Consider the following 72,089-nt stretch of genomic DNA (forward strand, 5'->3'; position numbering starts at 1 on the left):
GCGGACACAACATGAAAGCAAACGGTGGTAGTTGTGCTTCAGCAAGGCAGAGGTGCCTGCCTGCTGGACGAACAACTTGTGCTGAAGCTCAAAAGCATAATTAAGACAATAAACAAGACGTCCAATTCAGTTGGACTGCAACAATAAATGAAAATGCAGCCACGGAGTTGGATTAGCCAGCTTGGCTTCTTTTTTTTTTTTTGATACAAACGAACGATCATATCAGTCTGATGCGATAACAGTTCAGAAGGTCAAGATACACAAAGTTCCACAAAATCAATAAATAATCCTCATCTTGTCTTCAAATCCAATCACCGAAATGCTCCACAACATATGCCGCCACCCAATCTGCTGTAGTATTTTCCTCCCGATAAATATGCCGAACCCTAACCGCATTAGCTTGGTAGAGAAAAACATACCAAATAAACGAATGAACTTTAAGATGTCTTGTACCTTCTTGGATCCAAGCAATGAAAGTAGCAGAGTCACTCTCAAGATAGATCATCTCCACGTGAAGCTGCTACCTAATAAAGATACACCTGTCCAGGCAACATGAAACTCTGTACTCAGGACAGAAGGATCTTAGAGGTGAAAACCACAAACCGCCAAGAGTCTGACATCAATACCATGAATAATAAAATCCACACTGTCTTTTTTATCTCTGACACTACCATCAAAATTCATCTTGATAAACTTCAAAAATAAAGACTCCCAAGAGATAGAATCCTACAAATCACCGTAGGGGCAATCAAAAAGTTCCAAAAAATGAGGTTACCGAGGGACAGAATGATAGTATCAAATTTTTGAAAGTTCCGAGCCAACAGCAAGAAGAAAGTTCCACAGTTCTGAGCCAACAAGACAGCTAACTTAAACCCTCATGGCCAGAGGAAAGCCACCCCAATGGTTTAAATTTTTGAAAGCTCGCTTGTTACTTCTCTATATCTGTAAGGGGAAATTTCCATGGCAACCACTTATTGAAATGAATTTATCAAGAATTATATGAATAGAAAAAATATAAAGAAAAATCACTCACAACCAATGGCAATCACGAAGATCTGCTTGACTGTACAACAGCGAGAACTGGACAATGCCTAAAAGCTACCAGAAATCAAAAGATCAATGATGCCTACTTGCAAAGCTATGTGCCAAGTACGGGTGAAAAAGGAGAGGAGCCAAGCTAAGTATCAGAGTGCCCAGGCTTGGCTTTGTACTTTGAAGGACTGCTCATGCTCGGATCATATAAGCTCACCAATCCGAGCACTCCCTTATTTTTCAACCAGACCATATTCAGACTTGGCTTGTTTATAAGCCAAGATTTAAAAACCTGTCTTCCTTTTTTGTAATACAAGATTAGAAACTGTTTGACCTCAGCCTGTTTCCTAGCCGAGCCAAGCTCAAACGAGCTTTTAACAAGCCGAGCCCAAGCTACTCATGAGCAGCTTGCATCCTTTGCAGCCCTCCTGCAACGCAACCGCTGCCGTAGAATACCATAAATGGTTCTTCAAATAAAATAAACCAAAACAACATTGATTCATGTGATCAAGGAAAGAATACCACTAATAAAGACAGCATAGCTGAGCTAAGCCATGCAGCTGGGCGCTCCCTAGTTGCATTTTTTGACAGTTTATTTAAACAAGCAGAGCATCAAAATTCCCTTTAAAACTGCATACTAAATCATAAGAACAGGGCCTGCTTCACAGGCATCATTAGCTAACAACCAGAATTTCTGTTAGGTGATTTCTGCATGCAGCATAGTTGAACACAGGTGGGTTGGCTACATTCTGTTTTTCAACATGAGGGTGATATTACTGCCCAAATCTAACAGAAAAATGAAACTAGAAAAAAAAAAAAACCTTAACTAAGAAGATAAGCCCCAAATTTACACAATGGACGTTAGGAAATAGAGCACCACTTTGATACAAAAGGAACAAGATAAATAGCTTGAGTAAAAGCAAGGGCTCAGCTCTTCACATATTTTTCTACATATGCCTGCAGGGAACATAAATACAAGGTAAGTAATCACCAAGAATAACAACGAACATCACCAAAAATATAAACAAAAAGGATAAGCTTAAGTCACCTGTACAAGTCTGTTGAGTTTTGTTTTAGAATGCAACAGATAAAGGTCGATTTTCTCCTGTGTTTGAGGGATATTGGGGCCCTGCATTGCACCAGTAACTTTATCAACTACTTTCTTCACAATGGTCTTGTGAGCTTCTTTGCTCAAATGACCTTCCTTCCAAGTCGGCTTTAATATATCCTTAACATACTCCACAAGTGAACATTTGAACAACCGAATGCCCTTTATCTCCTTGCTTCTCTTGCTCTCCCCATCAGTACGCATATCAGCATCCAAATCTTCCAAATGAGCAGCTTGTTCTTTCTTAATTTGACCAGTTTCTATTTCATTTACTTTCTTGGATGCAGTATCCACACTCAGCTCGACCTGCATAGGATTATGATTTCCATGCTGTTGTTTTTCCTTCAAATTAACACCCTTACTGGGATTACCATCAGTGCCATCGGTAACAGATACTGGAATCATACTCTCCAAATGTGTTTGTGTCTCCACCATTTTAGGATCCTTTTGCTCTGTAGAATTTGATGAGAATCCAGATGGAAGATTGCCGGTCTCGGACTTAATAGGTTGCATGATATCAGATGTAGGAACATGGGACTGTGTCCAAGACCCTTCACTAGGCTGAAGAAATGGTGCCGCAGGATTTGCAGGAGGCCTCACAGAACTGGGGGGAAACAGTTGCGATGGTGGCAGTCCGGAATTATGGAAGAACTGTGCTAAAGATGCTGAAAGGTCTGTTATTCGAGCAGCTTGCTCACTGGTTACTACTTTGTGAGCGACAGGAGTATCAGAACATAGTGGCAACGATTTTTTCTCTGACTCATCAGTATTTTGATTAATTCCCTCCCTGCCTGTATTCTCAGAGCTTGTTTGAAGACTCTTCTCTTCCGAGTTAAAGCTCAGAGCATTTGCAGGTTGAGGTGTTGCATATTGACTTTGCCCATCTGGAGCCAGTAGATGGACATTCTGGTTACTCGGTCCATTTTGAGGTGGAGGTAGACTCTGGTGATTCTGCCCATTCAAACTATTGTTCTGTTGGTTCTGCCCACTAAAAGGAGGAACAGTGTATTGAATCTGCCCACTGAGATTGAAGTTCTGTTGGCTCGGTCCGCTCTGAGGTGGAGGAAGGCTCTGTAGAACTTGAAAGTTCTGTTGGCTCTGTCCGGTTTGAGGTGGAGGAAGATTCAGATTCTGCTGAGTCTGCCCTCCAGGATTGTAGTTTTGTTTGTTTTGTCCAAGATGAACTGGCTGGTTGTGCATGCTGAGATTAAAATTCTGAGTATTTAACAGTGCTGAATGAACTCTAAACTGACTCTGCCCATTCGAAGTCATTGGATAAAGTTGCTGCAATTGCCCACTGAAAGGCAGTGGGGGGACAATTTGCTGAAACTGGGCATTTGGAGTGAAACTTTGTGCATGAAAAGGCTGTGGACCCATATACTGGCTCTGCCCGTCCTGGCTGAAGCTCTGTCCAGCAATAGAAACCACAGTGGATAGATTGCTAGCTGAGTTCATCTCAGCTTGGGGCCTAGCATTGCTAGCAACCGTAGTCCCATTTTTTTCACAGGAGAACATCTCATCCTTGATGCTATAAGCTCTATCAGCGGTCTGTTGTGCAGAAACTGTTGGAATTTGATGCTGCCCAGAATTTTCTTCAGTAATTTTCTCTTCCTGGGAGGTGGAAGCCTTTTGGGAAGCTTCCTGTGCTACTATTTGGCAGTTGCCGCCTTCAGGATTTTGGGATTGTGAATATTGAGGCTTCTGTCCAGAATCTACTCTATCGACAGACTGAGGAACAGCAATTCCTGCACCATCATTAGAGATCCACTGTGACGAATTTGTTACATTAATTGCAGTGGTTTGGTCACTCCAATTTGAGCTAATCCTTGATGAACCATCACCAATTCCCAGATTATAAATCATGCTATTATCACCTGGCCTGCCTTCCAAATGTTCATGGGGCACATCTTGATGCGAGAACTTGCAATCTTCACCACGACGGCAACGGCCTTCAGCAAAATACTTGCAGGGAGTGTCACTTACCCTGCGAGACTCAATCCTCCCCCAAGAGATGCATTCAAATCCCTTCTATCATAAGTCTTTTCTCTGGCTTCATCTCTCGTACTCCATCCACCATGAGAGGAAACTTCATGATGGACATATCTACATGATGAACCCCTGTGGCATCTCCCCTTTGTAAAGTCATAACACCGCTCAGTGGACTTGTTACTTTTATGTAGTTCAAGTTTCACACAGTCACCTTCATCATACTGACTTCCATGCCTCGGGGATAGCTTATTCCGAGCGTAATCACTTTGCTCCCAAGAATCAGCATAGTTCTCCTTGTCCTGTCCTGAGTATCTTTGCTTTTCATATCTATTTTCCCTCAAATCTGTTTCATAGTTCCTACCAGAATGCCTCCGACCACCATCCTCATGAAGGAACTTGCACTGGCTGCCTCTTCTACACCGCCCTGCTGCAAAATCTCTGCAGGGTGGAGCCAATTTTCCTGCTCCAATTCTACCTCTATCTGCCCATCTCTCAGGTCCACGGTTCAAACCATAAGGACTCCTGCTCCTGCTCCTGCTTCTACTTCTGCTCCTGCATAATTCGCTACATCTGAGCACCAATCATACAAATCAACGATAAAACTGGGAACTGTTTGTGGGTCATGCAAAAAGGGCAGCTGACAGTGCACAAGGATGGATAGGATCAACTATAAAAGAAGTCAAACATTGAGGAAATTTAACAGCAGATGAGGTGTTTACTGCATACCTGCGGGACCTCCACCAACCAGCTCTTGGAGAGCCACTGCAACTACGCTGCCTCCATGAATCAAGACCAGGGGACATGCTTGAACTGTAACCATGATCTTGAGTCAGATCCCATCCATCTGTCTCCTTATTCATATTAGCAACTTTTACTGTAGTTTGGTTTTCATGCTGTGGTTCCCAGTGTGACTTGCTTGAGCCGTCTTTATGGTGAAGTTCCAGGTCATACTGCTTTGGGAACGGGGGCCTTTCAGAAAAATCTTCAGATAGTTTAGTCTTGTCATTTGCTTGTTCAGACCATCTTGTGAATTTTTTTTCTGCTTCGGAATTATCTTTATGCACGAAATCTTCAGCTTTTGTTTCGGCCAACCTAGAAAATTGTTCACCATCAACATTTGAAGAATTCCAATCTGACCGTGCTTTTTCCTTGCGAGGATCATCTGCTATTAAAGGTAGCGAACTGTCTTGTCTACTTATGAATGGTGCATGTGGTTCAGGCACTACATCCCATTTAGATATCCGTTTCCTGACATTCTCGGCCATTTTTATTCTCCTTATAAGCAGTGTTTGCAACCACGTACTTTTTCTTAGGGAACCTACTAAGATGGAAGCCTTTGTTTCCTCAAAAATTTATCAGATCTTTGGAGATACATCTGCAGAAAACACAGCACATCATAAGAACACCTACATTATATGTTAAGAGATTTTTTATTTTTTGAGAAAAAGCAAAAGCCAAATATTAAAACAAAAACAACTGAAACAGTTTTGTAAGTTGAAGGCTTTTCACACAAAATATCCAAGCAAAATATGATGAATGTACAAATTGACATAACATTTCAATGCTTTTTATGTCATTAAACCAAATTACTGACAATACATAAATTAATATAAATATTCCACATGTGAATATGTAATATCAAAGTCACCATACATATTGACAGTTAAATACTCTGCATATAGTAGCAGCGACGGAGACAGGATATTGCAGAAGCAACTTAAGTCTATAAGCCGATTTAATATATCATAGATTTAATGAACTGGAAAAAACACTTTTATTATATGTTATTCAAATATATAGAAGTAATAGAAACTTTTAAATAATTTATCATATTTATTTTTTATGAATTTCAGATATATTCCAGCCCATCTAATTCTATAGGCATTAGCTTGGCTCCAAGCTCTTGCAGATGACTACAAAATATGAGGTACGTTTACACCTCCACATCCCCACCCCTCCCCCTCTCCTCTATTCCTTTTTATTATTTTCTTCTTTTCTTCCCTAATTGTTTCTACTTCACCTCTCTCCTCCTGTTAAGTCAACACTCTAATGAAAGAACTATGGCACACCTTGCACAAGTAGATCTCCTTTCCTTTCAGATTGGAAAATTTCAATGTTCTTGATTTATTTGACATGATAGGAAATATTTCATAGAAAAAGAAATTCTTTGTACACCGCCCATGGTGTAGAAAATCCGATGTGGAGCGCACCGCTTCGTCCTATTGGGCTACGTAGCCACCACTTTCCAACACGCATTTAATGCCCGCAATTCTACCTTTTCGTTTGAAATTTTGAATGACAAAAATGCCCCTTCCCTTCCAAAAAAATTATAACATCCTGTACCGATATTATGGCATCCTGCATTAAAATTATGACTTTATACATAGGATATCATAATTTTTTCACAAGATGTCATAAAGAGAAAAAGACATTTTGCAATAACAAAAATGCCCTTTCCTTTTTATGACATCCTGTGCAGAAAGTTATAATTTCAATGCAGGATGCCATAATATCGACGCAGGATATCATAATTTTTTCGGAAGGAAAGAAGCATTTTCATCATTCAAAATTTCAAACGAAAAAATAGAACTGTGGGAATTAAATGGACATTAAATATGCATTGAAAAGTGGTGGCTATGTGATCCAATCGGATGAGGCAGTACGCTCCACGTCGGATTTTGTACACCGCAAGTGGTATACAAAGAATTTCTCTTCGTAGAAAATGGGGAAAAATCAAAATTATCTATGGAGACTTCGAGTTCGAGGAACATCAGAATGGAGGTTTTGTGGGGTGCCATTGCATGAACTGGGTTTTGGAATCTTGGCATGTGGGCACCCTTTAGCTTCTCTTGATTGGATGGCTTAGAGGGCCCCACTGAGGAATAGAACATTATAAGGATGACATTCAAGAGAAATAATCCTACTACTAATAGAATATCTGAAAGATCTAAGAGGCTTACTCCCCCACCCCCACCAGTGTTAACCACTAGAAAATACAGAGCATGCATTAACCATGCATACCAGGAAACACACATTCAGTTTCCCAAATTGATAAAATAACCAAGTGCTGAGTATTAACATGTTTCATTTATATCAGCATATTATGGATGTCAAACAATACAAAATCGCATAGAAAGGAAACCAACCTATTGCTTGATTTTATGTCTGAACTATACCCAATGATCTTTAAGAAAGTTACGTTTTAGCTGACCCCAAATAGTTGGGACAAGGCTTAATGGTTGTGATTATGGATTGCTTCAGGATGGCCTTTCAATTCATCTCTTTGCTCATTTTTGTCGCCCAACAATGTAGTAATTCACTCATATCAAATCCATCTTCTACCTAATTCTTTTAAACTTGTTTATTCCTGACTCATTGATATCTTGGAGGATTAGACCTTGATAAGATAAATTTCTATGACTGACCTGGCAGGCTTTCAAGTTCCCAAAAGCTTAGTCTGCAATGTGGCCCTCAATCACAGTATTTATATCACCTTTTAGATGGTCATGAGATGATATCAAAACATAGTGGACCATGCTTATGATTTTCACAATGGCAACTGTCAGGAAAGCTTGGAGGTTATGGCAATAATCCACTATTGGGCATCTTCTTTTTCTGCACTGCTTTTTCTCTGCTTTTCCATAATGGGACTAAATATTTTGTAAAGAGCACGGAGAATGACACTATTTTGGTGCCACAAAACAAAATCTAGATAATATGACCAAAATATAAAATATGGATCCCCTCAGATGCAAATTTATTAATGCACATTAGCTTGTGTGCTAGGTTATTTCCAGTGCCACAACGAATCCAGATTTAGCTGAAAAGAGGCTCTAACCCTCACTTTATCAGTAATTGCAACAGGACAACAAAAAGTCTGATTTGTTATTTGCTTTCACAAAGCCAATCAATTACAATATAGAAGCTTGGAATTAACTGACGGTGGTGCCCAGCTCCCTTACCAGATCTCTCTCTCTCTATCTCTACATACACATATCCATATATATACATAAATACATATATACACACACACACACACACACACACACACATACATACATACATACATACATACATATACAAACATACATACATACATACTTATATATAATATAATTATTGTATGTATGTATGAATGTATGTATGTATGTAATGTAATGTATGTATGTATGTATGTATGTATCTCTCTCTCTCTCTCTCTCTCTCTCTCTGTGTGTGTCTGCACATACACATTACATCATTAATCAACTTTTTAATCATTTCAGACTGATAAAAATAGTAACTTGACCATCACCTTTTGATGAGATGAGCATCTACACAAACAAAATGGCATATTTGATTACACAATGACCACCTAACGGTAGTTTATGAACAACTACAACTTCATAATTCATAGTATGACAAGAAATATTTGGGAATTTTATTTTTGGAATTGTCTGTCTCTGAAGACGGCGCAATTCCAATAGCTTGACATTTAAGAGTAGTTGGCGTATCACATATGTGCAGTCGACACAAGGATATGGAAGAGATTGAGAGGGAGGGTTAGCATGGCCTAAGCATCCTATCATTAACCTCATACAGTAAAGCTTCACAACATGTCTATCTTGCTTCAGCCCAACATCCCGGACTGTGCAATGGCACTGATGTGTATATTCCACTTTTTACTGTCAAAAACGCATTTTACATTAATTTTGAAGTTTCTGTACTTAAATGATGACCTATCTATTACATCTGTATTTATTTTTTCATAATTTTTTTTTGTGCAATAGAGTTGTAAATATTTGTACCGTAGAATTTTTAACAGTGCAATGCCATATGTTGGTCATGCTATATCAGCAATAGCATGCATATTCAAAGATATTTTTAGTGCAAACTGCATTCATAAGAGATAAATTGGCTATGCTATATCAGCACCAGCATGCATATTCAAAAGATATTTTTAGTGCAAAATGCATTCATACAAGGTGAACAAGTAGAGGGCAATAAGATATGCATGAAATCACAAATATAATCTAGTGAAAAGAAGTTGAGGCTTCCTTATCACATATGCAGGTTACCTACCAAAATTCTAGCACTTGACATGGCACTGAGAAGCATATATTTGCCTCAGATAAACTAGAACGATATGTGATAACAAAGGGAAGGTGTATGGCCATCTTAGTTATCTAGCGTCCACAGTGCCATAGGAACACATCGTACTCCAGTTGAACATGCACAAATGTACTTAAAATGGAAAAAAGATAGAAAACCTGTTTTTTACTTCATGATCGAAGTCCCAAAGATTGAAAATCTGGCATAGAACAAATGTTTGGTTCATGTTCAATGACAATTTCTTCTGTCTTTCAAGCAAGCAGAAGCCAGAATTGTTTTGAGGCAAGCAATGACAAAAGACAACTAGTTTTAATTTACAATCAAAGTCCCACTAATGAAAACCTGGCAAGGAAGAAATGCTTGGTTAATGTACAATAACAGTTTTCTTCTACCTTTTAAAAAAGCAGAAGTCAGAACTGTCTGAGGCAAGCATTCACAAAAGACACCTAAAAAGCCAAAATAGAGAAAGAATTCTGACTTCTGAGCTTCATCACTTGGGCCACAGCTCATTAGTTCAAGGAACTCGAATTAGCAGCTGGCCTGCACCTGATTTCCTCCTTCAAAAATATTTGCAACAATTCCAGCATGTTTTGCAATGTCTATCATTTCTTTGAACTAAAGATAACAGAATCACAGAACCTTGAGCAGGAGAATTGCATTGATATTATCCAAAGCCAATTCATTCTACAGGAGAAGACTAGTCAACTTTATTACAATCCTGATTACAGCAACCCCATAGGATCCCACAGCCACAATAGTCCAGCTTCTTGAAAATCAACATGAAATTCATTTCAAATTAAGTTTAACACATCGAGGCCATTTTATCAAGAGTAGCCTTCTCTTGGGGACCACTGGGTTAATTTGTACACGTACTGGTTTCCCTTCGGTGCTCCCTTTCCAGAGTTCTGCAGTAATTTGCTTGCAGACATATACAGTTCGGGTGTTTCTTTAGATCAATGCTAGCTAGAAAAACTTCCTTCCTTAAAAAAACGCAACGATCTCTGCATTTCTGGCACCCTATCAAATCCACCCAATCCTGCATTTAAGAAATATAGCTCCATCAGCTCCTGGAAAATCCCAGAGAAGATCAAATAATCCTATGGTTCCTTCATTGCACGATTATGATCCTTCTAGATTTCCTAAAGAAGAGTACTCCAGACATCAGCTAGAGGCTAATAAGACTTTGATAGACTTTTCACTATCGTGCCCGTAATGTGGCAACTAGGAGCTAAGAAGTTCGTTTTGGGAGTTTTATGCTCCAAATTTTCTAATTCCTAATTCAATCAGGATTCCTAGTTTTTCACTTTTGAATATTCTTTAATTATATTATCAAAATTATAAGCATGCCTTAGAAGGCGATGCATTTCAGCATACAGAGCAAAGTCTTAGCAATAAAATAATGGTGCATTTCATTAATTTTTATGAACCATGTAACAAATTAATATCATATAGTACACAGCATCTAAGTGATACATCTCTCCTCTCATGTAATAGATACTACAATGCATGCTTCAAACATTTACTAGATAAAGACAACGGTGCAACAAATAAAAAGAAAAAAGACATAATTTAGTAATCATGACCCAATTAAATAAGGAGAAACACAGGAATGATATGTTTGACAGAACAAGAAGATCAAATATGAACAAAAGACAATTTTATGAGTAGAAGCACAAACATTTTGGCATGTGTAATCTAGTGCCTAGAAAACTTGCATAAAGGAAGACCATGATATAAAGTCAGTAGACATGGTGATCTAGAGCTAGAACATTTGGTCCTGACAACAAGCAAGGATATGAATATATGGCTATCTGCTTGCAAGAGATGAGATTTTTGTGTTGATTGTGAGAGTACATTATTTGAGTCCTTATGGTAGATCATATTTTATTTGTGTTATTAATATATTGCTTGTATTATTGCTAATTTGTAATATATGTATCTGTCATTTGAAAAATTTATTTAGGTGGTAGAAGTGATCTTTCCCCTTGCTTTGAGTATCCAAACCTTCAAAGGCCAATGTCAAAAGGAACCAGGGTTGAAAATATTGTTCAAAGCCATGCACAAAAGACAACAATCTTTAATGCAATTATTGTGGGCACATTTCAAATGGCAGCACATTTAGATTCAAAACGATATAGCATTTTGAAAGAAGGCACCAGATGAGGTTCAACAGGAGATATAAGAACATATGAATCAAAACAGGAAAGAAAAAAAAGGATTGACAAAGGCGAAGGAGAAAGAGTCGATGAAGTCCCTTGAAAAATCTAAAAGGAGGGAAGATGATGTCTATGATGACGTGGATGCCAATGAAGAGAATATGGATGTAACTCCAATCCTTGGGCTTTCTTCGAAGGCCAAGAGGCCATGCACTTTTGGTCCACTTGATAAGTGTATGACTCTGGACCCTGAAAAAATAGTGAAAGAAAAGAATGAGGCAAACAACAATGGGTAAGGTCAAGAATAATAGAGGGATAAGGTATGTTAGTGCATTGCCCGGCATATTTACCAAGAAGGTATATCATTGAGTACAGTCAACTCTAAGGGGTTGTTCGGTTGGAGGGAGTTGGGGTCTAAAATCGAAATAGAAATAGATGACTCCCATTCTAACCATTTGGTTGGGAGAAGTCTCATTCCGATTCCAATTCCGGAATGGTAAGGGAGTGGCCCAATCTAACCTATAACTCAATCCCTACTCTCCCCTAAAGATTCAAATTTTCATTCAATTCCGATTCCGATTCCGATCACGAATCAAATACTTCAGAGGATTTGGCCATTTCGATTTCGATCCCATTCTGATTTCCATTCTGACTCCGATTTCGGTTGTGAACCAAATACCCCCTAAGTGTTTTCCTTAGATGCTTGAAGCAATAGGACAATTTGGACCGGGACTCCAAGGCCCTTGTATGAGATGTGTGTGAAGTTGAAAAGAGATGGATTGCAAAACCATAGAAATGTATGGGAGCAATATGAGTGCATGGTCATGACCGATGGTTGGATAGATAGGAAAGGGTGAAGCATAATGAATCTTTTTGCCAATTGTCATTTGAGCATTACATTCTTGAAGTCCATTAATGCTTCAAATGTAGACATTGAAGAGTACATATTCAAGTTGATCAAAATTGTACTGAAGTGGGACTAAAGAATGTGGTGAAATTTGTCATAGACAATGCATCTTCTAATATTGTGGCTTCCCAATTGATAAAGGAGTGGTGGCCTAAGATCTTTTGGATTCCTTGTCTGCTAATAACCTCAATCTCATGCTGGAGGCCACTAGAAAATTGTATAGGATACATAGTTTGGTTTGATTTCTAAGGCAAAGGTTATCATAGTATTCATCTATAGTCATCATATCAGAAGATTATCATCATTTATCTATAGTCATCGTATCCAAAGGTTATCACAGGATTCATCTATGATCTATAGTCATCATATCATCTAAGCATGATGAGGTGTTGCACCAGGAAGGACTTGGTGAGGCTAGGTGTTACTTTACAATGGCATTTCTAAGATTACAAGGTTTCTTAAGAGCAAAATGAAAAGCTTAGGTTCATGCTAACATTGGATGAATTCAGATGAATAGCTGACTACAAATAGGCCAACTATGATAAGGGGAAAAAGACATCCGGTATTGTATTGAACACTAATTTTTCAAATGGGGTATTCACCACATTAAAGGTATTTAAGCCATTTATTCAAAATCTTCGCCTAGTGGATGGGGATAAGAAATTGGCTGTGGGATAAATGCACACCACAATTGAAGATACAAGAGAAGAAATAATCAAGAACCATGATGATGATGAGAGCAAATATAAACCCATAAGACATTATTGATGGGAAATGTGAGACAAAGCTCCACAGTCCCTTGCATGGGGTTAGTGACCATTACAATCCACATAATAGCTTTTATGCGAACAAGGGCATACAAAGCAACAAACTTGTTATTGATGAGTTGTTGAATGCATTGGACAGTGAGCCTGGGCACAATGGTAAAGTTGCTCCATTGTGACCTAGGTGTCATGGGTCCAAAACATGAAAACAGCCTCTCTAACATGTGGGAGTAGGTCCGCACCTTTCCGAACTCCATAGTGGTGAGAGGCTCATGTACTGGGCTGCCTTTTTTTTGGTAGAGTACTTTGAAAACTTTTAGGAAGGTGATGAAGATGCACAAGATAAGCAATGAAGAGTTTGATGCTTGCAAAAATTTCAGAACTTTTGGCAAGAAGACAGCTTAGAGGCAAAGGTTTAGCCCAAGTTTAATCCAGGTATAGTTTTCATTTTTGCATTTTTTTTCTTTTAGCTGAGACATGTTTTACATTTCTCTTATTAACATTATAAAATGAAACAATTAAATGGTGGTCGTTGTATGGAGAATGCCCTATACTTACAAGCCATGGCCATTAGGATTTTGAGCTTGATATGTAGATCCTCCGATGTGAATGTAATTGGAGTACTTTTGAGATGGTAAGTGTATGTAAGCATGTTATGTTATATTTTAGCAAAATAGTAAATTTTAGTTTGAAGGATAATATTGAAGGAGACAATGATACACTTTATTGTTTTCATATAGATTCATACCAAGAGGAGGGATAGATGAGCAAAAGAAGCCCAAATTATCTAGCATATGTCCAGTTTAATGCCAAAGCACAACAACACAAGGAGGATACAGAAAACAGACCCCATAGCACCAAAGTACATGGAAAATATGGTTGCTTGGATGTCCAATTTGAATAGTTACGAGGAAGAGGTTTTTGTTGGATTGGTGTTGACTTGGAAGTTAGTCAAAAGGAGGCTTCGGGTGCAAATGAAGTTTTGAAGTGTCTAAAAGAAGTATTTGAAATGGGAAGTCCAAGACCACATCTTCCAACACTTCAAGCTCCCAAAGGATAGATGATGTGAGGAAGAATCTTTGGGGTCAGAGGAGGACCCTGAAGAAGAGGTGGAAGAGAATGTGGAGTTGCATGGTAATTAGATGATGAATTTCATTTCAAAGTAAAGCTTCTAATCTTAAAGAAAGTTAGAGTTTTATTAGCCTGCAATTAGCCTTGTGATAGGCTTGATAGCATTCTACTTTTGGACATGCTTCATAGTTTTGTGGATATTTGTTCTGAGTATCTTATTTTGGATTTTGCTTCATCTTGAAGAAAGCAGAGCATTAATAGCCCAGTACAAGCGCTGTTATAGGCTTGTTGACATTTTGTTTTGGACATGGTTATTGACTTTATAGACAGTTTCTCATATATATCGCTGACATGTAATGATGGTGACAATTTATTGGTGGGAAGTCAAATCTAAAAGTATTTTCAAGTTTGTTGTTGACATGGATTATCTTTTATTCTTCATTTTTGTTGTTTAACCATTTATTATTCATTTGCCTAGTTTACTTCATGTTTAATTGTACAATTATACATATGGTTTATTATTAAATTGCTTATTGCTTATTTTGAAATTTTATTTAAGGTGCATTGTCATAATTTTATTGTCCTTCCATATGATGAATTATAATTATTTTAATTAATTGCTTATCATATATTTATCTTGTTTACTCAGATGCTTTTTGGCATCACTTTCATTTTTCTTATTTTAAGAAATAGAAAATAGAAATTCCGCTTCTATTTTATTTCTAAATTTTTAAAAGTATATGTATGGTATAGTCAATCATTTTTATAAACATAAAAATGATGATGGTGGCTAAAGTGGTGATAGTGGTGGAGACAATGGAGGCCATGATGGTGGTGGCTACAGACACGAAGGGGGGGTGCAAGGGGTGGGGTGCTAGCATCGACAATGTGGTAGCCACAGTGATAATCATGTGGAGGCAATGGTGGCATTAGCAGCGGCAGCAATGATAGTGGTGGAGAGAAGGGTGAAATAGTAGCATTAGTGCTAGAATGGCGGTGCTAATGGTGGCAGCAATAGTGGTAGTGGAGATAATGGCAGCAGCAACATGGGTCGAGATGGCGATGGTAGAGATGGCAGTGGTGGTGGTAGTAAAAAAATTAATTTCTCATTTATGAAAATAGCAAAAGTAAGAATTTCTCACCTTCACTATAAAAATAATGAAACTGATTTTTGTAAAATGAAAAAAAAAGAATAGTACCAAACATGTTCTTACCTAGGTTTTTGTAATTTTATTTTAAAAAATAGGAATAAGAAATAAAAGCAATGCCAAATAGGTCCCTATCTTTAGTTTTATTAATTATATAGTTAATGTTCAATATGTACCAATAAAATACCCATTTGATCGAGTAATAAAATTAGAAACTAAACTCCATGATGAGAAAGAATAGCATCTTTAAATTCTCCATCATAAAACTGTTAGCAATACCATTTACAAATGCCAAAAGAATAGAAACTGATAGGTGCTAGATGGAAAGAGATTAATAGCATCACCAAAAATGAAGAGAGACAAACAAGAAGAATTGACCCTCAATAGGCTTCAAAGCATTCTCTAGCTTAGCAACCGTAGCCATAATTACCAAAAAAAAAATAATGCTTGCTTCCAAAAACCAAGCGCCAACAGGACCTGCATCACAAGATACAATACCACGTTAATACTTGCAAACATAACAATAAAACGTCAACCATTGGATGCATTAGAGAACACCCAAGGTTTTAAGAAAATCATCTTGATACCAAAAAATGCAAATTTAAAGAAAATCCCATGTTTACAGGTACACATCCTAAATGCCATTAATCTTCCATGCAAAGCAACAAAAAGCACTAGTTACATACGGGAGACTAGTAACAAAATATGCATCTTGGAAAAGGAAAATATCACTTTTAGCTCCAAGAATTCACTATAAATAACTCACACAAATGTAAACTTCCCCAAAAAAAAAATGCAATACATAATTGATGTCTTCTGAATTATTACATTCTATTAAATCATCAATGTTCAAGGTAAAATAAATAAATATATATATATATACATCTAGTTTAATGAAAAAACCTCGACAGGATATAATCTAAGCAGAAGGCTAAAGATGTCAAGCTGAATGCATCAAATAGCTGCACAATCTACCCCCATTAGCAAAAAGACCGGTCTAGATCCAAATTTTGACTTAAAATGCTTTTGGAACAGGCTATGGACCCAGCAAGCATCACCTCATTTCGTATTCAGTCCAATTTAGCTATTGTCAGATCCATACTTGATAACCAACTAGTTTACTCAACAGTAGTCAGCATACATAAGTTGCATAATTCAAACAAGCATACATGAGATGCGATGTAATAGCATGCATGCATGAAAAGCATACTCCATTTTTAGTTTTATATCTAATGAGTGTCATTTGGATTACTCATAATCCATTAAATGGTCCATTTTGTCATAGGAACATCCAAATTTTGCATCATAACCCTATGATAAAGTGGATGGAATGTCTCCACAAAATTCCCAAGGGAAATTTCCACTTCATAGTGTGTAACAAGGCAATAGCTAGCCAACTTGCAAAAGCATTTTATGCCACATATGTTCATTTAACTCTACCACGATGATTCTCACCTAGAAAACAAACATATCCTCAATGAGAATCTCCCCTATTTAGTATCAAAGTAGTTGATTGAAGCTTGATACCACTGCCCAACCCTCTAGAATTACTCAAGCAGCTCAAAGCCCATTCTCTATGCGCATATAACACTTCCTTCAAAAGATATCACAAGGTCTGCAATATAAGTTTCAAAATCCATACCAATACCATCTTGGTCTGTGTCAGTATGGGTCAATTCAATGTACCGACACTCAATACCCCCGCCCCTCCATACTCAATACCATCTTGGTCTGTGTCAGTATGATTCAATTCGACTCAGTTTGGATCCGAACCGAGCCGTACCACTTGCGGGGTGGCTTCTTCACATGGGGGCGTGGGTGGGTGGGTGGGGGCTGTAGGGTAGAAAAATCCTCTGCCTTTCGAATAGGGACTCAGTCACAGAGTTCTCTTCTCTGTGACTCCGACAACAAACGCGAAGCCACGAAAAAAAATCCCACTCTCCCAAAATTTTTCATATTTTCTTCGAGTCGACATATTTCGACCGGAAGCAAGATAATCCACCATTCTCTCCCTAAATTTTTTTTCAACTTTTTTGGCCGAAAAATGATAAGTAGAAAATAAGGAGAAATCATGCCAAAATTTGTGATTTTGCTGTGATTTCATTATATATTGTAGATCTTTGGATGATCTACAAGATTACACTAAAATTATTAATTTTTATTAATTATATATTTTTAAAAATATATATATTTTTGAAATAAAAATTTAAAAAAATAAAATTCAAAAAAAAATTATAAAATCAAAATATTATTTAGGACGATTCAAGCTACTTCCGATATAAATTTTACATCCAATTGTGAAGATTTTGATGCATGATGTGCATAGTAGCTTAGGCTTAATTTCGAATAAAATAAAAAAATAAATAGCATCTAACGCATGTTAATGGGCTTAGAAAAATATATGTAGCATCCATGATATATTTCCACTTAGATCTAAGCTCAAATATTTTTTTCTCAAATTTTTAAAATTAAAAAATATTTTTTAATTACAAAAATAATAAAAATATGCAATCAATTTTAAAAAAATATAAAATTAGTAATATATTTTAGCTAATTCAAAAGTATTATTTGAAGTATATAGCATATTTTTTTGAATTTATGAGATTTAAAATTATTATTAAAAAATTAAAAAATTATATATAAATAAAAATTATTACAAATTAAAAGTATGAAATATATTAATCAAATATATTTTTTGAAGTTTAAAAAATAATTTTTTTTTTTACGGTGAAAAATTATAATATTTTTATATAATTATTAAACTGACATATTTTGTTAAACTTGCAGAAACGAATAAGGATATAGAATGTGACATTGGTTAGAAGCATAACAACATGCTCTCGGCTTGGCACCATTGAAAATACAAATAATGCAACATAGAGTTCAAAAAAAAAGATGACTAGGTTAAAGCAGCATTTGACTAGTGGTTATCCCGATGTAGTTGTATCGGAAATATCCACAAGAGGTCCGACAACTGATGAAGCACTTCTCTGATTCTAAAGCAGTGAAAGAGAGGGCAAAGCAGAAGAGGACGGAGATGGACCGTCGAACCACAGAGCCACCTTCCTATCACTCCAAAGAGTCAGAGGATGCCTCCGCTCTAGATGACGAAGCACAGATTGAGGCTGCTATTCAGAAGAGTCTGGATGATCAATACTGACTGGAGGAGATAGACAGATATAGAGAACAATTTGGACCATCATACTATGAATCAGAGTCCAGCTCTACGATCGATGAGAGAGAATCCGAGTTCAGAAGGACTATCTCAATCAGGGAGACCATTAGTAGAGGTAGGCACAGTATTTCATCTATGCTGGGAGCTTTTGGCAATAGGAGATCCTCCAGAGATTCCAGCAGGAGCAACCATCTATAATTTGGATCCACAGACTTTTTCTAGCAAGGATTCAAAGCAGCAAAAGATTGAGAGTATGTTGAAAAAGGATAAGAAGAATATATGACGAGCTATTGGATCATAATTTTATTTCAGTCACGTTCCAACGAATACAGCAGATAATATTTGCTATCAATCTACCATTTCAGCCATACAGACTGCCGGCCCAAGTGTAGATCCCCTAGCACCTAGGAACATCTATGGTCAGCTTTTTGATAATAACAAGAAACTGCAAAGATGGATTTCTTCTTACAAGAATAAATGATCCACATACGAACTGAGGGTGATGTGTGATGGTTGGACTGGCCCTATCAGACGGAACATCATCAATTTTTTAACATATTATGATAAAAAAATATTTTTTTACAAATCAATTTATGCTTCAGATAAGGTGCACGACACTGTGTACATCCTTAGACTAATGGAGGTAATTGATTCAGTAGAAGAGCAGAATGTCGTGCAAATAATTACAGATAATAGGCCATAATACAAGACCGCTAAAGAGTTGCTGATGCAGCGGCGACTACATATTTATTGGACCCCATATGCTACACATTGTATTTACCTTATGTTGATGGATATTGAAAAGCTTCATAAGGTACAACAGGCAGTGGAATCAGCCCAGATTATTACTAGATTATCTACAATTATATATGGATCCTGTCATTGATGCGGAGATATACTGAAGGTAAGATCTTGAGACCGGATGCCATACGGTTTGCTAGTGAATAAAAAAGCGCACCTTAGGCACACCTAAGGCGCATGGTGTGTGATGCTTGGCGCTTAATAACAGCCAGGCAAAATGATTTGCCTCAGGCGCACTTGAGGCGCCCTAGACGTGTGCTGGCTGATTCATGTAAGGCGCTCAATAAGCACGCCTAAGTGAATTCAAGTCCCAATAGAACTTTTCAACTACTAGATTAAAGAATTTTAGTGAAACAAGGAATGTACAGCTGGTTAGGTTAAGAGTTTTAATTACCTAGGGACTCTAGAGTGGGTTGCCAGTTGCCTTTTCATTTAACTACAAAACAAACTCTAAAATCAAAGAGTCTATCCCCATTTAAATTTTAAACTACTCTTAATCGAGAAGAAGTTCATGTCCTTTAGAATTCTTCTTCAATAAGGAAACCAAAGAAACAAAGTGTCTAACTAGTGAACGTGAAGAACACAACTACACAGACTCTCGAACTGCTTGCTGTCTGGTACTTCCTAGATTTACTCAGGCGCGCACCTGAGCCTTACGCCTACTGCCTAGGTGCCAACAACTCTTTGGCTTTAGTGCACCTAAGGCTTTTTGATACACTGTGGTTTGCTGCAAACTACATAACATTTGATAGCTTTTTGAAGAAGGCAGTCATATGTCAGATGTTTGTCAATGCTGAGTGGCAAAAGAGCATATATGTAAAAACTAGCACTGAGAAAAGTCATGTAGAGAATTTGGTGACGAGTCAGTCATTCTGACAACGGGCTGATAAGATAGTGAAGGTTATCAAACCGTTATATGAGGTGCTTTGCACTATGGACAGCGAAAGATACCCCCAGATGGACTTATTGTATCACATGATAAAGAAGACAGAAAAACAGATCAGTGAGATAAATCCAAAATATGCCTAAAAATACATTAACATCATTGAACACCGCTGAGACTACCAGATAGGGATTTGCATCTAGCTGGTAAGCATGAATTCAAGAATCTTTTGAAAATTTATATCTTGTACTTGTATAAGTCCACTTAATCATTTGTAGAATTTATTTGTAGTTTACTATTCGAATCCGAAGTTCCAGTATACCATATCTAGGATAGATATGAATAACGAGCTTCTCACTGCTCTCCGTAATATAATATATAAGATGGCACCTGTTAGGGCAGATCCTCATCACATAATCGACCTCAACCGGAGGCCTACCTCAACAAAAACCGACTTCATCAGAACGCGATCCCCAGAAAGCAGATCTCACCAGGAGACCGATCTCGTCTGAAAAATGAGGTCGATGAAAATCCGACCTCAACATCACCTAGACGTGGCGACAATCCAAATTGAAGGCTACATCAGCCAACAACCAACCTGTTTCTCCAATGGCATCGATAAAAAACCGACGTACTTGCCTGTCCCAACAACCCTGACCTATAGATCGGATTCTTCAGCTACCTACAGCGCCTGACACTTCAGGTCGGTCATCTACCAACCTGACTTACCAACCCTACTTAGCGAGCCCGGGACTGCTGGCATACAGGTCACCCCGGACCGCTTCCAATCCCTTTCATCTTGCTCCAAATAGTGACTGACCTAGATATCAACATCGGCCAAACAACGGACGATCAAATGAGGCTGCCATGCGATCATGTCGAATCACATCAAGTCGCATCATCCTGAGATCATACCCTAAGCGCTCTATTCCGCGCCATGATAGAACACCACAAGTCATTAATTATGCCAATGCGCGTGATAAGACCTGCCGCCGCGACCACCGACATGCCGGACAAAAGGCATGCCCGCTAACGAGGTCATTTAAAGATGCCCCCATGCCGCTCCGTATGACAGGAGGTTATCAGAATACATTCCTATCATTTCGTCTTTCATCCTACTCTTTATATAAATAGAGATAAGAGAAGATCCTCAGAAGGTACATATATTCAAAGACTCGGAACTCAAAACTCTGCCTCACTCGCTCCTCTATCTCTTAAACTGAAAACTGACTTGAGCATCGAAGTGTCTTCGTCGAAACCATCTCCGGCATGGGCTTTTCTTGCAGGTCTCACTGCCGCCATCGGACGTCGCCGGCCAACTTTTCCGTCCGGCTCGAGTTGATCTTGCCTCCATTCGTCACACCGCGAGCCCTCACTTCCATTCTCGGCTCTCTCAACTGTGCCCTCTCTCCGACGAGTGATCCTTCTCCACCAGTTCCTTGCCTTTCCGCACTCAGATGCAACGATCCGACTACCCCATCGGAGACAAGCCGCAACAGTTTGACACACCAGGAAGGGGGGAAGAGAAACATCCTTCCAAGAGTTACAATGCCAAGATAAGAGCGCAAAATGATTCCCTTAGTTCTGCTCGACGCTCATCACAGCGTGACGCGCTTTCGACGACCTTCAGAGAGCCGAGTGCCTCGCGATCGAAAGAAACAGCGAACCAGCAACAGTTTGCCGCCTTGGTACAGCAAGTTAGAGCACTGACGGAGGTTGTCCACTATCTCCAGCAGACTGCAGAGCAGCAGTAGCAGCAACGGCGGATAGAGGATTTGGCTCCGCGAAATGCGCACTCCAGGCAAAGTCCCCGACCCCGTTCTCCGTCCCACCACTCGTCTCGATGCTCCCACCGGACAACTTCTCAACCCGTCCGGCGGTCACCACAAGCTTACTCTCGACGCACTCTACACGCCACTTCTGGTGATCGCCGGTCCGCTTCCCCACGATGAGCTTCGCATAAGGGGAAGAGGTCGCGATCTCCGTCAAGATCTCTTTTCGAAGAATATTCTACCCCCGGATATTCCAAGCGTCCTGATGAATCTCAGCGACGGCTAGACGAATACGACCTCAAGCTGAAGGAGTTTGATCATTGTTTAAATCGGCTCCAAACGAACAATCGAGATCTAATCGGTAAGAACTCAGCATCAGCTCCCATCCACCCTTCTCTCGACGGATTCTCGACAAATCGATTCCAGATCGGTTCAAGATCCACAAGTAGAACCGTACGATGGCACCACCGATCCGCTCGACCATCTCGAGAGCTACAAAGCTCTCATGCTTCTTCAGGGGGCATCCGACGCCCTCTTCTACATCGCCTTTCCGATCACCCTCAGGAAAATCACTCGAACATGATACTTCGAACTTCAATCGAAGAGTATCCATTCATTCGACCAGCTTGGACAGCTCTTCTTGACGCACTTCGTCACTAATCGAAAGGCATCGTGGACATCCGACAATCTTTTCTCCGTCAGACAGCAAGATGGAGAATCTTTACGAGACTTTGTGGCGCACTTCAATGCTGTCACCCTGAAGGTCCGAGACCTTAAGGAATCAACGGCCATCGCGGCCATGAAGCAAGGGACTGCGCAACTCCAAGTTTACTATTCCCTGGATAAGACGCTTCTCCGGACATTTACCGAACTCCTCAAGCGCGCACAGAAGTACATCCGAACCGAGGGTGAGAAGGACCAATGTCGATCTAAAGGCAAGGCCCCGAAGAAAAAGACCAAGAAAGAAAGAAACTCTACGGGACCTAACCGAGCCCGTGTTGAGAGGGAGGCCCCACCTTCCCGACCAAGCCCAAGGCCAAAGAAATTTAACCCCAGGTATGATTCCTACATCCCTCTAACTACTCGTGCCCAAATCCTCATAGAGATAGAGGGGGAGGACTCCCTTCGACGACCGCAGCCAATGAAGACGAGTAGCATTCCATAATCGAAGGCGCTACTGTCGGTTCCATCGCGACTACAGCCACGACACTGAGAGGTGCATTGAGCTAAAGAACAAGATCGAAGACCTGATAAGACTGGGATACCTCGAAAAGTACGAGACCGACCTACGCAGCTGCCGGGTGACTCAGCTTCAGCCGCACCCTGATGAGGAAGTTCACACTCAACCCACAACGGGCGTGATCAATAAGATCTCAGCAGGACCAAGACCTCTGAAGTCGATGACTTAGAAAGCTCCCCCAAACGTCGGTGATTAAACAAAGACATCGTCTTCTTCGAAGATCTGCGAGTCCAAACTCCTCATAATGACGCTGTTGTTGTATTAATAACGATAGCTAATTATGATGTAAAATGATGTCTTATTGATAATGGAAGCTCAGCCGACATGATTTTCTACGATTATTTTTTTCGAATGCGACTTCTATTGATCGACTTAAGCCAATCAATGCTCCTTTGACCAAGTTCACTGGCGACTCGATCAAGATAGAAAGGAAAATAGAACTTCCTGGTACTGTCGGATGACCACCTCAACAATCGACTAGGCAACTCAATTTCCTTGCAGTCTGGGTTCCTTCCACCTACAATGTTATCCTGGGGCGACTTGGACTGAACGCGCTCCACGCAATCATCTCAACGTATCACTTGTTCGTGCGCTTTCCAATGAGAAAGAAAACCGACGAAATGAGAGGAGATCAGCAGCTGGCCCGATAATTTTACCTAACCATAGTCAAAGGAAAGAAGCCAGCTGAAGCTCTTCCCATCGACAATGGACTAGACCAAAAAGAGGAAGAAAGCCGAGGAGCACCCGCAGAGCGACTCACCTCGGTGCCCCTCAATGAGGACCCGACCAGAACTGTTCAGGTCAGATCTTAAGCGACGAACTGAGAGAGAAGCTGGTCAACTTTCTGAAGAAAAACGTAGATGTCTTCGCCTGGTCTGCCTCAAACATACCGGACATCCCACCTGATGTGCTTGTCCACCGACTAAACGTCGACGCCAAGCACAAGTCGGTGAGACAAAAAAAGAAGTTTTGCTCCCAAACGATAGAAGACCATCGACAAAGAGGTCGATAGATGGCTAGCAGTCGACTTCATCCGTGAGGCAACCTATCCAGATTGGTTCACGAATGTTATAATAGTCAAGAAAGCTAATGACAAGTGACGGATATGCATCGACTACACTGATTTGAATAAAGCTTGTCTGAAAGACAGCTTTCCACTGTCCCTGACTGATCAACTGATCGATGCCACGTCGGACCATCAACTGCTCAGCTTCATGGACACCTCCAACTACAACGAGATCTGGATGGCACTGGAGGACGAGGAGATGGCGTTCATCACCAACAAAGGCTTATACTGCTATCATGCCTTTTGGTCTAAAAAATACCGAGACTACATATCAAAAGCTCGTCAACAAAATCTTCAAGAACCAGATTGATCGTAACATGAAGGTCTACGTCAACGACATACTCGTGAAGAGCAAGAAAGCTGCTCTCCATATCGATGATCTGACAGAAGCTTTCGATGCCTTGAGGAGACATCGAATGAAACTAAACCCGACTAAATGTACCTTTGACGTCACGTCGGAAAAATTTTTTGATTTCATGGTGGCGAAGCGAGGCATCGAGGCCAACCCTGAGAAGATCAAGGTGGTTCTCGACATGAAGCCCCCGACCTCTCGATGAGATATTCAGAAGCTGACGGGATGCATTGCATCTTTAAACCGATTCATCTCCAAGTCTGCAGAACGGTGCCTCCCCTTCTTCAAAACCCTCAGGCAAATGAAATTCATTTGGATGGAAGAATGTCAGAAGGCTTTCGAGAACCTGAGACAGTACCTGAGTTCTCCACTCCTAACAAAACCAAATACCGACGATAAATTACTCATGTATTTGGCTGACTCCTGATGCTGTAAGCTCGGTACTTGTCCGAGAAGAAAACAAAGTGCAGAAACCGATCTACTACATAAGTCGGGTGCTACATGGGGTGAAAGTCAGGTATCCCCAGATTGAAAAAGTGGTCTTCACGATCATCACGATGACTCAATGACTACGTCAGTGAAGATCCTGACCGACCTCTCCCTGAGGACTCTACTTCAATGACCAGACACTTCGAAGAGGATGGCTAAATGGACGATCGAACTCACTGAGTTCAATCTCTCTTATGTTTCACGATCCTATACTCGTCGACTTTGTTGTCGAGTGCACTCTAACCGACGACAGCCAAGTTGAGGACCACCCCCAAAGAGAAACTTCAAAGCTTGCGTGGATTCTACATGTGGATGGAACCTCAAACGCCCAAGGCTGCGGCGCAGGTCTCATTTTGACCAACATTAACAGGGTGGTGACTGAGTACGCCCTTCGGTTTGGCTTCAAAGCTTCTAACAATCAAGCTGAATATGAAGCTTTGATAACCAGACAAAAGATCGCCAAAGATCTCAATGTGAAACGCCTAAGGGTGTTACCGAATCACAACTGGCTGCCAGACAATCCTGAGAAGAATATGAGGCCCGAGATCTAATTCTCTCCAAGTACCTACAGAAACTCAAATCTCTGCAAACAAATTTTGATTGTTTCAAGGTCTATCATATTCTTCGCTTGGAGAATGCTCGAGTTGATTCCCTATCCTGACTTGCCACATCTGGCTACGATGAGTTGGAAAGGATCTTCATCGGGCATCTCAAAAATCCAAGTATCGACTCTAAGGAAGTTCATCAAGTTCAGATCGATCATAAACCAAGCTGGATCGATCCGTTCGTTGAGTTTCTGATCAACGGAACCTTGCCTGCTAATCCTACTAAGGCACGCCGAATAAGAAGACTGGCGGCCGGATACATGATCATCGACGACCAACTCTACTGGAGGTTGACGTCTTTGCTTCTGCTCAAGTGCCTCCGACCCTCCGAAGCTGACTACACTCTTCGGGAGGTGCATAAGGGCACTTGCGGCAACCACTTGGGGGGCAAATCACTGTCCTACAAGATACTGCAGCAAAGGTATTATTAGCCGACCATGCAGGAGGATGTTGCCGATCTAATGCAGAAGTGCGACCAATGTTTAAGGTTTGCCAATGTCCAAATACTTTCGTCAACTCAACTCACGACCATCTCGGCACCATGGTCATTTAATCAGTGGAGAGTTGATATACTCGATCCTTTCCCATCTATCAGTGGACAAAGGAGGTTCATCATCGTAGCCATCGACTACTTCACCAAGTAGGTGGGGGCCGAGCCACCAGCGCAAAGAACAGAAAGGAAGATCATCGACTTCCTGTGAAAATCCATCATCTGTCGCTTTGGTCTACCTCGAGTGATCATCATCGACAACGATCGATAATTCGACAATGCTAGGTTTGAGAAATTCTGTGCAAAGTACCACATCATCCACAAATTTATCTCGATCGGACACCCTCAATCTAATGGAGGATCGAGGTAACCAACAGGACAATTCTACAAGACCTAAAGACAAGAATCAATCAAGCCAAAGGGTGTTGGGCTGACGAACTCCCCAGCATCCTATGGTCTTATCGAACGACTCCTCGGGTCCTAACCGGAGAGACTCCCTTCAAACTGGCATTCGGGACTTAAGCTGTGATCCCGATCGAAGTCGGCCTAACTTCGACTCGGGTGGAGCACTACGACGAACGAACCAATTCGGACAAACGACAAGCTGACCTGAACTTGCTCAACGAGACCCGAAGACAAGCCCAACTAAGGATGGCTTCCATCAGTAAATGGTAGCTCGATACTACAACTCCTGAGTTAAGCCCAAGATCTTCTAAACCGGAGATCTGGTCCTCAGGAGAGCCGAAGTCTCCAAACCGATCGAGCAAAGAAAGTTGTCCCCGAATTGAGAGGATCCCTACAAGATTTCAACGATTCTACGACCTAGAGCATACAAGATCGAGAGCCTGGACGGCACGAAGATTCCTCAAACTTAGAACACCGAGAATCTATGGATGTATTATCAATAGCAACATCTTGTAAATGAAAATTTTTCTTTTCTACAATTATGTGTTAAACAACTCAACTTTCGGAAGCTTAATCCTCGATCGAATTAGAGGTCACCTCGGCCAAGTCCGAGGTACGACGATGAATACCCTTGGTCAAAAACCAAGGCCGCCTCGACGAGATTCGAGGCATAGCAAGCAACGATGCTCCCCTGTGATGGAATGGCCTACAACAAAAACCCTCGACAAGGCCCAAGTCATCTTAGTGGTTTCCATGGTGCAGTGCACTCGAGATCATTGACGGGACACAAAGTCACCTCGACATAATCCGAGGTGCAACAGCAATACCAATGAGATGCAAGGTCACCTCGACAAAATCCGAGGAACTCCCAAGAAATCTAGAAGCCCCTCCAAAATGAGTCGACCATGACCTCGACGAGACCAACACTATGGGAGGCAGACGACTCGGGATGTTCCTCCAACTCGAAAAATTCCCCCAGATGTCAGCAACTTAGTCACTGGTACCTGGCGAGACGTTATTCGACAATACCCGTTTAATGGAGTCGTGGAGTCCAATTGTTAGCGCGCCAACTATGGCCGAAGGGCCGCTAGAGTATAAGCTACAATTCACAGCGCAAACCCAAGTAAAACCCGACATTATTCAGCTAGTACCCATTTAATGGAGCCATGGAGTGTGGCAATTGTTAGCGCGCCAGATATGGCTGAAGGGCCACTGGAGTATAAGCTATAGTTCGCAACACAGACCCAGGCAAAACCCGGCGTTATTCAGCTAATACCCGTTTAACGGAGCTGTGGAGTCCGATGATTGTTAGCATGCTAACTATGGCCGAAGAGTCGTTGGAGTATACGCTTAAGTTCGCAGTGCAGACCCAAGCAATAAAGTTGTGGTTAGTCGGCTTGTCCCCGATTGACCAAAAAGGAGTTGATTTAAAATGAAATGAAGATACGATCGTACTCCGCCTCAACCATCATGCTTCAAACTCGACGAGATGCTCCACAGAACGGCAACCCATGTCCCGAGACAACAAGTCCGCTGTTGTGGCTTTCGAAAATGGTCGTCAGGAAAAGCTAGAACCCACACATCGGTTAACTCCTTTCGTCTGATGAAAACTACATAATCAGACTCAAAAATTGGAGGGCAAGTATTGGAGTAGGTCTTCGTCACATAACCAACCTAAACTGGAGGCCTACCTCGGCAAAAGCCGACCTCATCAAAACATGGTCCCCAAGAAGCAGGCTCACCAGGAGATCGACCTCGTCTGAAAACTAAGGTCAGTGAAAATCCGACCTCAACATCACCTAAAGGTGGCGACAGTCCATCTTGAAGGCTACATCAGCCAACAACCAGCCTGTTTCTCTAGTGGCATCAGTGAGAAATCGATGTACTTGTCTGCTGCAACAGCCCTGACCCATAGATCGGGTTCTTCAGCTGCCTACAGTGCCTAATACTCAGGTCGGTCATCTACCGACCTGACTTACCAACCCTACTTAGCGAGCTCGAGACTACTGGCACATAGGTCACCCTAGACAGCTTCCAATCCCATTCATCTTGCTCCGGATAGTGACCGACAAGGATATCAACATCGGCCAAACAATGGGCAGTCAAAGTGAGGCTGTCATGCGGTCATGTCGAGTCACATCAAGTCACGTCATCCTAAGGTCATACACTAAGCGCTCTGCTCCGCACCATGATAGGACACCACAGTCATTAATTATGCCACATGCGCGCGATAAGTCCTGCCGCCGTGACCACTGACGCGCCGGACAAAAAGCATGCCTGCTGACGAGGCCATTTAAAGATGTCCCCATGCGGCTCCATATGATAGGACGTTATCAAAATACATTCCTATCCTTTCGTCCTTCATCTTGCTCTCTCTATAAACAGAAATAAGAGAAGATCCTCAGGAGGTACGCATATTCAAAGACTCAGAACTCAAAACTTTGCCTCACTCGCTTCTCTACCTCTTAAGCTAAAAACAGACTTGAGCGTCGGAGTATCTTCATCGGAGCCATCTCTAGTGCGGACTTTTTTTGCAGGTCTCGCTGCTGCCATTGAACATTGCTGACCAACTTTTCCATTCGGCTTGAGTTGACCTTACCTTTGTTCGTCGCACCGCGAGTCCTCACTCTCATTCTCGACCCTTTCGACTATGCCCTCTCTTCGACGAGGAGTCCTCCACTAGTTCCCTGCATTTCCGCACTCAGGCGCGACGATCCGACTACCCCACCAGAGACGAGCTGCAATAGTGCCTAATCCAGAAATCACATCTATGTATCTGCAAGAGATATGTTAGGTTAACTAAGATGTGAACATTTAACTGAATTCAATCTGTAATCAATAATATATTTGTTAATTTAACAAATATTTTTACAGATGAAACTGTTTAAAGAAAGGCCAGATAGCTTTGGAGTCTCATCAACTGTCATAAGCAAAAAAGAAAATGAATCCAGATAAATTACATATCAGTAACGAGAAGATTTTGTTGACATTACATGCCTACTAATATCATGAAATCTGATATGTAATTTTATTTAATATTTTTGAAGCTAAATGATAAATTCATTTTGGACAATCCGTAAAAAATTTGAAATGTGTGGCTTCCGCATTCTTTTCCAAATAGTCTCCTCTAATGGCCGTAAGCGCAATTGGTCTACTTTCGTCCTTATCCACAGCAAATAAAAAAATCGTCTGATACAAAAACCTCTCAACGATCTTGTATACGTTCACTATAATCTGAGATTGAGACTAAAGTGCATCCAGAAGGACATAGTTGAAGTACATCAATCTAATGTTAGATAATTATGCCGATGAGAATGACGATTCGATGATCGGATGGCTTACAAGCCAGCAGCAGGAGTTGGAGCTTGATGAGTCGGGATCCCCTTCACGACCAGCCAGTATAGTAGCTAAGGAGATCAGGATGGATCCAGGACAATGGACAGATACACATTCCACATAAAGTTCTAGCTGATCAGCCACAGCCTGAGGGGCCACAGGGAAGTCATTCATCACGTGACTCCATGTCCAAAACATCCTTCCAGATGTTTGAGCAAGAAATATTGAAACGAGGTCGGTCATCTCAAGTAGGAAGAAGACATCCATCCTCTTAGGTACAGCAAAGTCAGTCATAAAGGGGCACCAGAGGAGGTCGAAAAGATAAAGAAAAAGAAAAGACAATTGCAACACCCCCGAGAGTGCAGGAGTTAGCTGATTCTGATTTAAAGACCAGGTAGAGTGATGATAATAGTCGTGGATCGGATAAACTGGGAGGGACTGGAGGACACGAGACCAGTGTTCATGAAATGTAGCTGCAGGATGGCATTCGATTCACTGATGAGTCCTAGTTTACACATGCCACATAAGATAGAGACCACAATGCACAAGCTAATAAAGCCTGCGAGGATACCATTTCATATAGACAACGGTCTCCTAGAAGTTGTTCGGTACACAATACAGCTACATATGACCTTGCACGTGGAGTAGGATCCATATATGTACGTGGATCATTCTCGCATTATAGATCTTATCATCCGCAGGCAGTTTATAATCCATACGAATATAGATATGGATATGGTGCATCCAAGACATCATCTTCCAATAGCTACTATCCTGTACAGTCCGGAGTATCTTACGAATCGAATTTTGCTGCCGACATATTTGGATAGACCCCTCCACAGCCATACCATCATCCCGAAGATACCTCTTAAAGCCAGGATTTGAGTGAGAGATCTAAGGTGTGATACAATCCAAAGAAGATACCTCATGGGAAGAATGTTTAGGACTATAATACTACTTGGTTAGAGGGATCGATTGATATTCCTCCAGAGTATCCGGATGATCCGGATATCTACGAGCGTCACAGACACTCGATGAGATATTAGATCAATAAAGATCTTGAGATTAGTACATTATTCTTTATAGTTTGTACTTTAGATACATTTAATATGTCGTTTCAAACCTCTTTTATTTTATTTCAGGATGATAGAATTATTATATAACATAAATAAATATTAATTTGGATCTAAAATAATTTAAAAATTAATAAAAAAATTAATTGGAATTAAAACAGACAGAAAAAATTGCATGCCGGTACGAAACCGATACACTACACCGTACCGATACTCGGTACGATATGATATCCGATACCATACGTACTACCGATTCCTAAAACCCTGGAATGGATAGTTTAGACTTATTTAGACTTTGTAGCAATGCTACAGGTGGCATATATCTTCCTAATGACAACCAAGCATTTGGCAAATAATTAGTCAATGGTCAATGGTCAAGACTGACCAACACACACCAAGTACAAATTAAAAGCCGTCATTTCTATAATGGAAGCATTTTCTTAAAGAAACCAGAAACTAGGCTGGCAAAAAATGGTTGAAAAACATATGATGTAAACCTTCTAGCATGGTACAATTGGTGCAGAGATCTAATATGACCTATTAGCAAAAGCAATATACAAAATAAATAGTTAAAGCAGCATATCATTGGATATAGGTTCAAAATTGAAAGTCCCAAGCCTCATAGGATTTGGATTCCATTTTGGATATTTTGAATATATATCTTCCTTCAATCTGACAGTTTGCAAAAAATGGTCCAAAAACATATGATGCAGACCAAAAATGGTGCAATATTTTAGAGATCTAATGTAGCTACAAGTGAAAGACATACTCAAGCTAACAAAACCAGTACTAGTTCAGTTTGAGTTTGAATCTGGAAGATAAACTCTCTACTAGGTTGGGATTCAAGGTTATATCCAATCACAGATATAGCTTTGGATTTGACTCTTCCTTCAGATTGACTTATTGGCTTCGTAGTTAATGACCTACCTTTGGTATTCACACTGTTAGGAAACATAGGCGTGCAAATGTACGTTGCAAGTATTGCAAAAGTCATGCTAAAGATTGTGCAAACAAAGAAAAATGGTAATCAGTTTTCTGCAAACTAAGTTCACAGTGTAAAGACCAACACATCCAACATGAAATAACATAAGCAGAACGGTTGACATTTTCTAAAGCATTGAAGGAAACAAACTCTTTCTTAAAAGAGCCCTTCCTTCAGAAAAATCATTACTAAAAAAAAAAAAAAAAAAAAAAAAAAACTAATATTATGGCTAGAGCAGTGTTGGATAAGAAGCGCCCCTTTTTGCATTCCCCTTCTATAACCACCTCTCTAGACTTTCAACTAGCCCTTTGCTTTCTCACATAAGCGATAAGGCTAAAACTTGGCATGTACAGTTCTTAATAACAGCTAGAATAGGAAATCTAGCATGCTGAATCCTATAAGTGAGCCCACAAGCTGTGAGATGCCAAATTTTGATTGCAAGTACCCTTCCCTTAGGAAAAAGCATCAGCAAAAAATTACCTAATATTATAGCTAGAGCAATGTAGGATAAGCCCATGAAGCAGCCCTTCTCTTTTTTGCACTCCTCTTCTATAACCGCCTCTCTAGACTTTCAAATAGCAAATTGCTTTCACTAAGGCTAACACTTGGCCTGTATAATTCGTCATAACGCTAGAATAGGAACTGTAGCCTGCTGGATCCTACATGTAAGCACATAGCTGCGAGATGCCATATTTTGATTGCTAGAAACCCAGCACCAAGCACTAAGAGAGTTCCTCTTTCTCCTTCAGATAAGCCATGAATGGCCACTTCATCTGATTCTTTTGAGAGTATTGCAGAGATTCCTCACTTTCTCATTCACTATAAACAGGATCCAAGTCCTTTTTGCATTCTATCCGGACTCCTCTTAAGATCAAATATTCACCTCTTACAAAACTTATGCCTATTTTGTCCTTTTCCAAAAGAAATAGAAAACAATCACTTTCTGACAATCTTCACTTTGGCTAGTCTTTGATTTAAACCAACTTCAGAATTCTTTTGCCTTTCATGAAGATGACTCTCAAGGGGTATCAAACAACTAAACTGCGTGTTATTGTAATCCAAGTAAGGTCTTAGACTCTCCATCTTCTTCACCCAACAATGCATCTTTTTTCTCACACAAACCCAATCTTATGTTTTGCAGGAAATCTAAATTTTCAATAGTCTCTAAACAGAAACTCCAACTGACTTCATCCAAATATATAATTTAAAGATCAACCTGAGACAAATAGCCTCATGAAATCTCTACAAACTTTTGCTTTTCAGGTAGGATAGAACATGCTCAAGTTCCAAAACAATAACTTGCCTCTGCTTTGCTAATCCTCCTTCCTTGAGAATGCGAAGCGATACCTTTCTCCTCAAGAGATTCAGCATTGCTCAACCCCACATTAACAACACTTCCTTTCAACCTGTATTCGTTCTTAAATTACCACCTTCCATCACCACTAAGCCCTTGCTGACTTTCCTTTTTTTTGGATAAGCAATGCAAAGCCCTTAATGACTATCAAAACCCCACATGTTGCTTCCCATCCATAACCATTGAAGATTGGTGCACCAAGCAAAATAATGTTCCTTTTCGGTCAAACATCTTTGAACACACACCTTTAAGAGGTATCAATTAACTTAACATGGCTATGGTCAATGTAAGCACCTCGACTAACCATTTTCTTAACCTCAAGATGCCTCACCTCACCCCTTCCACAAACCAATTTTCTCTATGACAAGCAAAAGCCTAAAATATTCAGGATTTTCCTTTGAGAGAATCCACCATTCAACATACTCTACCTTGAAGACACTCCTAATGACTATGGCACCACAAAACCTATGTGACTTTTAGTCATAGGATAAATGATGCTCAACTAGCTACCTATACAAATCCACCTTCCTTAGAAGATAAAACACATTGACCACCTCTAGATAGTCATCCTTACTGAATTCAATGTAAACAACACTACTTTTCAACCATCTTTTTTCACCTTTCATCACCACATCTAAGCCCTTAGGGGGCATTTGGTATGAGCTGATCGATCCAATATCAAGAGTGATGTGGGTGAAGGTGATGAAATTGTTGGGTTCCGAAGAGTGCAACAGAAGATGGATTTCAAAAATTTTCTTGAAACTCAAATCTCCCGAAAATCCAAAAACCCTAGGACCCCCTTAACCATATAGTAAATAATAACTAATAGGTATAAAACTCATACCTATTAAGTCGATGAAGAAAGGGAAGAAGTCGGTAATTGATTCCACAAGACCCCCAAGTGTGAGTCCTCCAACATTGATCCACACAGAAAGTTGATCAAAGAATTGCTTCGACAAAATCTTGTTTATGAATTGCTTCACCAATTGAGCCTCTTAGCCTACTCTGGACCAAGACCCCTCTCAGATGAACCCTTGGCCTTTCTTCCTCACTCTCTCTACTCTCTAAATCGCCTCCTACTCTCTTCCTAAACCTTGTCTTAAAATCAGCAAACTTGTCTTATTAGAAGAACTATGTCCTAACAAGACAAGGAAGAGAGAGGGATTGATTTTGTCTAAGAGTTTGTGTGCCTTGGATTCTCAGAACGAGTCCTATTTATAGGAACAGAACAGGTGCAGAAAAAGGCTCAAATATACCTCGTCACGTGTCCCTTAAATTAACGTATTAGAAAATTAAGATACTTATTTGAGAAGGACTCTTAATTTTCAGATACGTTGATTCAGGTTCTACACACGTCTGTCTGCGTTCTGATAAGCATTCAACGCCCTTTTTTTTAAATCAAAAAATTTTGATCTTTGCCATGTGGAAAGCTCTTTGAACGAGGCTTCTGATGGCACAAGTTTTGAGACGTAACTATATCCCAATGAGGAGAAATCTTGGCGTGAAGTCGTGACTATTCGCATCGCTTCATCCCGCGCGCATCAAGAATTAAGGGGAATTTGACGCCCCATCTGGCCATGACAAACTTTAAAGTTGGTGCCACCCAAATAGAGGGCTGAGAGGGCTCTACATGGGTCTTGGTTTCAGATTAAAAGAATTTTTAAAAATCTCAACCGATCAAAATAAGATCGGTAAAATTTTTCATCGCATCCTTCCATAGTTTGGCATCCAACAAATATTTCCATATCAATTCAGATTTAATTCCGATCAAATCAAAATTCAAGGGATGCATAAATGGTTTCTTATCCATCTGGAAACCAAATAAAATAGGTGTTTAACGTGTAGAAAGACTCTTAGTCCTTTTGCATGCTACTAAATATCATCGCATAACCCCACGCGTGCCTAGAGTCCATGCCCCCTTGGACTCTTTCCAAGGGGCGTAGATAAAGTTTTCAATGTCCAAACTAATACCCATCTGATAAGGCTCAATCTATTCAGGATCCTACATAAATAGGTAAGCCCAATTAAACAAGGTTTAAGCCAAATCAAATTTGGCTAGGAGCAAAGGTTAGCCTACAAGTGCTAGCTTTCCAATTAGCCACCCAATTAGGTTCAATTGACCCATACAATGAATCCAATTGTTTCTTTGATCAATTTCTTGATGTGTGACCCATTGAGTTCCACATCGAGCTGACAGTAGGTCTAGGTGCATGTTGACCAAGTTAGATTAGAGTCGATCCAATCAATTTAGGTCAAACCACATGCCGACCTAAGTTGTCTAATTAGAATTCTTTCTAATTGACTCATGAATTAAACTCTTTAATTCATGAAAACCTAAAAGACAAGATTAACGTTTAGCAATGTATCATGCATACCCAGAAGATATGAAATTCGATGAAAATTTCGAAAATACCCTTCAGTGGCAAGTTATCGTGCAATTCAATCCTTCAATCAACCTTCATCCCGAATAAGCGATGGGTATGGTATTAAGTTAAACCCTAACACTTATTCTTGTGGATCTCATCCTACTAATGAAGACTCGATTAAAGAAGCATTAGAAACCATTTCTAATCTTCTTGTGCTTTGATCAAAGACTTCTTGAGTCATCATTTGATGAGATAGCTTAGGATGACAACTCCTCTTATCCGGAGTGATCGATTCCTTATTGACCGAACTTACAACCTTCATACACAATCCACCATATCCAGAACACCCCATTCCTGACTTAGTCATGAGTATGAACTAAAATATGGATTCATGTGAATAAGATTTCATGATAGTCTCAGGTTTAAGGATCAGTTGCACAACTCCCACTTAGAGAACCTTCTTTTGACATGTATGTAAGGCTACCATAAGAAGTTCTCTTTTAGTAGATCAATTCAGTGAACTCATTACCTAATGAGCACCCATATCCTTGTATTAGTGTCTCACACAAGTGACTTGTAAGATCAGCCACCCTCTCCTTTGAGCATACATAGGATGTACAGATCTATCTGGAACATTGATCTCTGACTCAATGCTCCCATGACTAGGAATGATTTTAGATTAGGATTTTAGGGTTTCGGATCTTACAGGCATGACCACTTCATGACCCCAAAACCATTGTCCTAATTTATAAGGTTCATCATTATCTTTTAAACATAAAAAGACACAGCTGTAAATGATGAATCAAAGAATGCCTTTATTAATATATATAAATGTCAATATATTAGTTGGGATTTTACAAAGATAAGTGCCATTGAATTACAAATTCGATTGGCTTTAGGGCACCCATCTTTCATTCTCCCACTTACATTAAAGCCAATCGCCCCTATATCTTAAACCCATACAATCAAAATGGCGATCAAACAACTACAATGGTAAGACTTTAGTGAATGGGTCTGCCATATTATTCTTCGTCTCAACCCGTTCAATAGATACATCTTGTCTCTCGACAATCTCTCGAATGAGGTAGTAGCATTTGAGGATGTGCTTAGATCTATGGTGAGACCTCGACTCCTTTGTTTGAACAACTGCTCCAGTATTATCATAATAAAGCAGCACTGGTCGTTCGATTTCAAGAACCACTCCTAACTCAGTGATGAATTTCTTCATCCAGATAGCTTCTTTGACGGCTTCACTAGCAGCGATGTACTCTGTCTCAGTGATTGAGTCAGCTACAGTCTGCTGTTTGGAACTCTTCCAACTCACTGCTCCTCCATTTAAGGTAAAGACATCCAGATATTGTTTTGCTATCATCTGGATCAGACTGAAAACTAGAATCGGTATATCCTAATTTTAGCTCTGATCCTCCATAGATTAGAAAAATATTTTTAATTCTCAGATACTTAAGAATGTTCTTCACAGCTTTCCAGTGTTATTCTCCTAGATTGCCCTGAAATCTACTGGCTATGGCTAAAGCATAAACCACATCAGGCCTGGTACATAGCATGACATACATGATTGACCCCACTGCCGAAGCATAAGGGATACAATTCATCCTTTCTCTCTCTTTTTGTGTCTTAAGAGACATTTTCTTAGAGAGATGTATGCCTTGACTCATTGGCAAGTCACCTCTTTTACTTGCCTCCATGTTGAATCTCTTCAACACTAGGTCTATGTACCTAGACTGAGATAAGCCTAACATCCTTGTAAATCTATTTCTATAGATCCTAATACCAAGTATATAGGATGCTTCTCCCAAGTCTTTTATGAAAAACTGATTTGATAGTCAAATTTTGACTGATTGAAGCATTAGGACATCATTCCCAATTAGTAATATATCATCGACATAAAAAACTAAGAAGACAATGACACTCCCACTTGTCTTCTTATACACACAAAGTTCATCCATATTTTTGATAAAGCCAAACTGTTTGATAGTAACATCAAAGCGGATGTTCCAACTCCTCGATACCTGCTTTAATCTATAAATGGATTTTCTTAGCTTGCACACTTGATTTGCTCTCCCATTTGAGACAAATCCCTCTAAATGTGTCATGTAGATTTCTTCCTCAAGATTTTCATTAAGAAAAACAGTTTTGACATCCATCTGCCAGATTTCATAGTCATAGTATGCAGCTATTGCAAGCAAAATCCTGATAGACTTGAGCATAGCCACTGGTGAGAACATTTCATCATAGTCAATTCCCTATCTTTGTTTGAAACTCTTTGCCACCAATTTAGCTTTGTAGGTTTCAACTTGGCCATCTGCTCCAATCTTCTTTTTGAAGATCCATTTTCAGCCTATCGGGGTTACACCCTCTGGCAAATCAACCAAAATCCATACTTGATTGGTCATCATAGAGTCCATTTCAGATTTTATGACTTCCAGTCATTTATCAGTCCTTACCCATGATAGCTTCCGAATATGTCAGTGGATCATCATTCTCAATGATACTGGCTTCATTATCATTTCCTATGACAAAGCCATATTTAAGAGGTATATGACGAACTCTTTCTGATCTTCGGAGAGAAGGTGTGCGTTGTGGATGTACCTCTTCATTCAGTACTTCTGGATGAGAAATTTTTTGAGGACTATCTATATTTATTTGTAGGTTTTGAACTTTTTGAAATTCAATTGTCCTCTCACTGTCTCCTTGTTGGATAAACTCCCTTTCCAAGAAAGTAGCATGCCTACTAACGATTATCTTTTGTTCAATAGGCATATAGAAATAGTATCCAATATCCTCCTGTGGATAACCTACAAACCTATATTTTTCAGATCTAGCACCTATGTCCAAATTGTTTTTGACATAAGCTGGGCACCCCCAAATCTTAAGATGCTTAAAACTAGATTTTTTTACCCATCCATATCTCATATGGAGTGCTAAGAACAGCTTTGGAAGGTACCCTACTTAAAACGTATGCCGCAGTTTCCAGGACATATCCCCAGAAAGATATTGGCAGGTCAGTGAAGCACATCATAGACCGCACCATGTCTAACAAGGTACGATTTCTCCTTTCTACTACATTTAATTGTGGTGTATAGGGAGGGGTCCATTCAGAAAGAATATCTTTTGACTTAAGATGATCAAGAAATTCACTGGATAAGTATTCTTCTCCTCGATCAGATCGAAGGATCTTAATATTTTTTCCAGTTTATTTCTCGACTAAGTTTTTATACTTCTTAAATTTATCAAAAGCTTCGGACTTGTGTTTCATAAGAAATACATATCCGAACCTTGATAGATCACCAGTAAATGTGATAAAATAGGAGTATCCTCTGACCTGAGTCGTCATAGGTCCATATACATTAGAGTGTACAAAAGCCAACAACTAGTTTGCCCTTTCTCCATGTCCAACAAAAAAAGTCTTAGTCATCTTTCTCGTGAGACAAGATTCAAAAATTCCATAAGATTCAAAATTACATAAGTCAAAGAACATATTTTTGTACAATTTGTTTATTCTTGACTCACCGATATGACCAAGACGGCAATGCTAAAGGTATGTCTCATTGATATCCTATCTTTTTCTTTTTATATTCGTATTAATATGAAAAATTTCATCATTAAGTGACAAAACTAGAAGACCATTTTCAATAAAACCAATGACAGATTTTATTAGAATGAATAATAGAGCAACTATTGTCCTTTACATTTATTTCAAAACCTTGTCTTAATAACAAGGGTACAGATATTATATTTTTAATTAGCTTCGGCATATAGTAGCAGTCTTCCAGTTTCAGAACCCTGCCGGAAGGCAACTTTTGCAGGTAGGTGCCTACAACTTCGGCATATATAGTCTCTCCACCAGCACCAAATAGCTTAAAGTCATCTTTCTTCAGCCTTCGGATTCTCTGCAGTCCCTGCAAAGATTTGCAGATGTGTGAACCACATGCGGTATCCAATACCCAAAGATTACTAGCTGAATGACTTAATGATAAAGCGGTTTGTATCATATACATACCCTCTTGTGCAGTGCTTGCATCCTGCTTCACGCTTGCAAGAAAACTTTTACAGTTTCTTTTCCAATGTCTTGGTTTGCTGCAATGGAAACGGATAACATCCTTAGCCTTCTTCTTCTTGAAGGTGCTACTCTTAGGGTTCAATTTTCGTTTCGAACCCTTCTTGTCAGTTTTTTTCTTATTCATAAGAAAAACAGTACCCTTTTCTCCCTTGATGTGTGTTTCTGCTACTTTAAGCATATTAAGTAGCTTTGGCAATGAAGTATCCAGCTTGTTCATATGATAGTTGATTACAAACTTAGAGGAATCTGGGAGAGATTGCAATATCAGATCCTGACTGAATTCTCCATCCATGTGAAAATCTAATTGACCTAATCTAGTGATCAAATCAATGAGTTTAAGCACATGGATTTGAACTGATGTGCTCTCAATCATCTTTGCTCGAAAAAGCTGCTTGGATATTTCATATCTAGCAGTCCAACTTTGTTCTCCATATAACTCCTTAAGGTTAAGGAGTATAGATTGAGGATCTATTTTCTCATATTATCTCTATAGCTCGTTGCTCATGGAGGCCAACATGATGCACTTGACAGTAGTACTGTCATTCTGCCACATCTTATATGTGGCTCTCTCCTCCTCGATAGCATCTTTCCTGATAGAATCAAGACTGAGAGTATCCAAAATATAGAAGATCTTTTCTTGCGCAAGAACAATGTGCAAGTTCCTCATCCAGTCCACAAAGTTCGAACCAGTCAACTTATTATTTAGAATGCTTCGCAATGAGAGTGAAGAAGCCATAATGAAATTATCTACATAACAAGAACAATATACAATTAGACCACTCATAATGACACTCACAACAAGATAAGGTCTTCTATCTAGTTGTGTGTCTCACTATTTTATCAGATACCATAACCCTCTCCTATGGTAAACGAGAAACCCAATTCCGATTTCTTAAGTGGGGTTGAGATCTTAATTCTTCATATCAGTTTTGTGGTTACACAACAAACCTTTATGAGTTCAAAGATAGAAGATCCTTTCTAATTGCATCCCATGCAACTCTGAACAATATTCTTGCCTCTAAAACTCTTATAGTCTTGTGGTTACACAACAAACTACAAAATTTTAGTTAAGTTAGACCCTTCATTTTCATACAGTCAAATTTGAATAATGATGCCCTTCTGGTTACACAACAAAGCAGCACACTCAAAAATGCCGTAAGCATCTAATATGCACCAGAACTATATTACAACTATCCTCATAGCAGGTCTTGTAGTTACACAATAAACCTACTATAGTTCTAGTCATAACATAGACCTAGCATGAAAAAAGCCCCCAGTAGTAATTTTTCAACATCAAGCAATCCTAATTCAAGATTCGAACTAACTCAATTGACCAGAAAAGTGTTAATATAAGATTGGTGGGGTCCCCCAAGCTTTTCTAGACACCAACAAGTTGGCCAGATGAGCAAACAGAACCAATTAAATAACCACCGCACTTGAAACACTCCTAGACACCAATTGATTTAATCGATTCAAAAATTGGATACTTATAGTTGCTTATCACTACAACTTAAAATAACTTTAATGAGGGTTTTTCATGGTCTCATGCACATCCTTATACTATAACAAAAAATTTGAACATGTTGTTATCAAAGTGATAACAATATCATATGATGTGCAAGGTGATAGTTATTTTATCATTCTAGGACAACCATTTACCACAAAGCAGACGTCCACTGCTATGCTAAGGCAACCTTACAGAATGATAGATAACCAATTCTAAACATATCTCTAATGTTGATTAGGATTTTGATGCATAGTTTGTAATCATAAACCCTAATCAGTGATAATCAGAAATATATATATATATACATACACACACACAAATAATACTCTTTGATGGCATTGATTAAGGAAGGCTTTGATACCACTCTTGGGTTCCGAGGAGAGCAACGGAAGATGGATTTCAAAAATTTTCTTGAAACTCAAATCTCTCGGAAACCCAAAAACCCTAGGAACCCCTTAACCATATAGTAAATAATAACTAATAGGCATAAAATTCATACCTATTAAGTCGATGAAGAAAGAGAAGAAGCCAGTAATCGATTCCACAAAACCCCCAAGTGTGTCCTCCAACGTTGATCCACACAGGAAGTTGATCAAAGAATTGCTCCGGCAGAACCTCGTTTATGAATTGCTTCACCAATTGAGCCTCTTAGCCTACCCTAGACCAAGACCCCTCTCAGATGAACCTTAGCCTTTCTTCCTCACTCTCTCTACTCTCTAAATCGCCTCCTACTCTCTTCCTAAGCCTTGTCTTAAAATCAGCGGACTTGTCTTAATAGAAGAACTATATCCTAATAAGACAAGGAAGAGAGAGAGATTGATTTTGTCTGAAAGTTTGAGTGCCTTGGACTCTCAGAACGAGTCCTATTTATAGGAGCAGAAGAGGCACAGAAAAGAACTCAGATATGCCTCTTCACTTGTCCCTTGAATCAGCATATCAGAAAATTAAGATACTTATTTGAGGACTCTTAATTTTCAAATACGTTGATTCAGGTTCTGCACGCGTCTGTCTGCGTTCCAATAAGCATTCAACGCTCTTTTTTAAATCAAAAAATTTTGATTTTTGCCACGTGGAAAGCTCTTTGAACGAGACTTCTGATGGCACAAGTTTTGAGGTATAACTATATCCCAATGAGAAGAAATCTTGAAGTGAAGTCGTGACTGTTCGCGTCGCTTCATCCCACGCGCGCCAAGAATTAAGGGGCGTTTGACGCCCCATCTGATCATGACAAATTTTAAAGTTTGTGCCACCCAGATAGAGGACTGAGAGGGCTCCATACGGGTTTGATTTCAGATTTAAAAGATTTTTAAAAAGTCTTAACCGACCAAAACAAGATCGGTAAAATTTTTCATCTCATCCTTCTATAGTTTGGCATCCAACAAATATTTCCATATCAATTCAGATTTAATTCTGATCTCATCAGAATTCAAGAGGCGCATAAATGGTTTCCTTATCCATCTGGAAACCAAATGAAATAGGTGTTTAACGTGCAGAAGGACTCTTAGTCCTTTTGCACACTACTAAATATCATCGCATAACCCCACGCATGCCTAGAGTCCACGCCCCCTTGGACTCTTTCCAAGGGACGTGGATAAAGTTTTCAACGCCCAAACTAATACCCATCTGACAAGGCTCAATCTATTCAGGATCCTACATAAATAGATAAAACCCAATTAAACAAGAATTAAGCCAAATCTAATTTGGCTAGGAGCAAGGATTAGCCTACAAGTGCTAGCTTGCCAATTAGCCACCCAATTAGGTTCAATTGCCCCATAAAATGAATCCAATTATTTATTTGATCAATTCCTTGATGTGTGTGACCCATTGGGTTCCACATCTAGCTGGCAGTAGGTCTAGATGCATGTTGACCAAGTTAGATTAAAGTCGATCCAATCAATTTAGGTCAAACCACATGCCGACCTAAGTTGTCCAATTAGAATTCTTTCTAATTGACTCATAAACTAAACTCTTTAATTCATGAAAACCTACAAGGCAAGATTGACGTCTAGCAACATATCATGCCTATCTAGAAGATGTGAAATTCGATGAAAATTCCACCAATACCCTTTAGTGGCAAGTTACCATGCAATTCAATCCTCCGATCAACCTTCATCCCGAATAAGCGATGGATATGATATTAAGTCAAACCCTAACACTTGTTCTTGTGGATTTCATCCTACTAATGAAGACTCGATTAAAGAAGCATTAGAAACCATTTCTAATCTTCTTATGCTTTGATCAAAGAGTTCCTGAGTCATCATTTCATAAGATAGCTTAGGAAGACAACTCTTACCAGAAGTGATCGATTCCTTGTTAATCGAACTCACAACCTTCATACACAATCCACCATATCCGGAACACCCCATTCATGACTTAGTTACGAGTGAGTATGAACTAAAATATGGATTCATGTGAATAAGATTTCATGGTAGTCTCAAGTCTAAGGACCAGTTACACAACTCCCGCTTAGAAAATTTTCTTTTGACATGTATGTAAGGCTACCATAAGAAGTTCTCTTTTAGTAGGTCAATTCAGTGAACTCATTACCTAATGAGCACCCATATCCTTGTATTAGTGTCTCACACAAGTGACTTGTAAGATCAGCCACCCTCTCCTTTAAGCATATATAGGATGTACCGGTCTATCTAGAATATTGATCTCTGACTCAATGCTCCTATGACTAGGAATAATTTTAGATTAGGATTTTAGAATTTCGGATCTTACTGGTATGACCACTTCATGACCCCAAAATCATTATCCTAATCTATGGGGTTCATCATTATCTTTTAAACATAGAAAGACACAGCTACAAATGATGAATCAAAGAATGCCTATATTAATATATATAAATGTCAATACATGAGTTAGGATTTTACAAAGATAAGTGCCATTGAATTACAAATTCGATTGACTTTAGGGTACCCATCTTTCAGAGATCACCACGTTTGGTTACACCATGATGATCCTACATGACAGTGATTTTAAATCACCCCACTCATCAAATCACCGTCTAACACGGTGATAGGAAACCCACTCTTGAGGACGCATATCCAACATTACTCCATTACGGTAATCTTATATTAAAATATGTTAACTAAAATACCCTCATAATCAAGAGACTTTCTGGAAGAGAAAATCTATCTTTTTTTGCCGTGATATTTTTTCGTGCGCGTATGCGATATTATTTACGCACGCTGGATGGGCAATTGGGGCATCATCTCCATAAAAGAAGACAAGAAAATCTTTTTTTTTGTCATGGTGATTAGAAAAAGAAAAAAATCTATTAGATATTTTTCTAAAATTTTCTCTACCCCAATCCTCAATCCCAACTCCCAAAGCTTTGTTGAGAGGATGACTCCAAGCGGTGATTTTATTTTCTCAACCCAATCACGATAATCTAAGGGTTTCCTATTCTTTCGTCTCTCCTCTATCATTTTTTCCTTTCCATCTAAGATATGTCAGGGGTATTTTTGGTATTATATGGTTAGTGATCTTGAATTTCTATAACATACCAAACAAATTACTTGTACATATCTGGAGATCTTTAATCACTACACTATGACCAACCAAACATAGTAATCTTAGATCATTAAGGATCATATCACCTTAGGATTTGGATCACCAATGATCTTAGATTACCGTGGTAATCCCAGTTAGGTCACCAAACGCCCCCTCAGTGACTTTCAAAAGTTTTGCCTTGTTACCACAACCATTGTCTTCCTTGTTACAACAACCAAGGTTGATAACCAAGTGAAATTAGGCTTTCTTTCAGCTCCAAGGCATGCCTAAACTTGATTATTTTTCACATAGTAGCATGATAAATCGTCTTATTAACACTCTTTACTCGAACAGCTACCCATAGCTCATTATATTCCATGAGTACCTTCTTGTTGTCACACAAATCAAAATTCCATCCTAATGTGGAGATGAATAAAACTGACACCAAGGCCGAAGAAACATGCATAGAATTATATTCATTTAACAAAATTGTCAAATATATGATTCAGCATCACCGTCACCCAAAAGCATATGATGCAACACTTTTTTGCACCAAATTGTTATCCCTTTCTCATTTTCATATCTTCTTTGATCTAGATACAATCATGAGTGATACAACTCTTTTCTTGCAAAATAAAAGAATATGATTGTGCCTTTAGCACTCAATTGTCAATGTCCTTTATCCGTCAACATAAGTCATTTACCTGAGAATCGTTCAAATATAAGCTACTCTCTAATCTCATTAAACAACATTATTGTAGTCTTCTCCATCCTGTTTGTAGAGAAGTATGACCAGCAAAAAACTTTTAGTAGGGTTAACAATGTTTTGTGTCAAATTCAAGATATCCACAAAGTCCTCATCCTGGACTCGACTAATTAATAAAAAGGATGAAAAACATAAACCGAAACCAAACTAAATTATCGTATATGGGTCCCTACCCAGCCTACAATCCAATTAGGGTTTCATTTTTTAATCATATATTTTAAAGAGAAAAGCTTGGCAACCACACCTAGCTTTTCCACATGAATTTCCCATGTGTCTAGATTGGTTGAAATACATGTGAATACTAGCATGATTTACGAGAGACCAAGCTCTCTGATTTCTAAAAGAAGACAAATCTCTCTTCCAATTATACCCTCGCCTCCCTATGCCTTCTCTCTCTTTTCTTGGCCACCTCTGTCTCAACAACTAGCATCTTTCTTTTTTTATTTTTCCCCTCATGAGCTCTCTATCTTCCATCCTTTCCTCTCACTCTCTTTCCTACCTTAGATGACTACATCCCTCATCTCCCACATGCCTATAGATTTTCTTTCACTTTCATCTAGAATATGTATATATTCATTTAAGATGTCGCTTTTATCTAAACTGATGCAAAACAGTATCACATTAAACTCGAAGATCTTAAGGAACACATCCATCCCAAAAAGTTCTTAAGGAATTTTACAATAACTTGTTATAAAATTCTGGAGCTTTTTTTTCTGTTTTTCCCCCAATTGAAGGAAGAAAGAGCCTTAAGATATTTTATTTAGCATCTAAGAAAAATAAAACGTTCCTTTGCTTTTGATTTGGGATACATTGTTTTTAGGTTGCAAGAAAGTCTTGCACTAGTATTTTCCCGGGAACATTTTTCTTTTGGGATTTTTTCCTTTTCTATGTGATTTATTTATTCCTTTGCATGACCCAGAGGATTTATGGGTTTCGGTTGCCTTCCAGTCTGATCTAATTTCCCTGCAATTGTTTATCTGCATTTGGATTTTCTACTAAAGGATAAAAGAGTAGTTGGTGGACCAATAGATTGTGGCAATGAGTGAGAAGCACTACACTAGATGTCTTGAGTCTAATGAGGAAAAGAAGGGAAGAACGGTGAGATGAAGGATACACCTCATAAACAGTATTTTTGGCATAATATAACTTTTTCAACTAAGAAACTGGAACAATTGGATTTGCTCAGCATGGGAAGCTCACATTGTAGCAATGGGAGAGAAGAACTACATTAGATGTCTTAAGTCCAATGAGAGACAGAGAGGATGATGGGGGAAAGACTTCGTAAAGGGTATTTTTGGAAATAATATAACTTTTTCATGAAGAAACTGGAACGATTGGATTTGCTTAGCATGGGAAGCTCACATGTGGGAGGAGGTATGGCTGCTAGGTTCTCTATATCTTAAATTAATGATAGGATACATATAACAATGCCACCAGCTAATATGAAAGCAAAGAGGGGAGGAGCTCAATTGCAACAATAGCTGGATATGACAGGCCATAAGGCAATGATATGAGCAAATCTATAAGCAAAACAGCCTCTAATAGACTAGAACACACAAACAGAAGCCCTAAATGAAGACCTGAACTTAGAAAGAAGCTCTTGTATCATTCTCAATGCAGAGAGAATGAAAACCCAGCAGATAACTACATAAGCATCAAACTTTATATTTTTAGCACTTTCATCCCCACCTCTAGACCTTAGCTGCTGTTGAAAATCCACATGTTCCCTTGTAACTACAACTACTGGAGGATGCTACACCTAGCAAATTAAGGTTCATTTTCAGCCCTAAGGTATGCCATAAGTTCTGTTCAAGTTCACACATAAATTTTCATCTTGATTTGTTTTGTTCCAAATTCCAATGATTACGTTAACTCATTGTATTCCATTACAACCTTCTTTCCATTGTAAGGCTTGCATGTTCCAAACCATCTACAGAAACATTTGTTTAGACCAATGCTTGTCATTTCAGTTCTCAAAACTTCTTTGGACACCTTTTTTTTTTTTTGATATAACCCTCTTTCTCACAAAAGAAACTTACAATGTGGTGTTTCACATTTATCTGTGTCCTTTACCCTTGGAAACAAGTTATTCCAAAGGGAATTCTTCACTCATTAGCTACTTTCTCATTTCATCAGATAAGAAATTTCCTATCATAATTACATCCACACCCCACATGGAAACAGTAACAACAGAAGTATAAGCTAAATTGCCTCCAAAGCTCCAGAACAACAACAAATATAAGCCGTAAACCTGAGAGCCGATCGCATGAAACATCTTTTTCATGCACGTTTTAATGCGCAGAAATCCAACAAACAGGAGGCAGTATATCAAACCCTAAAATCAGAATCATCTGTTTCAAATTAAATTAAAGAAATGCAAAAAGCAAGAAACTAAAATCTAAAATCAAACTTTAGCAACTTAGGAGTAAACCAGAAACAAAACATCTTTTCGCAGTTAGAACCAATAGAAACATCATCAAAATCCTCACTTTTCAGCCCAAAATACCTAATCGTATCGTTAATTTCGACCTCAGAGCCGCTATACAAGCACAAAAAACAGAGAGAGAAAGGAGGATTTTAACGAATAGGCGGAGATTACGGACTCGAGTGTACACGTGGAGTAGATCTCCTCGACGCTAGGTTTTTAAGAGTGCGAGCTGTGGAGCGATAAGCTTGCGGCGCCAATCTCTGGCGTCTTCTTATCCTCCTCTTCAGAAGCCTCGGGTCCCGACCGCTTCGCCGGAGATCGGATCAGGGTTTGCCTTCTCTCTGACGACAGCCGAAAGAAAGAGGGATAGGAGGAGGGTGAGATAGAGGAGGTAAGGGGCGAATCGGAGCAGATTTACATCGATACAAAGTAGGTTTTCCCACCGCGGACCGCTGCCACTAAACATTGGGTTTACTGTTTTTTTCTTTCTCAACCGAACCGGTCTGAAACGGAACTGCCATTGCTTACCGCGCTATGCTCCCGTTTAGCATTGCTTTCTCAGGGCGTTTCAATTAAGAAACTCTTTGGATGATTTGAAAATAATTAATTAATAAATTTGAAATAACTTTTTAGTTCCTCAAAAAAAAAATTTATTATAAAAAAAATTCAATTGAAAACTTTCAAATAAAAATTTTATTTGAGATATTTCAGAAAGCTTATCTTCCTGAGAGATTTGAGTTTAAAGTTATGGCTAGCATTATTTATGGGTAGGATGGCCTGATTGGCTCAATAAAATCTATTTTTTTTTTGATAAAATTTGATCTAGATTTTAAGTTCACGGACTAGACCCAGTCTAAAATATAAGCTTATCTATTAAACAAGATAGACTCAAGTTTAGTTATTAAAATCCAGCCAAGTTTGAATTATAAATGATACATTAAGTAGACCGAGAATTGGTTCGATGTTATGAGGGCCGGTTCATGGTTTGGCACCCCTTAAGTGAATCTTACTATCCTATCCTTATCATATATTCTCTTCTTCTTTTTTCTCCGACCTTTAAGTGATGATGGCTGTGCCAGGATATGTTGCATCCCATCTTACCAGAGGAGTTTCTTGAGGTGGAGCGGCAACCAGGCATGGCGAGATGGTGAATAACCATGTTCTCTATAGAGATGGTTAAGGATGGTGGAGTATGAAGTGGAGGGGGCAGGATCGTTGAGAGGTTGCTAGCACTACTCACTAGAATCTATAGTAAGGTTAAGGGATAGATCTGCACCAAGATCTGCCATTTCTAATTTTTTTTTTTTTTACAAAGAAAACTATTTGAAGGGAATGTTGTTGTGTCAATGGATTTTTGCAGATCGTTCTTTTTTTCTCTCTCATAACCTTTCTATTTCTCTAGGGTCGGTGTTTGTTAGGAAGAGAGCCAATCCAATTTTAGATTAAAACCAAAATTTGAAAAAAATAAATAAGCAAAAATTCTATGGCATACTTAAAATTATATCTTAAAACTTATACAAATACAAAAATATATGTATATTTTTTATAGGTATTGTATTTTAAAAAATTAAAAAAAAATTAAAGAACTCATGGCCTAGCTTGAAAGTCGAAGCCCGATTAACTACTGGGGTAGGGCCAAGAAGTAGGCTCGAGGACCAAGCCAAGTTGGCTTAAGCTTAGGCCTGATTAATTTTAGTTATATCTTGGGATTAGCCTGATCTGAATCACAGCCAATGCGCTCGATGAATAGATTTGATCCTACCAACAAAATTTTAAAAAGTTATTTTAAAAAATAATTTATAAGTTAACAATATTTTTTTTGGTAGTATTTGCAATAAAAATAAAAAAATCAAAAGTATCAAAATAAGAAAAAAAAATAAAGTACAAAAATAATTAGAGTTCCCGAAGTTAAGGTCAACTTGAGAGTCTCTATGAAAAATCAAAACTAAATTAGAAGGTTAGAATGGAGGAGCTATCAGAACAAATGGACTAATCTTGGGAAGCTAGCCAATCCACTACACCATTTCCTTTTCTAAACACTTGTTGGGCCACAAAATGATCTATCAATGAACATGGATGTAGAATATCAGCTAAACGAGGAATCATCCACTACTCATTTGAAGCTTTCTGAATCCAATTGATTACCATCATGGAATCCCCTTGTAGAATCACTCGCCTGCAACCCAATGAAAGAATCACCTTTGAATGACCCTCCCAAGCTGCTGGAAGTTCCGTAAAAATTGATAAAAATTGAATTCGTCTCAAAAGACTTTACACCCATTGCTATAATAATACCTTGTGATGCTACAATATAATATAATATAATCATTTCCTAAAGGAAGCAATTCAAGAGGGGTGAATTAGGTCTCTAAAAATTTGAGATGAAAATTATACCCAAAAATAATTTCAAAAGTATTCGTATAGTATCAAAATGAAATTAAATGAGCAGCAGCAAAATAAAAGTAAAGACAAGCATACAATCATAAATATAAATAATTTATAATAGTTCTGCACTAAACTCAGCACCTATGTCCACTCTCCAGAATCAATCTACTTGAAAATTTCAACTATAATCTCTCAAGATTATAGTCCAATTATTTTCTTGGATTTATAATCCAATCTATTTGATTTTTTCTGGCTCACTGATCACAACCTTTGCAACAGCTGATTTTTTCAAGTTCACTAGCAAGAACTTTAACAACATCCAATTTATGGCTTGGACCAATCCTCAAAGTCCAAGTTTCTTTCCAAATAAAATTTGTTACAACAAAATAGAAATGATATAGAAGAATTTAAAGTACTAAAAAAAATAAAATCTTTAAGCTCTTGAAGAAATCAGAGTGGTTGAACTCTTAAATACTTGGACTTCTTCTTGAATGCTATTAGAGGATTGAATGAAGGCTTGAATGCTTTGCTTAGATAGTCATTAGCTCTATTGAATACTCTAATCCTCTTATTTGAACTGAGTTAATGTGGGAATGTGAGAATTAAAAGCTCTTTGAATGCCTTCCTCTTTTTATTTTTATATTTATCTCTTTCTTGTTGAATAGCTCGTTTTCTTTTTTTAAGATAGATATGTTTCCAAATTAAATTATTCTCATTTATAGCCTCAAAAATGATTGAAATTAATGCTCTAATTATTAAAAGCTTAAAAATAGCCATTAAATATAGAATATGGTCATTTAAAATAGTCTAAAAAATTAGCCATTATATTGTCAGAATTTTATGAGTCGACTTATCCAAAATCTTCATCGGCTAAGATGAAATATTGAGTCGGCTAAGTGAAATTCTAAGTCAACTCAAGAATATGTACTCATTTTTTTATTTTTTATCTTTTTTATCTACCTAAGATTGGATTAGCTCAAATCTCTTCTCAGTCGGCTAACTCCATAACTTAATCAACTCTCTTCTTTTCTGTATCAGCTTAAAAGATGCTTGATTTTATACTACTTTCTTTCTTTTTTTGGCTCTAAGATTGAGTTGACTAACCAATTGCTTGAATCGACTAACTTTCTGTCTTGATTGGCTAACTTAAATTTTGGATCAGCTTAAGAAGATGTCTGATATCTTCAATCTGAGTCTGCAACTGAATCGACTGTCCATTTGTGTGAGTTGGTTATCATCCTGTCTTAGTCGGCTCAGGAGAATATTTGATTGACTATAGAAAAAAGTCTAAATTTTATACCTTTCTAACTTTCTTTTAAACCAAGACTGAGTCGACTAGGCTTATCTTAGTCAACTCAGAGACGTACCAAATGTAATAGAGCCTGCTATCTTTGTTTTTGAGTCCGCTCAAAAATATTTCAAATTTTTTAAGTATTAGACTTAGTTTCTTTGCTTCCATTCTTTGAAAATTGAGTTTCAAAATATGAATTTTAGCCAATATTTCAGAAGATTTTTTCTTTAAATAAATCAACCCTTCGAGCATCTTAAGAATTTCTATAATCACTCTCACAAGCATTATTAGTGACTTTTGTTTGTACTCAATTACTTTTGACACCTTGAAAATTAATTTTTGGATCAACAATAATCTTATTATACTATAATATTATTATAATATATCATTATTGTAATATATAAAAAAGTAGTATCTTTTTGTCATATTATAATTATATTATTACAATATAATAATATGATAAAAATATTATTATATTTTGTAATAAATTTAAAAATATTATTTATTATATCATTTAGGTTAGCTATTAAAATAAAATAATTTATAAGTTAAGAATATTTTATAATAATAATTTTGATGGTATAAATAATTAAACAATTGAAAGTACTATATAATATATTTTGTTATTATTTATTGATATTAAAAGCACTTTCTCAATTTAATTACCAAATAAATATTAAATTCCATAGCATTTTATTAAATGTTGCTCTCAAACATCAAGTAGCTTTTTACTAAAAGCTCTATCTGTGAAAGCTTTACTACCTATTGGCACTTTTTCTATATTGTCCCAATGAGCGATAGGGAACTTAGTGTTTTAACGAACTCTAGGTCCTAAGAAACTCGATTGGCCGGCAAAAAAAGTATCGAGTACAATGGCAATGAGGCTGGTATGCAAGAGCATGCCACCAGCAAGCATCTGATCAGAAGAAAAAAATGATGATATGAATCAAATGGAAAATAGAGAGTACCATGAGTTCAAGTATCTCAATCTTTAAGGACTTTGCCACCATCCCGCCGCCATTGGAAGATGAATAAAAGGTACAGTACTAAGCTACAATAAGGATGTAGTGTTAGTATATAGTAAGGTGTAGCTTTGAGCTATAGTAGAGATCTAAATTATCCTATGCTTATAATAAAAAGTTAAAGATGCATTGGATTGATTGTTGAAAGGTGCACTTTACAGAGTATAATTTCACTAATTTATTCTAATAGATAGTTACTACACATTCTAATAGTTACTCCCATATTTGACCTCTACTCCTAATGGTTCTGCTAACTAGCACCAGTTATCCTCTACTATTTATATTCTCCACTTGCTCTAGAATTGTTAAGCTAATAATCATATCTTTTCAGCTCGAGATACAATTTTGTACTTCATGAGACTATCTACAAATCCACTTTAATCTCCTTTGTCCATTTCCATTTGTTGCAATTGATGATAGCCAAGTTCTAGAATTCAGCTTGCTCTTTGCCATACTCCCCTCCTTTAGTTTATATGTCTATACTTGGTAAAATTTGTCATGGTTGAACTCTTTTTAGTTTAGCAAAAGTCGTATGAGTTTCACCTATTCTAATTTCATCATACATAATCTACATAGTAAATATCCTCAATAGATATCTAGTGGGGTGTAAATGCTGTTGGAAAATATGTCTCAAAAATCAATCGTCAGTCTGTTGACGGTTGAGCAATCTTGTATGGTAATTGATTTGTTAATAAATAAAATATATTTGATATTTTTATTATAAGCATTCATCTTCTAATGAACTCCGTTGCTATGATGAAGTCCTTAGGACTATTTAGATTCGATAAAGAGAGGATTTAACGATTAGTCCTTAAAACTGTTCACGATCAAATGATAGGCTGTTAATAAGGATGACAGCTTCTATCGAGCATAGATCGCTGTAGGCCATATGGGTTGGTTGTCCTCTTAATCAAGGAGTGTGGAGACACTGGTATGGCATACAGGTGAGATATAAGGGTACATCGTCATTGAACGTGACCAACTCCAGAGCATTCCGTGTCGAGAATGACTCTGATGGGATATAGGTATAAGTGTCCCTTAGACCTGAGATCACCTCAGTGAGTTGCAAGTAACTCACTGTGCTTTAGAACTGGATAAACTGAATTTCTAATTCAGTGATGGAAGGCTTCTGGGTATAGTCAAGTACTTGCGAAATCAGAGTGTGATCGAGATGGGATTGACCACTCCAAGAGTTGGAGAAGAATGAGTCACTGTATTTCAATTTAGTAAAACCTTGGCCAGGATAATCTATCAGATAGATTTAATATTTTGAAATACAATGTGGACAACTTGATCAGAGTTGACGGTTGAACTCTGAGGTATCCTATGATCATTTTGGTCAAGAAGATGAATTATATGGAAACTATATCCGCATGGGTTCTAAGGATGTTGTTCTACACATTCGACCTATCCGATCGTCGAGTATCATTGCTAGATGGTCACTTCGATTGGTATAAAAATTTATTTCTGTGCTACCGACTTAAGTTCGGACCTATGAGGTCATACACATTAGAGTTCATGATCTGATCGGATGGTTGATCAACGATTAAGAATCGTTCTAGGATTAAATGATCAATACGATTGACATTTAATCTAGTGCAAGTGTTGCAGGAGGATCGATTAGCAATTCGATTACTAATTGGCTTAATTTGATTAAACCAATGGGCTGAGATTAAGTCTAATTGAATATGATTTAATTAGATTTGATTTAGGCTTGATTGGATCAAGTCCAATTGGTTTATTGGATAAGCCAAGTGCAAGAAAAAAATTAGTCCTAGTTCAATTAGGACTTGGGTCAACCTAATTTCTAATTTGATTAAAAAATTAAATCAGATTTAAATCTAATTTAATCTGATTAAATTAGATTCTTAATTAAGTTAAGATCTATTTTAATTAGGTTGATCTAATTTCAGTTTGATTTGGTTTGAGAAACTAAATTAAAACAAGCCATAAGATAGAATCCTAGTAAGACTTGTTGGAAAATGTGTCCCAAAAGCTAATCATCAAGCTGTTGACGATTGAGCAACCAAGTATTGTAATTGATTTGTTAATAAATAAAATATATTTGGCATTTTTATCATAAGTTTTCATCTTCTAATGAACTCCGTTGTTATGATGAAGTCCTTAGGACTATTTAAGTTCGATAAAGAGAGGATTTATCGATTAGTCCTTAAAACTGTTTACGACCAAATGATAGGCTGTTAATAAGGATGACAGCTTCTATCGAGCATAGGTCACTGTAGGCCATATGGGTTGGTTGTCCTCTTAACCAAGGAGTGTGGAGATACTGGTATGGCATACAGGTGAGATGTAAGGGTACATCATCATTGAACGTGACCAATTCCAGAGCATTCTACTGTCGAGAATGTCTCTGATGGGATATAGGTATAAGTGTCCCTTAGACCTGAGATCATCTCAGTGACTTGCAAGCAACTCACTGTGCTTTGGTACTGGACTAACTGAATTTCTAATTCAGGGATGGAAGGCTTCTAGGCACAGTCAAGTACTTGCGAAGTCAGAGTGTGATCGAGATGGGATTGACCACTTCAAGAGTTGGAGAAGAATGAGTCGCTGTATTTTAATTTAGCAAAATCTTGGCCAGGGTAATCAATCAGATGGATTTGATATTTTGAAATACAATGTGGACAACCTGATCAGAGTTGACAGTTGAACTCTGGGGTGTCCTATGATCATTTTGATCAAGGGGATGAATTATATGAAAACTATATCTGCATGGGTTCTAAGGATGTTGTTCTACACATTCGACCTATCCGGTCGTCAGGTACCATTGCTAGATGGTCACTTCGATTGGTACAAAAATTTATTTCTGTGCTACCAGCTTAGGTTCAGATCTATGAAGTCACACACATTAGAGTTCATGATCTGATCGGATGGTTGATCAACGATTAAGAATCATTCTAGGGATAAATGATCAATATGATTGACATTTAACCTAGTGCAAGTGTTGCAGGAGGATCGATTAGCAATTTGATTGCTAATTAGCTTAATTTGATTAAGCCAATGGACTGAGATTAAGTCTAATTAAATATGATTTAATTAAATTTAGTTTGGACTTGATTGGATCAAGTCCAATTGATTTATTGGATAAGCCAAGTGCAAGAAAAAACTAGTCCTAGTTCAACTAGGACTTGGGTCAATCTAATTTCTAATTTGATTAGAAAATTAAATCAGATTTAAATCTAATTTAATCTGATTAAATTAGGTTTTTAATTGGGTTAAGACCTATTTTAATTAAGTTAATCTAATTTTGATTTGATTTGATTTGAGAAATCAAATTAAAACAAGTCATAAGATAGAATCCTAGTAAGACTAGGATTCCACCTTGCACCACATAAGCCTTCCCCACGCCCTCTCTCTCATTCAATGCCAATCTTCTCTTATTTTGTGCGACAAAAGCCCTCTCCCAGGTCTCTCCCACGTTCACAAAAGGTCTCCTCTCTTCTTTCTAACATGGAAGGTGGTTTGGATCAAATCAAAAAGGAATAAGTTTGGATTACGAATTCTATGAGATAGAGTTTTAGAAATCCAAAACTCTTTCAATTTTGCATCGAATTTATCCAATTTTTTTTTGAAATTTTTATGACTTTTAGGGTACATATTGTGCATCCTTTTCTAGTGATCCATGCACGAAAATAAGGAGGAGGTGCTCAAGAGTTGGGCGCCCCTTATCTTGCCATGTTTGGATAAGCCTTGACTAGGTATTTGACCTAGACAAGGACTCTATCATATCTCTCTATATAAAATGAGTTTCTTCATGAAATTTTTTGAGAAGAAAAAGATTTGAGAGACCTTTGAGCCATCCAAAAATCAGAGAGATAGACATTTGGTTCGTGGAGATATAAAAGACACAAGTTAGGGTGTCTAGAGAGAAAAACGAGAAGAAGAAGAGGGTCTTCTTCTAGGGTTATTTGTTTTCATATCTTTCCTCCCTCCATCTTAAGTTTCCTGAGAGCGTCTCAGATCTAAAACTCCTCCTTCTACTTTCCATCTTTGGAAGAGTCCAAATCAAAAAGAAGGAGGCACCTGATCAACCATCAAAGAAGGATCAGCGTAGTACTAGCATACTGTGCTGATTTTCTGAAGCAGAACTTCTGATCGAGATTCGTGGGCTCGTGTGGACGACTCCTAGAGGCCGGATGCGTGTGCGACTTGCAACATCATCCTCAAATTCGGATCAACGAGGTTAGAATGTCTAACTTGCAAGGTAATAGATCTGATCTATTGTTTAATACATACATTAGATGTAATATAGAAACATATTGATATGATCAACATGTAGTTCATGCTATATTTATATATTTTAATTTTTAATTTAATACTATGTAATAATCATATAATAGGATCTTAGATTTAGGAATTCTCTGATTTTAGAAAATAATTTTGATTTATTTTAGTCTTCCGCTGTATGATCTTGAAAAAGTTTCAAGATCTAATCCTGAAACCCTAGATCTGGTTCCTACAATTGGTATCAGAGCCTAGATTCTTTATTACATGATTATTTATACATGTTTAGATTATTTCTTAGATTAGATCTAATTTATAATCTGATTATTAAATCTGAAATTAAAATTTTAGATCAATCACGAACTGCAAGGTTGTCCTGCTGTAAGGTTTACCCCTTACAGTGCAAAGGTTGTCCTAGTTTGTGTAGATCTATCTTTAATCATAAATTTGTTAGATATGATCTAGATTAAATTTATGATTTATTAGATTTAAAAGATATTTAAATCTAAAATAAAATCTCTTTGTTAATAATTTTTATGCAAAAAAAATTGTTTAAAGTTGAAATTGTTTCAATTACATGAACCTGTTTAGATTAGATCTAAAGTAGTTTCATGTTTATTTCACTTGTATCTTGATTATGAATCAAACATGCAATATGGTTGGTAGAATCATATTGTAAAATTATTTTACAAATATAAAAATTATTTTTTGAAAAGCCGAACCCAACCCTCAGTCCAAAACTTAATTAAGAATTAAGAAGCTGTTTGATTAGGTTCTAGGATTGTGAATTGAAGAACCTAAGACACAAACCATAACACATTGGGTTAATGGGTTAGTGGGAATTAGGTCCATTAATTGGGTTAGACCTATGGTTAGATTAAAGATGGACTTAATTAGAGAATTGACTAAATCTAATCAATTGTTATCTTAGATTAGGTCAAGGATTCTCTAGATCAATTATAATAGTTGTAGTTTGTCAAGTCCATGTCTTTAACGAGAACCAAATGGACTTGATTCTTGGCTAAGCGGTCTAGCACGAACTGTTAGGTTGATCTAATCGAAACTAATTAAACCAGTTAGTGTCTAAGGTAAACCAGACTGATGGTTTTTAATTGGGAGCCCGCTTACCTGGCCATTTCTGATGGTGTATAAGGCAAGCTTTGGCAGACCCTCCCACTGATCGAACTTACCTGGCCTCTTGGTGAAATTATGTTTTGATCGGATCACTTGACTATTCGAGCTGACCCATGTCAGCTAGGTAAATCAGTGTGACTGATTTAGGTGCTCCTAGACCAGCCTTTTTAATGGTCTCCCTTAAGCTGACTTGGTGAAGCCAGTGGGAGGATCATGATAAGCTGGTTCATCTGACCTCATCCTCTATATTATTTAAATCCTCTAAAATTATTAGATCCTTAAAATGATAAAGTTATGGAGATAACTGAGTCATAGCCTCCCATTAAGGTATTTGATAATGAGTCCATTAACTCAATAATCATTGCAGACCCAAAGGCATGGTGCTTGTTAACTAATAGAATTATCACTCATCATATGACAACTTGGAAGTATCTCTCTAATGGTGGTTAGGTAAGCTAACCAAAGTTGGGTTTAATCATTCGTTGGTTAGATACACCAAGTATAATCATGTTAATGGTTGGACCTAATCAGATCCTTACAGTGGAGGCCAAAGCCTACTGATTAGGTTTCTCGGACAAAATTAAAATTACTAGAAATTATTTAGAGAAACAATTGGTTATGAATCTATCCTTAGATGTACATGGGTTGGCCAACCAAAGTTGGGCTTGTGTGCAGTCTAAGTGGATTCTAGTACCCACTAAGGAATTAGGGTAATTCCTCGAATTGGAGGTAGAGGCTACCAATTCGAATAAAATAGTGGGAGAAACCTTTTGATTAAAGTCCAAATCTTTAGGTTTAATGAATCAATTACTAATTAGGTTATGGTTCTCCTTTGTGCAAATATGGCCACTTCCTATCGCTCCGATCATTGTTGGACAATGATAAGTTGGTGGGATCCAACTTCGGTAGCTGGTACCGAAAGTTGAAGATAGTCTTGGAGCATGAACGAATCCTGTATGTGATAATGGATCCTGCACCTGAGGAGCCAGCTGTCAATGCACGTGGAACAGTCAGAGACACTTACTAGAAGTGGCTCAATGATCAGACCACGGAGCGCTGTATCATGCTGGCTGTCATGAGTGACGAGTTCAGTTGCAGATTCGAGACGGCTCAGTCAAAGGACATGCTTCAAGTGTTGGAGGATGCCTTTGGCACACCTGATGATGTGGAGAGGCACAAGACTAGTTGTGCCATCTTCAACGCCAAAATGCGGGATGGTGCCTCTATCACTGATCATGTATTGTACATGATCGAGCTAATGGAACGATTAAGCAAGCTCGGCTTTCCTTTGCATGAGCAGCTTGGGAAAGATGCAATACTGAACTCGCTGTCCAAGTCTTATCTCCCATTCCTCACTCATTATAGAATGACAAAGCCTGAAGTAAACTACCACAGATTACTGGGGTTGCTTCAGAACTTTGAGAAGGATCACCAACTTCTCAAGGAGTCGGTGAACTCAGTGGGAGGTTCGTCTTCTGGTTCTCGACCCTTTGAGAAAGGGAAGAAGAACAAGAAGAAGAAAGTGAAGAAGGTGCAAGTTCAGACTGGGACATCAGTGCAGAGCCAGACCAAAAAGATCAAGCCTGATAAGAGTCTATTCTACTGGCAAGCACCCTAGATTAGATAGTATCTACTTATGGCACTGTAGGCTAGGTCGTATAAACAAGAACAGAATAAACAGATTGACTCAAGAGGGAATCTTCGAAGTCAGTGATTGTGAATCACTTCCAACCTGTGAGTCCTGTCTTCTTGATAAAATGACCAAGTCACTTTTTACTGAAAAAGGTGAGAGAGCTACTGAGCTCTTGGGCCTAGTACATACTGATGTATGCGGGCCCATGAGCACCAGTGCTAGAGGTGGATATTTCTACTTCATAACTTTCACGGATGACCTATCCCGATATGGATTTGTCTATCTGATGAAACATAAGTCGGATTCATTTGAAATGTTCAAACGATTCTGAAGTAAAGTAGAAAAACAAACTGGAAAGAGTATTAAAACTCTTCGATCTGATCGAGGAGGAGAATACCTTTCTAGTGAGTTTCTCACATATCTAGGAGAATGAGATTCTCTCCTAATGGACTCCTCCAGGAACACCACAGCATAATGGTGTGTCTGAAAGGAGGAATTGGACTCTGTTAGACATGGTCCGATCCATGATGAGTTTTACTAGCTTGTCGATATCCTTCTAGGGATATGCACTCGAATCGGCCTGTTATCTGTTAAATAGGGTTCCAAGTAAGTCTGTAATTAAGACTCCATATGAGATATGGATGAGACGTAAGCCAGCACTTTCACACCTTAGGGTCTGGAGGTGCCCAACCTATGTCAAACGATTAGTCACAGACAAACTTGGACCTAAGTCTGACAAATGCTCATTCATAGGGTACCCCAAAGAGACAAAAAGATATTTTTCCTACCATGCTGATGAACAAAAGGTATTCGTCAGCCTAAAGGCAATCTTTTTAGAAAAGGAGTTCCTTGATGAAGGAACCGTTGTCTCTAAGGTTGAACTTGATGAAGTTCAACAGGTAGAAGGACTGACACGAATAGCTGAACCTGAGTCGGATATTATTAGATCAGATCCGAAGCCCAATGTACCTGCACCTTTAAGGCGATCCGATAGAGTACCGCGTCTGCCGGACAGATACTATGGTTTCTTGATCTGGGATGGTGATCCCATCGAACTTGATGAGAATAATGAGGATCCGATCACCTATATGGATGCAATGCAGAGACTTGATTCCGAGAAATAGCTTGAAGCCATGCAATCTGAAATAGAGTCCATGAAGGTCAACGATGTATGGACATTGGTTGACCCACCTGAAGGGGTTAAACTCATTGGGTGTAAATGGATCTTCAAAAGGAAGAGGGGCGCAGACGGAAAGGTGGAGACCTATAAAGCCCGTCTGGTCATCAAGGGGTATCGTCAACGTTATGGTATTGACTATGACGAGATATTTTCCCCTGTGGCAATGCTCAAATCCATTCGGATAATGCTTGCAATAGCTACCCATCTGGATTATGAGATCTGGCAGATGGATGTAAAGACAGCTTTCCTGAATAGAGAGCTGATCGAAGAGGTGCATATGATACAATCTGAGGGGTTTACATCCACAGATGAGTCCAAGGTGTGCAAGCTTCAGAGATCCATTTATGGATTGAAGCAAGCTTCTCGGAGTTGAAACATGCATTTTGATAAGGTGATCAAAACATATGGCTTCATTAAGAATGAAGAAGAGCCCTGCATCTATAAATGGGCAAATGGTCCAGTTGTGGTATTCCTTGTCTTTTATGTGGATGACATTCTCTTAATCGGGAATGACATCCTCGCACTACAGGGAATAAAAGTTTGGTTGTCATCACAATTTTCCATGAAGGACTTGGGTCAAGCATCCTACATCCTAGGGATGAAGATCTATAGGGATAGATCTAAAAGGATGCTTGGATTATCCCAGTCCATGTACATAGACACTGTGCTGAAGAGGTTCAGCATGAAGAATTCCAAGAAGGGCTATCTATCGATAGGCCAAGGAATTTCTCTCTTTAAGAAGGATTGTCCGACAACTCCTGAAGAGAGAGAGCGTATGAGTAGAGTCCCATATGCTTCAGCCGTGGGATCTATCATGTACGCTATGACATGTACAAGACCAGATGTGGCATACTCACTAGGAGAGTGAGTAGATATCAATCTGATCCTGGAGAAAATCACTGGAAAGTGGTTAAAGCCATCCTTAAGTATTTGAGAAATACTAAGGACCAAAGATTGGTTTATGGCAAGTCTGAAACTTGTGGGGTTCACAGACTCTAGCTTTCAATCTGACCATGATGACAGCAGGAGCGTGTCGGGTTATATCTTTACTCTGAATGGTGGAGCCATCTGCTGGAAGAGTTCCAAGCAGCATACTGTGGCAGACTCTGTTTATGAAGCGGAGTACATCGCAGCATCGGATGCCGCGAAGGAAGCTGTGTAGCTGAGAAAATTCATCAAAGAGCTCGGAGTAGCACTCTCCCTCGATGGTCCAATCCTGCTCTACTGCGACAGCACTGGTGCCATAGCTCTGGTGAAGGAACCCAAAGCACATCAGCGGACGAAGCACATCTTGCGCTGCTTCCACCTGGTCCGAGAGATCATGGATCGAGGTGACGTCGACCTTCAGAAGATCGATGGAAAGGAGAACCTGACCGACCTATTCACTAAAGCCCTTGCGATAAAGGAGTTCGACAATCACAAGTCGAAGATGGGTATTAGATACTGTGTCGAGTGACTTTAGGACAAGTGGGAGTTGTTGGGAAATGTGTCTCAAAAGTCAATCATCAAGCTGTTGACGATTGAGCAACCAAGTATTGTAATTGATTTGTTAATAAATAAAATATATTTAGCATTTTCATCATAAGTTTTCATCTTCTAATGAACTCCGTTGTTATGATGAAGTCCTTAGGACTATTTAAGTTCGATAAAGAGAGGATTTATCGATTAGTCCTTAAAACTGTTCACGACCAAATGATAGGCTGTTAATAAGGACGACAGCTTCTATCGAGCATAGGTCGCTGTAGGCCATATGGGTTGATTGTCCTCTTAACCAAGAAGTGTGGAGACACTGGTATGGCATACAGGTGAGATGTAAGGGTACATCATCATTGAACGTGACCAACTCCAGAGTATTCTACTGTCGAAAATGTCTCTGATGGGATATAGGTATAAGTGTCCCTTAGACCTGAGATCGTCTCAGTGACTTGCAAGCAACTCACTGTGCTTTGGTACTGGACTAACTGAATTTTTAATTCAGAGATGGAAGGCTTCTGGGCACAGTCAAGTACTTGCGAAGTCAGAGTGTGATCGAGATGGGATTGACCACTTCAAAAGTTGGAGAAGAATGAGTCACTATATTTCAATTTAGCAAAACTTTGGCTAGGATAATCAGTTAGATGGATTTGATATTTTGAAATACAATGTGGACAACCTGATCAGAGTTGACAGTTGAACTCTGGGGTGTCCTATGATCATTTTGGTCAAGAGGATGAATTATATGAAAACTATATCCGCATGGGTTCTAAGGATGTTGTTCTACACATTCGACCTATCCGATCGTCGGGTACCATTGCTAGATGGTCACTTCGATTGGTACAGGAATTTATTTCTATGCTACCAGCTTAGGTTCGGACCTATGAGGTCACACACATTAGAGTTCATGATCCGATCGGATGATTGATCAACGATTAAGAATCATTCTAGGGATAAATGATCAATACGATTGACATTTAACCTAGTGCAAGTGTTGCAGGAGGATCGATTAGCAATTTGATTGCTAATTGGCTAATTAGCTTAATTTGATTAAGCCAATGGACTGAGATTAAGTCTAATTAAATATGATTTAATTAGATTTAGTTTGGACTTGATTGGATCAAGTCCAATTGGTTTATTGGATAAGCCAAGTGTAAGGAAAAACTAGTCCTAGTTCAACTAGGATTTGGATCAATCTAATTTCTAATTTGATTAAAAAATTAAATCAGATTTAAATCTAATTTAATCTGATTAAATTAGATTCTTAATTGGGTTAAGACCTATTTTAATTAGGTTGATCTAATTTTGATTTGAGAAACCAAATTAAAACAAGTCATAAGATAGAATCCTAGTAAGACTAGGATTCCACCTTGCACCACATAAGCCTTCCCCACACCCTCTCTCTCATTCAACGCCAATCTCTTCTTATTTTGTGTGACAAAAGCCCTCTCCCAGGTCTCTCCCACGTTCACAAAAGGTCTCCTCTCTTCTTTCTTACATGGAAGGTGGTTTGGATCAAATCAAAAAGGAATAAGTTTGGATTTCGAATTCTATGAGATAGAGTTTTAGAAATCCAAAACTCTTTCAATTTTGCACCGAATTTATTCAATTTTTTTTTGAAATTTTTGTGACTTTTAGGGTACACATTGTGCATCCTTTTCTAGTGATCCATGCATGAAAATAAGGAGGAGGTGCTCAAGAGTTGGGTGCCCCTTATCTTGCCATGTTTGGATAAGCCTTGACTAGGTATTTGACCTAGACAAGGACTCTATCATATATCTCTATATAAAATGAGTTTCTTCATGAAATTTTTGAAGAGGAAAAAGATTTGAGAGAATTTTGAGTCATCCAAAAATCAGAGAGATAGATCTTTGGGTCATGGAGATATAAAAGACACAAGTTAGGGTGTCTAGAGAGAAAAACGAGAAGAAGAAGAGGGTCTTCTTCTAGGGTTATTTATTTTCATATCTTTCCTCCCTCCATCTTGAGTTTCCTGAGAGCATCTCAGATCTGAAACTCCTCCTTCTATTTTTCATCTTTGGAAGAGTTCAAATCAAGAAGAAGGAGGCACCTGATCAACCATTAAAGAAGGATCAGCGCAGTACTAGCATACTGTGCTGATTTCCTGAAGCAGGACTTCTGATCGAGATTCATGGGCTCGTGTGGACGACTCCTAGAGGCCGGATACGTGTGCGGCTTGCAACATCATTCTTAAGTCCGGATCAGCGAGGTTAGAACGTCTAACTTGCAAGATAATAGATCTGATCTATTGTTTAATACATACATTAGATGTAGTATAGAAACATGTTGATATGATCAACATGTAGTTCATGCTATATTTATATATTTTAATTTCTGATTTAATACTATGTAATAATCATGTAATAAGATCTTAGATCTAGAGATTTTCTAATTTTAAAAAATAATTTTGATTTATTTTAGTCTTCTGCTGTATGATCTTGAAAAAGTTTCAAGATTTAACCCTGAAACCCTAGATCTGGTTCTTACAAGACTAGGATTTCACCTTGCGCCACATAAGCCCCCCCACGCCCTCTCTCTTATTCCATGCCAATCCCCTCTTATTTTGTGCGATAAAAGCCCTCTCCCGGGTCTTTCCCACTTCCAAAAGGTTTTCTCTCTTCTTTCATACATGGAAAGTGGTTGTGGATCAAATCAAAGTAGGAATAAGTTTAGATTTCAAATTCTATGAGATAGAGTTTTAGAAATCCAAAACTCTTTCTTTTTTGCATCGAATTTATCCAGATTTTTTTGAGATTTTCATGGCTTTTAGGGCACACATTGTGCACCCTTTGCTGGTGGTCCATGCATGAAAATAAGGAGGAGGCACCCAAGAGTTTGGCACCCCTTATCTTTCCATATTTGGATAAGCCTTGACTAGGTATTTGACCTAGACAAGGACTCTATCATATCTCTCTCTATAAAATGAGTTTTTTCATAAAATTTTTGGTGAACACAGAGATTTGAGAGACCCTTGGGGCATCCAAAAATTAGAGAGAAAGATCTTTGGATCGTGGAGATATAATAGACACAAGATAGGGTGTCTAGGAGAGAGTAAAGAGAAGAAGAAGAGGATTTTCTTCTAGGATTGTTAGTTTCATCTCTTCCCTTCCTCCATCTTGAGTTTTCTGAGAGCATCTCAGATCTAAAACTTCTTCTCCTACTTCTCATCTTTAGAAGAGCCCAAATCAAGAAGAAAGAGGCACCTGATCAACCATCGAAGAAGGATCAGTGCAGTACTAGCATACTGTACTGATTTTCTGAAGCAGGACTTCTGATCGAGATTCGTGGGTTCGTGTGGACGACTCCTAGAGATCGAATGCATGTGTGATTTGTAACATTATTCTCAAGCTCGGATCAGCAAGGTTAGAATGTTTAACTTGCAAGGTAATAGATCTGATCTATTGTTTAATACATACATTAGATGTAGTATAGAAACATGTTGACATGATCAACATGTAGTTCATGCTCTATATATTTTAATTTTTGATTTAATGCTATGTAATAATTATGTAATAGGACCTTAAATCTAGGGATTCTCTAGTTTTAGAAAATAAATTTTTATTTATTTTAGTCTTTCACTGTCTGATCTTGAAAAAGTTTCAAGATCTAACCCTAAAACCCTAGATTTGGTTCTTTTAATTGATATCAGAGCCCAAGGTTGTTTATTACATAATTATTTATACATGCTTAGATTTTCTCTTAAATTAGATCTAATTTATAATCTGATTATTAAATCTAAAATTAAAATTTTAGATCAATCACGAACTGTAAGGTTGTCCTGCTGTAAGGTTTACCCCTTACAGTGCAAAGGTTGTCCTAATTCATGTAGATCTATCTTTAATCATAAATTTATTAGATATGATCTAGATTAAATTTATAATTTATTAAATTTAAAAAATATTTAAATTTGAAATAAAATTTTTTTGTTAATAATTTTTGTGCAAAAAAAATATTTAAAGTTAAAATTGTTTCAATTACATGAATCTGTTTAGATTAGATCTAAAGTAGTTTCATATTTATTTCATTTGTATCTTAATTATGAATCAAACATGCAATATGGTTGGTAGAACCATATTATAAAATTATTTTACAAATATGAAAATTATTTTCGAAAAGTCGAACCCAACTCTCAGCCCAAAACTTAATTAAGAATTAAGAAGTTGTTTGATTAGGTTCTAGGATTGTGAATTGAAGAACCTAAGACACAAACTATAACACATTGGGTTAATGGGTTAGTGAGAATTAGGTCCGTTAATTGGGTTAGACCTATGGTTAGATTAAAGATGGACTTAATTAGAGAATTGACTAAATCTAATCAATTGTTGTCTTAGATTAGGTCAAGGATTCTCTAGATCAATTACAATAGTTGTAGTTGGTCAAGTCCATATCTTTAACGAGAACCAAATGGATTTGATTCTTGGCTAAGCGGTCTAGCACAAACTGTTAGGTTGATCTAATTGAAACTAATTAAACCAGTTGGTGTCTAAGATAAACCAGACTGGTGGTTTTTAATTAGGAGCCCGCTTACCTGACCATTTTTGATGGTGTCTAAGGCAAGCTTTGGCCGACCCTCCCACTGATCGAATTTACCTGATCTCTTGATGAAATTATATTTTGATCGGATCACTTGACTATTCGAGCTGATCCATATCAGCTAGATAAATCAGTGTGACTGATTTAGGTGCTCCTAGACTAGCCCTTTTAATGGTCTCTCTTAAGCTGACTTGATGAAGTTAGTGGGAGGATCATGATAAGTTCGTTCATCTGACCTCATCCTCTAAATCATTTAAATCTTCTAAATCATTTAAATCCTCTAAAATTATTAAGTCCTTAAAATGACAAAGTTATGGAGATAACTGAGTTATAGCCTTCCATTAAGGTGTTTGATAATGAGTCCATTAACTTAATAATCATTACAGACCCAAAGGCTTGGTGCTTGTTGACTAATGAAATTATCACTCATCATATGATGACTTGGAAGTGTCTCTCTAATGGTGGTTAGATGAGCCAACCAAAGTTTGGCTTAATCATTCATTGGTTAGATGTACCAAGTATGATCATGTTAATGGTTGGACCTAACCGGATCCTTACAGTGGAGGCCAAAGCCTACTAATTAGGTTTCTGGGGTAAAATTAAAATTACTAGAAATTATTTAGAGAAATAATTGGTTATGAACCTACCCTTAGATGTACATAGGTTGGCCAACCAAAGTTGGACTTGTGTGCAGTCTAAGTGGATTCTAGTACCCACTAAGGAATTAGGTAATTTTTCGAATTGGAGGTAGAGGCTATCAATTCGAATAAAATAGTGAGAGAAACTTTTTGATTAAAATCTAAATCTTTAGGTTTAATGAATCAATTACTAATTAGGTTATGATTTTTCTTTGAGCAGATATGGCCACTTCTCTATCACTCCGATCATTGTTGGACAATGATAAGTTGGTGGAACCAAACTTCGATAGTTGGTACCGAAAGTTGAAGATAGTCCTGGAGCATGAACGGATCCTATATGTGATAATAGATCCTGCACCTGAGGAGCTAGCTGTCAATGCACGTGGAACAATCAGAGACACTTATCAGAAGTGGCTCAGTGATCGGACCACGGTGCGCTGCATCATGCTAGCTGCCATGAGCGACGAGTTCAATTATAGATTTGAGACAGCTCAGCCAATGAACATGCTTCAAGTGTTAGAGGGTGCCCTTGGCACACCCTATGATGTGGAGAGGCACAAGACTAGTTGTGCCATCTTCAACGCTAAAATATGGGATGGTGCCTCTATCACTGATCATGTATTGTACATGATCAAGCTGATGGAACGATTGAGCAAGCTCGACTTTCCCTTGCATGAGCAGCTTGGAAAAGATACAATACTGAACTCGTTGCCCAAGTCCTATCTCTCATTCCTCACTCATTATAGAATGACAAAGTCTGAAGTAAACTACCATGGGTTACTGGGGTTGCTTCAGAACTTTGAGAAAGATCACCAATTCCACAAGGAGTCAGTAAACTTAATGGGAGGTTCGTCTTCTGGTTCTCGACCCTTTAAAAAGGAGAAGAAGAACAAGAAGAAGAAAGTGAAAAAGGTGCAAGTTCAGGCTGGGACATCAGTGCAGGGCCAGACCAGAAAGATCAAGCCCGATAAGAGTCTATTCTTCTGGCAAGCACCTTAGATTAGATAGTGTGTGTCAGATATCTACTTATGGCACTATAGGCTAAGTCATATAAACAAGAATAGAATAAACATGTTGACTCAAGAGGAAATCTTCGAAGTCAATGATTGTGAATCACTTCCAATCTGTGAGTCCTGTCTTCTTGGTAAAATGATCAAGTCACCTTTTACTGAAAAAGGTGAGAGAGCTACTGAGCTCTTGGGCCTAGTACATACTGATGTATGCGGGCCCATGAGCATAAGTGCTAAAGGTGGATATTTCTACTTTATAACTTTCACGGATGATCTATCCAGATATGGATATATCTATCTGATGAAACATAAGTCGGATTCATTTGAAATATTCAAACAATTTCGAAGTAAAGTAGAAAAATAAATTGAAAAGAGTATTAAAACTCTTCGATCTGACCGAAGAGGAGAATATCTTTTTAGTGAGTTTCTCACATATCTAGGAGAGAATGGGATTCTCTCCCAATGGACTCCTTCAAAAATATCACAGCATAATGGTGTGTCTGAAAGGAGAAATTAGACTCTGTTAGACATGGTCCGATCCATGATGGATTTTGCCAGCTTGTTGATATCTTTCTGGGGATATGCACTCGAATCAGCCTGTTATCTGTTAAATAGGGTTCCAAGTAAGTTTATAATTAAGACTCCATATGAGATATGGACAGGGCGTAAACCAGCACTTTCACACCTTAGGGTCTGGGGGTACCCGGCCTATGTCAAACGATTAGTCACAGACAAACTTGGACCTAGGTCTGATAAATTCACATTCATTGGGTACCCCAAAGAGACCAAAAAATATTTTTTCTACCATGCTGATGAACAAAAGGTATTCGTCAGCCTTAAAATAATCTTTTTAGAAAAGGAGTTCTTTGGTGAAGGAACTGTTGCCTCTAAGATTGAACTTGATGAAGTTCAACAGGTAGAAGGACCGACACCAATAGCTGAACCTGAGTCAGATTTGATTAGATCAGATTCGGAGCCCAATATACCTGTACCATTAAGGCGATCCGATAGAGTACCGCATCAGCCGGACAGATACTATGATTTCTTGATTCGAGATAGTGATCCCATCGAACTCGATGAGAATGATGAGAATCTGATCACCTATATGACTGTCATGTAGAGATTTGATTTTGAAAAATGACTTGAAGCCATGAAATTCGAAATGGAGTCCATGAAGGTCAACGATCTCTGGACATTGGTTGACCCACCTGAAGGGGTTAAACCCATTGGGTATAAATGGGTGTTCAAAAAGAAAAGGGGCGCAGACGGAAAGGTAAAGATCTATAAAGCCTGTCTGGTTGCTAAGGGATATCGTCAACATTATGGTATTGACTATGACGAGATATTTTTTCCTGTGGCAATGTTCAAATCTATTCGGATAATGCTTGCAATAGCTGTCCATCTGGATTATGAGATATAGCAAATGGATGTAAAGACAGCTTTCCTAAATGGAGAGCTGACCGAAGAGGTGTATATGATACAACTTGAGGGGTTTACATCCACAGATGAGTCCAAAGTGTGCAAGCTTCAGAGATCCATTTATGGATTGAAGCAAGTTTCTCGGAGTTGGAACATGCGTTTTGATAAGATAATCAAAACGTATGGCTTCATTAAGAATGAAGAAGAACCCTGCATCTATAAATGGACAAATGATCCAGTTGTGATATTTCTTATCTTGTACGTAGATGACATTCTCTTAATCGAGAATGACATCCCCGCACTACAGGGAATAAAAGTTTGGTTGTCATCGTAGTTCTCCATGAAGGACTTGGGTGAAGCATCCTACGTCCTAGGGATGAAGATCTATAGGGATAGATCTAAAAAGATGCTTGGGTTATCCCAGTCCACGTACATAGACACTGTGCTGAAGAGGTTCAGCATGGAGAATTTCAAGAAGGACTATCTACCGATAGGATATGGAATTTCTCTCTCTAAGAAAGATTGTCCGACAACTCCTGAAGAGAGAGAGTGTATGAGTAGAGTCCCATATGCTTCGATCGTGGGATCTATCATGTACGCCTTGACATGTACAAGAGCAGATGTGGCATACTGACTAGGAGTAGTGAGTAGATACCAATCTGATCCTGGAGAAAATCATTGAAAAGTGGTTAAAACTATCCTTAAGTATTTGAGAAATCTAAGGACCAATGGTTGGTTTATGGTGAGTCAGATCTGAAACTTATGAGGTTCACAGACTCCAACTTTCAATCTAACCATGATGACAGCAGAAGCGTATTGGGTTATATCTTTACTCTGAATGGTGGAGCTATCTGCTGGAAGAATTTCAAGCAGCATACTGTGGCAGACTCTGTTTGTAAAGCGGAGTACATCCCAGCATCAGATGCTGCGAAGGAAGCTGTGTGGCTGAGGAAATTCATCATCGAGCTTGAAGTAGCACCCTCCCTCGATGGTCCGGTCCTATCCTACTACGACAGCACTGGTGCCATAGCTCAGGCGAAGGAACCCAAAGCACACCAGTAGATGAAGCACATTTTGCACCGCTTCCAGCTAATCTGGGAGATCGTGGATCGAGGTGACATCGACCTTCAAAAGATCGACGGAAAAGAGAACCTGGCCGACTCCTTCACTAAAGTCTTGGTGATAAAGGAGTTCGACAACCACAAGTCGAAGATGGGTGTTAGATACTGTGCCGAGTGGCTTTAGGACAAGTGGGAGTTGTTAGAAAATGTGTCCCAAAAATCAATCGTCAGTCTGTTGATGGTTGAGTAATCTTGTATGGTAATTGATTTGTTAATAAATAAAATATATTTAGTATTTTTATCATAAGCATTCATCTTCTAATGAACTCCGTTGTTATGATAAAATCCTTAGGGCTATTTAGATTCGATAAAGAGAGGATTTTTCGATTAGTCCTTAAAACTGTTCACGACCAAATGATAGGCTGTTAATAAGAACGACAGCTTCTATCGAGCATAAGTCGCTGTAGGTCATATGGGTTGGTTGTCCTCTTAATCAAGGAGTGTGGAGACACTGGTATGGCACACAGATGAGATGTAAGGGTACATCGTCATTGAAGGAACCAGATCTAGGGTTTCACGGTTAGATCTTAAAACTTTTTCAAGATCAGACAGCGGAAGACTAAAATAAATCAAAATTTATTTTTTAAAATTAGAGAATCTCTAGATCTAAGATCCTATTACATGATTATTATATAGCATTAAATCAAAAATTAAAATATATAGAGCATGAACTACATGTTGATCATATCAACATGTTTCTATACTACATCTAATGTATGTATTAAACAATAGATCAGATCTATTACCTTGCAAGTTAGATGTTCTAATCTTGCTGATCCGAGTTTGAGGATGATGTTGCAAACTGCACATGCATCCGGTCTCTAGGAGTCATTCACATGAGCCCATAAATTTCGATCAGAAGTCCTGCTTCAGGAAATCAGCACAGTATGCAAGTACTGCGCTGATCTTTCTTCGATGGTTGATCAGGTGCCTCCTTCTTCTTGATTTGGGCTCTTCTAAAGATGAAAAGTAGGAGGAGAAGTTTTAGATCTGAGATGCTCTCAGAAAACATAAGATGGAGGAAGGGAAGAGATGAAACTAATAACCTT

General features: G+C 38.4%; 1 protein-coding gene across 1 annotated transcript; it reads right to left on the minus strand.

Moving 5' to 3' along the window:
• Positions 1-1,670: 1,670 nt before the first annotated feature.
• LOC105033576 (zinc finger CCCH domain-containing protein 55) lies at positions 1,671-48,389 on the minus strand. Its single transcript, XM_029261363.2, is given in 6 exon segments — positions 1,671-1,989; positions 2,081-4,143; positions 4,146-4,699; positions 4,856-5,504; positions 15,697-15,743; positions 48,111-48,389. Coding segments are annotated over 4 exon segments (3,186 nt in total). The 5' UTR covers positions 5,395-5,504; positions 15,697-15,743; positions 48,111-48,389; the 3' UTR covers positions 1,671-1,959.
• Positions 48,390-72,089: the final 23,700 nt, after the last annotated feature.

This window comes from Elaeis guineensis, chromosome 5 (genome assembly GCF_000442705.2).
Source record: "Elaeis guineensis isolate ETL-2024a chromosome 5, EG11, whole genome shotgun sequence".
NCBI lineage: Eukaryota > Viridiplantae > Streptophyta > Magnoliopsida > Arecales > Arecaceae > Elaeis > Elaeis guineensis.